The sequence below is a fragment of the Nicotiana tomentosiformis genome, chromosome 6, assembly GCF_000390325.3.
Source record: "Nicotiana tomentosiformis chromosome 6, ASM39032v3, whole genome shotgun sequence".
In the NCBI taxonomy this organism is placed as follows: Eukaryota; Viridiplantae; Streptophyta; class Magnoliopsida; order Solanales; family Solanaceae; genus Nicotiana; species Nicotiana tomentosiformis.
Genome location: NC_090817.1, coordinates 48,785,930 through 48,858,018, shown reverse-complemented (window position 1 = coordinate 48,858,018; position 72,089 = coordinate 48,785,930).

Here is a 72,089-nt window from a genome sequence, read left to right as displayed (position 1 = left end):
ATATTGACTGCCCGATCTCATGATGTGTATGTTCTTATTGATCCCGGTTCCACTTTGTCATATGTCACCTCTTATGTTACTATGGAAGTTGGGATAGAACCGAAACAACTTTATGAGTCGTTCTCTATATCTACTCTTAGAATGAGGCACTGTATTTGTGAAGCCTCTTTATCACAATTCCTTATATTTACAACCTCTTGAGAAATTGAGTTCTATAATGGGTTCCTTGAATTGCGTTATAACCCTAGGTTAATACTTCCTACTGTTTTCCTAAATTCTCAACAAGGGACAATACCTGATGAATTTCGTACAGAACCTTTTGATTCAAATGGATAACATCTGCTCATTTATGCCTATACATGCTTCACCGTAATATTTACCTATGCGGTATCATATCTAGTGGAAAGCAGCCTAGTGTTGAGATCCTTCTTGAGTCACTGTTTTCCTCTCCGGTATTTGTGACTTCTATGGTTGGAACAATTATTCTACTCCTTTATGAATAGTATCATGAATCCTTTTCTTTGTCTAGTAACATGAGAGTATATCTTAGCACCTATCATGTGCGTACATGCCAATTGAAAGGGGCCACTTATCCGCATAATGTTTTTGAGCAACTTGAGATTTATACAAATTCGTCACAGGGAGGTCTTGTTGTTTACCCATTTCAGTATGACTTTCATGTCCACCTAGATCATGCCTCAGTGAGTAACTCACCTTGTTCCCAGTATTGTGGTTGCCCGTGAATTGGCCTGAAATGGAAACTTGAGAGTTGTTATGGCAAAAAATGTCTAGATCACGACAAAGTGTTCATTCTCTCTAACTAATACATGATTTCATCCAACATTAAGATGTCCTAGTTACATGATTCCACTTGTGTGAGATTAAAAGTTGAGTAGCCTTATGATGAGCATATTGAATTGAAAGACAAACTCGTCGTATCTCTAGTCCTCTCACATAGGATCAAATATTGGCAAAGGTTAAGCTGTGGGAATGATAATAATCTCACAAGTGTTCAATTTCTTTTCATCCTCGTAAGCTTGTGGCATAAATTCCTTGTGCTAGTTACTGTTAAGAGTGTAATGCAACTTTGTGTATCTTGAAACCCATATCATATTCAGGGTGCTAGAATATTCTCATTTCGAGTTAAACTGATTTTCCCTACATTCCAAGAGCCGACTGGTGTCACATAAGTGCTATCTCTCTTTGAGGCATACTATTGCCAAACAAGGCACGTATGGAATGAAGCAATTGTTGTTGTCCTTTTCCTGGCTCATAGTATTCCAAGAATAACTGACGCTAATGTCTTTATCCTCTAGACCATGCCTCCCATATGTCACATGTCTAAAATGACTCATTTATTTAAATCTCCTAATCTTGAACCTGATCCCTACAATATCTATGCCTACTAGGCAACTCTATGACTCGTTTGTTGAACCGATGGTGTCACCACAACGAATCTCCATGTCAGCGCTATTGGTAGTGACCTTCATGTCTCTTAGGATATAACCTCCTGAAATGCCGTGCTCAGCACGTTGATGGATTCTTGAATATTTCCAGCGAAATCTCGAACCTCGTTGTTCCTGTTTGTAGCAAATCTATAGAGTATTGTAGGTTCAGGCATGTCAAACAATAAACATCATCCCATGATCAAATATATGGGATAGGAAATTTTATGGTTATAGTCAAGATAGCACATCTTAGAGAAATTATTGGAGGTTGCCAAAGGTTTAGTTTGAGTGTTCGGCGTGGAGATTTAGAGTTGAAGAAAGTGAATGGGTTATTCTCAATATTTTCTGCATGAGAGTGCTATGTGAATTGTTAATAAAGGTAAAGTATGTGAAGTCACATTAGGCCTTATGGAATTTTGAAAGGAAATAGTCTAAACTATGAGTATGATGTTTCCCTATTATTGTTCTCCGTGTACCCGGTGTTTCATGTGTTTATGTCTAATAAGGTGAAGATAAGGGATAATGGGATTGTGAGGAGAAACTATTTGCTATCCTTGTTAGAAAAGTCCGGGAGTTGAGATTGTCTCCATTAATGTGTTATTGGCGAAGTCTGTAAGTTGAGGAGACCACATGGAGGGGAAAAAAGTGTTAAGGAAATAAAATGTTCCCACTTGAGTGTATAGTTAAATGATTGTGATTTGAAAGGTACTTCTGTGTGTTGTGATTTAAATATATGCAGCTCATGTCCAGATACCACTCTTGATTGTATAGTGCCTGTAATGATGAGATTAGTGACGTTGTTATACATGGTGATGTTTTGTCAAATTGCGGATGTGTTGTTAGGAATTGTTTTGGTGTTGCTCTGGCAGGTGGATAGGCCCAGTTACAGGGGAGACTCTGGCGAAATATTTTTTTTGAAATTTAGAGAGTTAGTCAAATTTTGAAACTACTGGTGTGTGTGAACCAACAGTTGAACTACATTGAATGCTAATGACAGATTTTGACCCTCATTCGAGGAAGAATGATCCTAAGTGGGGGAGAATGTAACACCCCGAAAATTTTTGAAGTATTTTAGTATAAAGCCCCATAAATTTTGCAAGTGAATTAAAGTTTTCGTCGTTCGGACTTTTTGGGTTGAACAATGCACCGAAAAGTAAAGGAAAGTTTTTGGCGGAAAAGCGCGTTTATGCGGCCCATTATGCGACCGCATAATCACTCTACGGACCGCATAATGGCCGCAGAGTGAAGCACTAAGTTTGGCCAACTTGAGGTCAGCTTTGCGGTCGATTATGCGACCGCATATCGATCGCATAATCCCTCTTGAGTTTTTTCGGAGGGAGTTCTGCGGTGCATTATGCGACCGCAGAACGAGTATGCGGGCCGCATACTGGTCGCATACCTGGGCCGTAAGTTCAGGCCCCTGAGGGCCATTTCTGCGGTCACTTTGCGGACCGCATAACCATTATGCGGTCGCATATGCGACCGCAAACCTATGTCAGGGCACCATTTTTCTTAATTTAAAAACCCGACCCCCATTCTATTAAAACACCCATTTAGCCCATTTTGAAGCTCATTTCTCATACTTCTAGTGTGTGAGCGAGAGGGTTCTAGAGGGAGGGCCTAATTCCCACCAATTAATCTTCAACCATCACTCAAAGCTTGGAAATATTCAAGTAGAGTACCAAATTCTTCATCCAAAAAGGTAAGACTTCATCACCCCAGCTCTTAATTTCAAACATAGCTATAATGGGGTATTAATAAGATGGTTCATGGGTGTGAGTGTTGTTTATCTTGCATGCATGTGATAAAGAGTGTGGGAAAAATAAGAAGTGAACTAGAACCATGAACGTTTTCCTAATTTTGGGTTCAATTGGTATATTGTTAAAATAGGTTGAGGTTTCTAAGGGTTCCGGAAAATTGTAGAGTCTAAAGAAGTGCAATTGAGATATGTTGGCTAAACTTTCTCTCTTAGAATTGAATTCCATAATGTTTCTGTAAGTTTCAAAGTGTGGGTTACGTATTAAAAGGTTATGGCTTTGAGTCGTGTTTCAATAAAAGATAGAATTGTCTAAAAGCTTTTGTACTAAATTCATGCCCGTTAGTGGTTGCTTTAACTAATGCTTTGATTTATAAATATATCCAGTGTGATTCGAGTTCTATATACTCATGTGTTGAAATTGTACATTATCATTTCTGGGGGAGAGTATTGCAAGAGTAAATGGTGTATTGACTGTTTATGATTTTTCATGTGTGTTTCTATTGTTGGTTGGTATGCTTCATTCTTTGGGAAGAAACCATTTGTGTTTGAAGTTTCCATTTCAAATGGATTTGAAGTATATGATTTTTAAAATATCCTATATGTTGATACTTGATGGTGATCTTTGAAATTGAAAGAGGTAAAAGTGTGGAATATGAAATACGGCCATTGTGCCAGGAATAAAGAATCTTGTGAATGGACTTATGAGCCAAGGAAATATTGTCATTGTGAATGACTTGAAATACTAATGAGAATTCATACAATGTGAAAGATGTTGAGGTGAGTACAATTGTATTTATGATATTTCTGTTTGCAAATCAAATCAAAACTATTTTTTGGGAGCATCATTAGCAATACCGAGGAAGGGTGGGTCATAAGGCCCACACCTGAAACTACACGTGCCGGTGTAGGGGTAGATTATGATATTATTCCCCTTAATTGGGATAAAACTGGAACCTTTGTGGATTAGAAAAGTCAACCCGCACGGCATATATGGGAAGGCGGCCTAGTTGATCGGGTGGAGATCAGACGCCATATTGCGCATATGGTGGTACTACTCTTGGTAACAACTTTCTTTCGCATCACATGTCAAACCACATTATTCAGGTGGAGATGGCCTAGCCGATCGGGCGTGATTGGACTCCGTGCTAACAAAGATGGTGGTATATTGGTGCTAATGATCTCCCAACCAAAATTATATATGAAGTTTGTATTTTGAAAATTATTATTTTTTAACTGGATGTTTGGATATTGTTGATTCTGACTTGCTGTTCCTATGTGTTGCATTTTCTTATATGGGCATTCTATTTTGAAAGAGGATTTTTAGCCACACATACTAGTGCTATTAGATAGTACTAACGTCCCTTTTGTCGGGGGCGCTGCATCTTTAATGGATGCATGTTGTTCTTCAGCAGGCGGCATTGATCAGTGATAGTAGTACACTCTTTTCAGCTGATTTGGTGAGCCCCACTTCATTTCGGGGCCTTGTTGCCGGCAATTCCATAATACTCTTCTATTGTATTTAGAGGCTCCGTAGACAGGTTGTGGGTTATGGTTGATGTTGGGAATTGAACTAGAAATGTTGGTACTTGGAAATTATGTTTTTCATTAATACTATAAACTCGTAATGTTTTGGAAATTATGAATGAAGCTACTAATGGGAATGAAAAGGAAGTTGCCAATAAAATCTTTTTAGTGATTGATTAATGGAGTACATCTCTTCTTTATTCATGGATGAGTTTGGGTAGAAGTAAGTCTAATAGGCTTGCTCGGCCGCGTTCTCTCGGTTGAGCGTCGGTCGCGCTCCCTAAGTTTGGCGCGTGACAAAACCTCTTACATAATACATTGTCACTAGGGTTCACGTCTCCTCGGGAAACATCTGAAGTTATTAGCCTGATCTACCTAGGGACGATACTGCACTTCAATAACCATATTTCATAACATCTCAATGTGGTGCATCTTATTTTAGGTACTCTAATCCCGTGCAATTCATAAAATCCCTTCTCATTGAATCATTACTTCAATCGAAGGCTATATTCCTAAACGTCATCCTCTTATCATTTATCACACTCACACTCCTATTCTACTACCAGGGCATTATTCCATCTCTTCTATATGCTCCTAGTCTTAAACTCCTCCAAGTTCATTCAGGCGATACTGATCTCTCTATAACATACGAAAACCATAAGCTCTCTTGTTTTGATGGGCTTAATCTCGAGGCTTTACCTATTCTCGTCAGCTTCTCACTCACCTTTTGTTATCTTCTCCTTTCTACCTAAAACCTTGTCTCTCTAAAAGCTTGCGACCTACACATATCTATTTATACTACTCGCGGCCTTCCTTTAATTTGCTAGCACCATAGATTTCCTTATGTTATTCTGTAACCTCAAGAGAAACATCACGCTGTCTCTATCTCTTCTTTACTCTCTTAACTAGACCTCTAGGTACCTAGAAACCATAGGTTAGAAAATGTTCCATTGACGACACCACTATCATTTATGGATAGTGAATCACGATGCTTCTAGCCCTCTATCTAAAGTTCTGGACTATTCACAACCTTTTGTACATGAGTATCTCATACCTTTTTCACCTTTACCTAAACTTTAAATTTTGCATCGTATCTTTTGTCGATTTCATAACTTCCCTTCCACATAGGTGGAATTTACATCCACACCTTAAAGCTTTACTATAACACTTGTACCCCTGGTGCATACACAACCCGGCGGGAGTTTCATACTGACTTCTTATGCACTAGGGGTGCAAGTATTATAGTAGAGCTTTAAGGTATGGATCAGCTCTATGGCACGATCTGGAAATGAAAGAAGGGTAACATTTCCTAAATGCCCTGTAGCCTCTCAATTAAAAGTGTGGCACGCAATACACCCATAAGTGAGACTCAACTAGACACGGCTTTGTAGACTCCCAAGGACACAACCTGGCTCTGATTCCACTTTGTCACGCCCCAAATTGGGGAGGCGTGGCTGGCACCTAGTGGCATACTGGCCCAAGTGAACCACTTTATAACTCATGATCGTTCAGAGAAAACTAGAACATACATAGGCTGACTCGGCCAAACTCATTCTTTCTATAACTATCATGGGCTGACCTAGCCACAACTCATAATGTATAACTGTAAGTGGGCAAATACTGTATTAGTGAGCCATCATACCCAAAACATGAATACACACGGGCCGTCAAGGACTATGACATATTGTACATAATGAACCTGTGTCTACAAATCCGCTAAGAGTATCTGACATCAAAAGATGGTCGGGACAGGGCCCCGGCCTACCCATAAGTCTATATACAAACTATGACACGAAGACTTATAGACTCTGTTGCATGCCAAATGAAGTGGAGACTCAACGATCCTTCGTTGAATGCTAACCTTGTCTACTATAAGGGATCGTCAAGCTGAATGCTTGAATACATACACCTGCATGCATGAATGCAATGTCCACAACAAAGAGGACGTCAATACGAATAGTGTACCAAGTATGTAAGGCAGAACAAAAATATAACAATAAGTCAACATCAATGAGAGAGATATTATAATCAACCTGAACCTCTGAAGTGCCACTAAGGATCATGATATGCAAACTAATTATACTTATATATTTAATGTCTCTCTTTGGGACTATTATCCATATCGTAACATGACTGCCCGACTGATCAGTGGTAACTACCCGATCGGCCATTTCCCGGTATTAAATACGTAACTGCCCAACCGGCCGTAGCTCGGTGGTAAATAAAGATGCATATAAAATTATATTATGAACATTAACATCTTTATCGTATGCCTTAATAGAGACTTAGGAATATACTTAAACATGCCTTGAATATCATTTTACAGGAATGAATGACGTAGACATCTGTAACTAATAAGAGTAGAACCATTTATGGAATAACATTACGTATACATTTCGTTACTTGGATCACGCCAAAAGAAGGAAGGAGTAGGATTAACATACCCTATCAATGAAAGTACAACTGTTGCACAAGTCCTCGTACCTCTTACAGATGGTAATCTATATCATATAAAGGATTGGTATCAATATCGACTTTATATGCCATAGGGAATTTCATTTAGTTATTTTATCGAATAACTTATGTGAACTTCATAGGTTTGTTTATAGCTGGAATTCAACATGTTTTAGAATAATAATCCTTATCTTCACTTCTCCACATTCCTACAATACTATCCATACCTTTACAATGCCATTTGGTATCTTAAATCATGTAAAAACAGCCCACGCAACATAGCTCAATTTCAAGTTTCATAGTTACTAGTTTCTTCAAGAATCCTCCAACAAAATTCAACCGAACACTTGTACAAACCTAATATTAGGTTAGGAAAGATGAAACTTACCTCAAATATACCAAGAACCATCTTTTCTTTGACTTACTTCACCATGAAGAAACCCTCAGTTCATCAATAGCATGGAAGGACTTGGTTGAGCTAGTTCCGCAAGATTTTCGACACTTGTTTTGTGTTGTCTCCCTTTGATTTTGCTCTAGAACCATGTGTGACCTATAATATTACAATAAAAATCAATAATCAATCCAAATATGAAGTCACTTCACTTGGAAGAATCACCCAAAATAGCCACAAGATGAAGAACTACGATCTAGCAAGCACCACGGGATATCTAGTGTTGGGTTCATGTTTGTATCTTTGTTTTTTACTCTAGAATCATGGAGAATACTTGGAGAGCATCTAGGAGGTTTTGGGAACTGTTTTGATCGAGAAAATGAGTTAAAACGAGTTAGAATTGACTTAAATACAAGCTGGACTTTTCAACCGACTTTGTGGGTCCCAAGGGAGCTACTTGCACAGTCTTGCGAAAACGTGAATATCTCTCTACTCCGATGTTGTATCAACGAACGGTTTAATGCATTAAAATATAGACTCATATATCTTCCCTTTCATGGGAGGTTAAACCGCTAATTATTATTATATTGAGATACCAGTGATTCTACATTTTACATAATTTTCAGCGCATTTATGAACGTAGCTTGTTATGACCTTTCGTCGACGTTTGTTTCACAACTCGCTTGACTTCAAAACTCAACACACAACTATCATACTACTAAAACACCTCATAAAATCACCTTATTATCATGTAAGGCACCCTAGTATCACCCTAAAAGTACAGGTTATAACATTTCCAATGTGCCGACTTTCGACGAAACTTATTTTCTTCGATCCGTTTGGCTTCTAAACCTTCCAACCATCTTGGTACTTGTTTATTGTGATCTTAAATATTGGTTGCCTCCAAGGTAACATGATTAATTTAATTTACTTACTTTCAAAGATGATCTTATTTCCGAGCTTACATCAATTTACTTACGACGTACTTTTACGAACGAAAACATGGGATGTAAAACCAGAAGCCTAGCGATTTGTTACAGGAGATAGAGATCCAAACATTGAAGTGGGAAGAAGTGAATAGAGACTTTATCATAGGCATTCCTCATATGCAAAGCAGGTATGATTCTATTTGGGTTATAGTTGACAGTCTTACTAAATCAGCTCATTTCTTGCTTGTTAGAACTACATATACAACAGAAGATTACGCCAGATTTTATATCAAGGAGATTTTACACCTCCATGGTTTTCCAGTATCTATCATTTCAGATAGAGGCACATAGTTTACAGCTAACTTCTAGCGATCGTTCTTGAAAGGTTTGGGGATGCATGTGAATTTGAATATACTTTTCATCACCAGACAGATGGACAGGCCGAGGCATACAGACACTCGACGACATATTAAGGGCGTGTAAGTTAGATTTCAAAGGCAGATGGGATGAACACTTACTGTTGATAGAGTTTGCATACAACAATAGTTATCATTCCAGGATACAGATGGTGCCTTATGAAGTTTTGTACGGATGCAAGTGCAGATCACCCATAGGATGGTTCGAAACTGGTGAGTCTTAGTTGATAGGCCCAGATTTGATCTAAAAGGTAGTGGATAAGGTTAAGCTGATCAGGGAGAGATTGCTAGTAGCCCAGATCGACAGAAGTCATATGCATATATTCGATGCCGAGATCTAAAGTTCCAGGTTAGTGATTAGATTTTCCTGACGGTGTCACCTATGAAAGGAGCTATGAGGTTCAGAAAGAAGGGAAAGCTTATCCCTAGGTATACAGGTCCATACCAGATCATCAGAAGAGTTGGTCGTGTAGCATACGAGTTTGACCTTCCAACATACTTTTAGGAGGTACATCCAATATTTCATGTCTCCATGCTTCAGAAGAGTGTTGAAGATCCTTCCAGAGTTGTACCAATTGATGGTGTACAGATCACCGAGAAGTTGACTTATGAGGAGGTACATGTTGCCATTTTAGATTGGCAGGTTCATCGGCTGAGGATGAAAGATACTCCTTCAGTGAAAGTGTTATGGCGGAGCAATAATGTGGAAGATATGACTTCGGAAGCTAAAAAGAATATGAGAGTCAGATATCCGCATCTCTTCACTGCTCCAGGTATGTAACGAATCTTTCCTTAATGCTTGTATATACCTCAGTCAACATTCGAGGACGAATGTTCTTAAGGGGAGAGATTTTTACACCTCGTACTTTTGTGATGTTGTATATTGTTAAAATGACCTGATAAGTATGACTTAAATGGTTTTAAAGTCATCATATGACTATATATGATGTTTGGATATAGAACATAAAGTTTTGGAAAAATCAAATTTAAGTTGCGGAAAAAACGACTAAGGATTGTCCTTGTAATGAAGCTTTTTGAGCAATTAATTTCATGTGATATATGAGGTATTTAGGGGAAATATTATATACCAATTTTAAGGTCTTGTAATTTAGTTTCTGACTCTCTTTATTGTTCATTCATATGAGGGATAAAGAGATAAGAGTGTCAGAAGAAGGCCCAGTGAAGCACACATGTAGTTGACTTTTCAACCCTACTATAAATAGAAGACTTAGTCTTATTTTTCCTCATCTTCCAGAAAATTCATGCATAAGCAGAGCTTCCATAGCTATCCAAAAAGTTCCTTAGGTCTTTGAAGAAAGTACATCATCCGCAACTCATAATCAAGAAGCGAACACATCTACGCGATCCTTACGACATATGTAAGACTTTGACATCCTCCTTTCTCCTTATAACTCGAGATTTGGAAAGATCTTCATGGCTAATCAAGCTTGCGACGTATGTATTTTAGCTATACAACAATAATTAAGGGTGTGGATCAAAGGGAATAATGTTTGGAAGCAAGAACACAATATGCATGTAGGGTTTTCATTTTGTTTTCGGCATGATTTGGTTTAGCTATGTTCAAGCCTTTCTTCTTGATAATTTAATACTTGTTCAAGGGAAATTTCAGGATGTATTGTATCCTTATATGGTAATCAATTCCATATGTGAAGTGTGAAAGAAACTAGTATAGGTTGGAACTTCAAAACACAACAAAAACAAAAAGGGTGAATCGCCCATTTGGGCCATGCCATCTGGACTTCCGTGTTCCGTTCCTTTGATGTTATTATGTATACCTAACCCCCATATGATACTAATAGATTTATTTAAGATTATATAAGTGTAATTATCATGTGATGATACTTTATTATTCCTAATTCATATTTAGACTTTCATGTCACAAGTTAGCCACTATAAGCTGACATTACGTTCTTAATTCCACTTTGATACTATTGTGGATTACTGGATCTCCTTTAGTTAATGTTATCATCTTGGCCAGGTATCCATTTCCATGTATATTGTGGTTCTTGCTATTTTTTTGGGGATCATTCAGTTTTAGGGGAAACTCTACCAAAAATTTTGGAAATTCAAAGAGTTGGAAAACATTTGAGTTCCTTGGTTCTAAATTGATTCTAGAGGGATCCTAATGAGTTAATTAGCCTTAGTATCTCATGAACATACTGAGTTGTTTCCTAAAATGGGTATAGGCTCCTCCTTCCACCTTATGGATGACGAGCGTCAGATTACGTTGGTGATTCCGTTTATGGTTTCCTTCATGATCTCTTGAGTTCATATGATGCTGCCACATATGTTATTCCCTCATACATGCGTAGATTGATTATGCTAGGGAGATATATCCCATAACGCCAGAAAGGACTATTGATTATATGCTGGGGGAGATAACCCACAACACCGGTCAGGCCTATTGATTATATATTTACCTGCTGTGGGGATATAGCCCGTAACGCCAGTCAGGCATGTTATATACGCATATATAGCTACATTTTGTATTGCATGACTATACATGAGGCTTGTTCAAATGTACAAATACCTAATTGAGGGATATAGACCATAATGCCAGATAGGTACCAGTACAAATAGTAGTTCAGTATCAGCTTAAACTTTGGTTCAGTTTGAGATCAGTTGCTAGTTCAGTCTCTTCTTTAGCTTTCAGCTTATATTCAGATATCCATCTTACAGTCATACTTTAGTATGCTTTACATATACTTTCCGCCCTACATACTTTGTACATATCGTACTTACATCCCTTTCGGGGCACTACATACTAGATCAATGCTTGAGCCACATCAGTAGGCCATCCACAAGCTATTGGAGTCACTCTGCTTACTCCTGGAGTTACTTATACTTTGGTATGTGTACAGTCAGCTACTTTGGATATTTTGGGGCCATGTCCCATCTAGTACTTGTTTAGTTCAGCACTCCTAGAGGCCTGTATATATGCACCTTTGTAGTTAGTATATTTTTATATGCCAGCTTGTGTTATCCTTATCGGCTTTCCAGATTGTACAGTTCTTATCAACTATGTGTATGCTTGTTCAATTTATCAGTTTATATTTATGATTAGTAGATTATCAACAGGTTAAGATGATCGATACTTAGTGCCGATTATCCGTCGCAGCCCTAGGCTAGGACGTGACAGGTATAGACTTTTTGGGTTGTGTAATGCATTATGGAGTTGGTGAAAAAAATGCAGAATATGGCAATTCTACAGTCCATTATGCGACCGCAGATTTTTTGAGCTGACTGCAGAACCATCGCGGATTGAACGAGGAGACGCTAGATTTTGAGGGCCATTTAGAAGTCTAATGTGCGACCACAAATCCGTCTCACGAACTGCATATCCGTCGCATATCAGCATGAGAAATTTTGGAACGAGATTTTATGGTCCAATATTGCACCGTGGAATCAATCCGTGGACCGCAGAATTGTTCGCAGACTTGAACAGGCCAACATAAATTTTGGATACTATTTCACGGTCCAGTTCGCGGACTGCACATCATTTCTACGGCACATTCTGTGATCGCAGATTTGGTTTGGAGCGTCATTTTTGAGAATTTTCTAACCTGACCCCATTTTAATAAAAACGCATCCTGGGTCATTTTGGAAGGCACAAGCGGACATTTTAGAGTAAGGGGACTAACTTAGAGAGAGATGGAGTAGCCCAACATTTCTACTCTTCAAACTCTTTCTCAACTCTTGGGAATTCAAGAAGGAAAGGTCTCAAGTCTTCTACTAAAGAGGTAAGAGCTTATCCATAGCTCACATTCAATGTCCTATAATGAATTTATTAGTAAGATAATACTATTTTGTGGTTTATGGGATGGTGATCGAAAGCCTAAGCTCTCTATTTTGAATTTTTGGTATGTGAGAAGAATGTGAGGCGTGGTTCTTGATTTGGGGGAGTGTCGTTGGGTATGCATGTATCGATGAAGATGATATGAAGGTTGCCGAACTATAGTGAGTAGATTGTAGTTTGAAATTTGTTGTGGGGTGAAGGAGTTCCATTATAAGACCTTGTAGTCAAATTTGCATATGTAGCGTTTGATGAAATGTCAATAATGGCTAAGTCTATGAACGCCTCCCTAATAATTGCTCGATTTGGTTATGTTTCTATAGATTGAAGTTGCTAAGAGTAGGGGAACGTTATAGTAATCCTTAGGAAAGCTCAATAAAGGTATGTTGGATAAACTCCTTCCATAGAATCGAATTCCATGAATTCCTTGTGAACTCCAAGTATGGTTTGTCCAATTTATATTCCTATTGTTCCGGATTGTTTATAATGATTGATTCGCCCAAAGGCTTATGATTTTGATTCATGTTCCGAATTGAAAATCACTATGCTTTTCTTGTACTTACTTCCAATGTGTTTTGAGGTCTTACACACTTATGAGTTGAGGCTATGACTTTCCCAATGTTTCAAATATCTTTAAATGTTTTACGATGATCCATGGCAAGTAAAGAGAAGAAGGTATGAAATATGAATTGCGGCCATCGTGCCAAGAATATAGAATACCATGTACGACCAAGATTGCCAATGGAATGAAAAGAATTACAAAAAAGGCTACGAGATGCAAAATTTTCTTTTATATAGAAACTATTTTGGGAGTATCGTTAGATCACCGAGGAAGGCTGGTTTATAAATGAACAAGCCCAAAACTACACGTGCCAGTGTAGGAGTTGATTAAGGGGTGAGTCCCCATTATACTATATTATGATTAGTTTCCCTTGATTGGGATGCGTTGATGCCTAGAAAGGACTATGTCGACTCACACGACATTGTGGTGAGATGGCTTAGCCGATCGGGCAGAGATGGGATGCCATACCGCGCACATGGTGGTATTGCGTTTCTATGTCCACACGTATACATCGGGGTGAGGCATCTTAGCCGATTGGATGGAGATTGGACCCCATGCCATGTGCATGTAGGCGTGTCGGTACTATGGATCTCCCAACCTAAAATGATAATGCTTACTTGATGTTTAACTTGGCATTTAAATATTATTTATTTACTTACTGCTGCCACATTTCTTTCCTTTGTATTAACACTCCATTCTATGAGAGGGTATTTGGCTTTACATACTAGTACTATCCCATAAGTACTAACGTCACTTTTGTCGGAGGCGCTGCATCTTTAATGGATGCATGTGGTTGCACAGCAGGCGACATTGGTCCTTGATAGCAGCATACCCTCCACTCAGCAGATTTTGGTGAGCCCTACTCTACACCAGTGCCCATATGTTGTTCTGTTTTCTTGTACATTGCTTTTGAGGTATAGTCGGGGCCTTGTCACTAACACTTTTATGCTACTCTTCTATTTCATTTAGAGGCTCCATAGACACGTTGTGGGATGTGTTTAGGATGGGGAGAAACAAATCGAAAATGGTATTGTAGTTGTCGGACATATTTCTACTTTTATAAACTTTGAACTTAAAATCCATTTGGTAATTATCAATGAAGCTATTGTAAGTAATGAAATATGATAGTTAACACTTTCATCCTCTCACTGTCTATCTCTTGTAATTTATCCCCAAATTATTCATGGGCAAGGTTGGGTAGTAGGCACTAAGTAGGTTTGCTTGGCTGGGGTAACTTGATTGAGCGTTGGTGCCGCTCCCCCAGTTCGGGGTGTGACAAGTGAGCCCTATGGACTGTCTGGTGAAATGCATAGGTGCATAGTAAAGGTTGACTATGGACGGACTGGAGAAATGCATAGTCAACACAAGCAAAGGTGAGCCCTATGGACGGCTTGGTGAAATGCATAGGTGCCATGTTCCTTGTCTTTTGTTGGTACATATTTTTTATATTTACATTATGTTTTATGTCCCATACATAGCCCATATAGATCACTTGTTCAAAAATAAGTTCAAAATGACTTAAGTATAATAAGACCTGACATATGATTAATCTATTTTGTAGCTTCACGGTGTACTTCTTTTACCTCTCTTTTCACCTACCATATATTTATACATTGTTCCGTCTGCTTTACATACTTGTACTATTCAACATGTACTAACGTTCCTTTTGTCGGGAACACTGCATCTTTAATGAATGCAAGTGATACCCCAATAGGCGGCATAGGTTTTCGATAGGTGTGTACCCTTCTCTCAGTTGATTTGGTGAGCTCTAATCTTCATCGAGGCCCTTTTGTTGTATTCTACCTTTGTTCATTATTTTGAGGTATAGCGGGCCCTTGTCACCAACACTTCCATATTTTGTCATGTCACTTTAGTGGCTCCTTAGACACGGTGTTGGTCATGTATGTATGTGGGGATTAGAGATATTCTACGTCATTTTTGCTCCACTTAAAGAATTTTAAATGAATTGTAATGTTTCTTCAACTATTAATAAAATTGCTTAAGTAACGGAAGATCCACGTTGTATGTTTTGTCTAAATAATCTTTGCTAACATCTACGCATTATTTCTTCATAAATCATTCATGGATAAGAGTATATAGTCGGCACCAAGGTAGCTTGCTTGACCAGGATACCTCGGCTGAGCGAAGGTCCCGCTCCTCGAGGTCGAGGCGTGACACACTTGATCTACTACTATAGAATCCCCAGCCAGTGTGGACACATAAATAGGAACATCAAGATAATCATGAGGCATACTCAAGTGTGATGCAAAATATGAAGACACATAAAAATATGTAGAACCCAGATCAAACAACACGGATGCCTCTTCATGACATACTGAGATAATACTTGTAATAACTGTATCGGACGACTCAGCCTAAGCCCTACCCGAAAATGCATAATAATGAGGTTGAGCCCCATTAATATATCCTCCACCTCTAGGACGACCTCTCACTGACTGCACTCAACCTCTAACTAGTTAGCATCCACATCTAGCTAACTAACCCTCACCTCTAGCAAGCTAAGCGGGTGGTGTAGTAATCGGTGCTAGAATCATGGCACAAGTACCATGATGAGTCATACTGCTCTAAGACGAAGGGAAAAACCTTGCAACATGCCTCAAATTGCCATAACTATAGAAAGCCCTCTACTGACCTGGCTGTTGAACCTGGAGCTATCCCTAATGACCTGAATAACCACCATACTAACTCTCTGTCGTAGGTACACTAACAGAAGTTGGAGGTGCAACGAATGCTAGCTGCTCGGAACAAGGTCCATAAGCGCTATGGATGCCTGATGTGCCATATGTGACCTATAGTGTTGAGTGTACCGGCCTGACAGAATGACCTCTACTAAAGGAACCCCTGCCTCCTGATGAGGCACCACTGTAACCTCAAAAATGATGGGGCCTTTTGTCAGAAGTTGTCTCTCTTGCATGGCCTCTAATGCACTCAATCCTCCTGGAAATCTCAACCACCTGAGTGAAAAAATACTCGGTCTCGGCCTCTTTTTCCATCTAGAATCCGATGCCATTGGTAAGACCCTCTATGAATGTCCTCACCTTATCTCTCTCAATAGGGAAAAGGATAATGGCATGGAGAGACAAATCAACATATCTAATAATGGGTGACAGTCATGCTACCCTACTAAAGGTGTTTGAACTAGCTGCACAGCTCGTATCTCTAAGTGAGGAGAATAAACTTCTCAAAGAACAATTGCAAAACTTGAGCCCATGTAAGGGAGTCTATCTTGTTAGTTGGCCCAGCTCATAAACCTGCAACCACCTCATGGCTGAACTATGCATCTTAAAGACGGTGTAATCAACTCTATTAGATGAGCTAGTCCCAGGTTGCGCAAAATCTCATTGCCACGGTCCAAGATGTCTTGGGCATCCAATTAAGGTGCACCACTGAAGTGAGGGGGATACAACTTGGTGAACCTGTCCAACCTCTTCAAGTCATCAGCTGACATCGCGGGCCTATCCTCAGGCTGTGCGACAATAATAGGCTGAACCATCCCAACCGGCAGAACTCCCGAGGTCTGACAACCATAGGCCATAAGCTCTGGGTATAAGTAGCGGGAGTCAGAACTCCTCTCCGGCCTGAGAAACGACTGGTTCCATGGGAAAGACAACTGCTTGATCTATATTTTCCATGAAGCCACCATACGGACCATGGTGTCCTAAAGAACTAGGGTAGAAATAAACCCCTATAGGACCTGAGTCGGTCCCACTAGCTCGACCTAAAATGTGATCTCGTCATTTGGACCTATATGGAGCTCGACTAGTGGTGTTGTCGCGTGTGCTCTAGGTTGAGCTCTTCCTCTGCCTTTGCCCCGGCCCCTACCCATATTAGTGGCTGCAATCTGGGGCTCCAACTCCTGATCAACTACAGATGAAGCACGTGTTCTCACCATCAGTGAGAGAATAAGAGAAGAAAGATTCAAACTTTATGATAGAACAAAGTCGCATGATAGACAAAGAAAGAAAGTGAAGTTTCCTAAAGCCTTATATCCTCTAGAAGATAAGTACAAATGTCTCCATACCAATCCTCAAGACTCTAATAAGCTTTCTCATGACTCGTGAGACCTATGCAACCTAGAGTTTTGATACAACCTTGTCACAACCCAATTTCCCAACCAAAAGGGATCGTGACGGCGCCATGCGAAATGTAAATAACATGATATTATAAATAAAAGATAGAATTCGTAAGAGACATATCAAGTCTAAAACCCACGAACATCTAACACCTCCCAGAAACTTGAGTCATTGAGTACATGAGCGTCTACTGATTAACTAAATACAAGGCCTGAAATAACAATGCACAGTTCGAAACAAACAAAAGTAATAAGACTATGAGATAGGTGACTTCAAGGCCTACAAACAAGAGTGCACAAGAAGTGCAAAAGTGTAGTATGTGTATAACCAACCCAATATACTCCATCAGTGTTGAGCCTAACCCCAACGAGGTAGTGACGAGGCTAAAACAAGACACCTACATATAAACCTGTGTAATTAAGTAACGAGAAAAAAAAAGATATAGAAACATGACAACAAGTGAAATAGCAAGTAAGATGACAAGATAAATAACAGGTGAGAGAAATAGCATGTATAAAAGCAAGAATATATAGAACGAGAAAATAAAGAAAGAAACGACTAAAGTAAATTAAAGTTTATGCTTCCACAAGCATCTCCAAACAAGCCTTTCAAAAATAACCACGAAACAACATAGCCAAGTTCTCAATCTACATAGTAAAGTAAGGAACAAGCGATATTAATAAATAGCACGGCATCACCCTTCGTGATTTTACTCTCATTCTCACAAGCAAAAGATAATAGCAAGCACGGAAACACGCTTCGTGCATTTTTACGCTTCCTCACAAGCACGGTAACACCCTTCGTTAAAAGATATTCATATATAAAGAAATCGCGGAAACATCCTTCGCGCACAATCACTCTTCCTCATAAGCACAGTAACACCCTCATGCAATTGGCTCTTCCTCACCAAGTATAAACATGTAAAGCAATACCAAGAAATGTGGGAAGCACAAATACTATTAATAAGAGCGATTGAACATAGATTGCCATTTAGGAAATAATCATCACTTTGCACCAATAGCCAAACCATCAATTCAATAGTCTCACTGCCCAATATCACAATCTAGATAAAGCGTGAAAACATAATACATGAAGCAACGAGATGTATATAACTAGTTCTACCCACATGCTTAACCCATAGCAAACAAATATACACTCATCACCTTACATATACGATGCCCCCAGCACGTATAACATGTAGCAATTAAAACAATTTGATTAATTCCATCAAATCAAGGTTAACCAAGACCCTTACCTCTTTCCAACACAAATCAACCCTCTAACACCGCCTTTCCTTTAGCAAAAGCTTTCAAACCACTCGAATCTAGCTAGTTAATGTTCAAATAAGTCAAAACAAGCATTAGAAACTACCCTAGTATAAAAGAGGTTCGATCTTTAATATATTTGGAAAAGTCAACAAAAAGTCAATTCGGGCCCTAATGGTCGAAATATGAAATTAAGACCAGATCTCGACTACCCATTTATCCCTGAGTCCAAATATGTGATTTATTTTGAGATCTGACCTCCGATCGAGGTCTACATCTCTAAAATATAAAATCTTTAATTTTTATCCAAAAACCCCATTACTACCCTTTGAAATCATAGATTTAGGCATGAAAAGTAATGGAATTTGATCATAAACAAGTTAAAGTTAACAACCTATGAATATGGGAAGAAATTGCTCTCCAAAATTGCCTCTATGGGGAATCTATTTCCCAAAGATGGAATAAAATGAGCTAAATTTCAAAATGGTTGCCTTTTACACAACTACAGGCATCATAATTGTGATGTTCGAAAATGCAAACAACTAATCATAGATGCAACCCAGCGCTTGAGCCTCAGATCTCATAATTGCTACAAATGTATCGTAATTGCGGCAGACGGAAATCCGACAAAAGACTCGCAAAATACAAAGACTTGAATCCTTGCGAATGTGATCTAAGATTCGCAAATGCAAAGGTTCCCATTTTCATCCAAGCATCGCAAATGTGAGCTAGCACTCGTAAATGTGAGACTCGCATTTGTGAAGATACCATCGCAATTGCGACGTGTGCAGCACCAAAAAACTAAAGTCTATTCCAAAATAGTTCCCTCATCTGAAACTCACCCTAGCCCCTCAGGCCCCGATCCAAACATCCACTATAACATCATACGAACTCGCTCATAAGCTCAAATGATCAAAATAACATATAATATAAAGAATCAAACATCAAAACTCAAAGAATTTCAAAGGTAATACTTCAAATTCCAACTTTTCACATTAAGCACCGAAACGGCCTCGGGTCACCTGGGACCCCTACCATACATGCGAAGAAGTTGAAAATCATCATACAAACCTACCGAATCGTCAACACAACACTACGAGGTTGTTTACCAACAATGTTGACCGTGGTCAACTTTAAGCATTTTCAAGTTCAAAAATCATTTTTTCTTTGAAAACTCACATTTGAACTTTTCAAAAATTAACACGGACCATGCACGTAAGTCATAAATCATTAAGTAGAACTATGAAAGGTCTCAAATCATGAAATGTAAAGCGAGAACTCAAAATGACTTGTCTGATCATTACAGAGGAAGTGGTTGAGCGGTTGAAAGTTCATAACTAATCTAAGATTACCTCTTATTTTTTCAACCCTTTTGTTGACACAAAATGCTTCGTATTCCCATAGTGAATCTGATTGCTTGATCAAATCAAACTCCAAGAGACTAATTCTTTGCAGGCTGAAGATGATATGGGTTTACGCCTGAATGAATGGCTTTTGTTGGATTGGTGTTTTCATTCTTCTTGAAAGGGAGCTTGATAAAAAACTCTTTATTTTTCCATAACGGGATCTACCTTTCTTGATTAAATCCTAGTGGAATTATGCACATGAATTCTTAACAAGGTGTTATTCAATCCCCTAGATCTGTTCATTGTTTGTGATCTCTAAATAGGATTTGAACTGCTTCTTAAATATTAATTCATTTGCCCTAGTTTGGAGGTAACCTTTAGATATTTGAAAATATCAAATCCTATAATAAGATCTTTTCCTTGTACATCAGACCCTATTAGCTTGATTCTAAATTTCAATCCTAGGAAAAACTCAATTGTGATAGGGTGCTTTGTGATTACTGTGATAGTCAGGATCCCATTTTATTCAGTGTTAAAATCCTTGAAATGCAGCACCCCTTGGTCTTCAGAGAGAATTGTATTCATTTGTAAACAAGTAGCTTCGGTGTTAATAAAAGCAATGACCTAAATTAGTTTATCCCATTCAGATGAGTAAAATCTGAGTTCCACTAGTTTCGGCGGTTTTCCTCTGCTCGTTTTGCTATTGTTTCGTTGTTGGGAACATTGTGTTGTTTTGGGTTTTACCGACTTTTTGTGTTTGTTATTAGTCCATTTCATTGCAAATGTTGAAATTTTGGCTTATGTGCTAATTTTCCACTATTTCGTTTTGATTTTAACCGGCCAGTGAAAGTTTCCAAGATCTTTGACTGATATGATGGATTGAATGTTGTATATGTTGTTGCCAATACTTCAAGCTTGCTGTTGGCAGTTGGTTTGGTATTCCCTATAAAGTGTTTCCTAATGTGAAACAGAAACTATCACGTACTAGGCCGATGAAAATAATCCCGCGTTATTGAGGCCTTGAACGTTCCGCACCAAGTAACAAAATCTGAACATCTATGGCTACAAACCATGCTATTTCTGTAGTGTTAGTCATGCATCCGCAAATCAATACACAGTGCCTCTCCCACAAGACACACCATTCTCAGGCAACACTAAAATAGTACTAGCGTACTCTAAACATCAGAAATTTCTCCCGCTGCCTCAAACTCGTGACATTCCTGTCCAAACCAAACCACAACTTAGACCATTAAATCATAATTCCACACAACTCACTGAATCTATCATGACGTTATGCGAGAGTACAAGAATTTAATCATAAATTATGAGTCACAAGAATAATAAGCACTCCATCGGTTAGAAACCTTTCACTTAACTCATCCTAAAAGAAACATTGCAACAGGCAACCAACTTCCCAAAACCAAAGAATACACAAATCTCAAGTCGTGGTCGAAACCGTCATAAACTCTTCGGGACCCATTTGTACATAATCGAGCCATCATAACCATATCCTCTACACTAATCAAATCACGCAAACTGCCAAGCCCACAAGTATTTCCACGAAACACTTGTATGGCCTTATTGTATTGAAGGAATCGTTCATTTCCCTTACCATGTTGATCCAAGCCACTTCTAAATTGACCCCACTTCTTCAGATTTCCTCTTGACTTGCCATCAAAATAACACCTCTCTTTACTAGCACACAATGGATCTCAATCAACACTCATCCCGAGTGACCCCAAATCACAAGACCACGTCATCTCAATACCTATTAGACATTTTATACACTCTCATGCACTCAATAGTACCTCCAACTAATACACCCATTCCGAAGAGGCCTTCTATGAATCCGAATATATTTCCTCCATCTCTATAACACCACATCACATAATCAACGATGCCGTAGGAATACCCCAAGACTCTCTCACACTTTCAACTCAATTCTTAACCATACAACGAACCCAAAAATCCTTAGGCAACCTTGAATCTTAAACCCACTAGAACTATTATTGAGAGTCGCCCATTCTAACCTAGTCCCGAATCCGTAGTGAACAAGATGAATGACTAGTGCTCCATTAGCACATGAATACTCAAAAGAAACAATCAAATGAATCCTTTACCTTGTACATCACATCCATGAAGGAATTTTAAATTTGAGTCATCCTACAACCTTCACAAATTGATAAGGAAAAATGTAATGCACATCCCTCAAATCCTTTGCTCAAATCATCCTCGAAGTCATAACCAATATACCAGCATCCCTTAGTTTTGAAACTACAACCACATAAGACCATGTGACCCAAATATCGATGGTAGGCTCCCCACTTGGCTTTAAGCCATAATCACATAACCCAAGAACTCAAAATGACTTCTCCTCCCTACTACCACGATCTCACATCGTTACTCAGCGGATTCTCACAAGCTCATATTGCACTAAGCACCACACATCCCAAGTTATCAGCCCCAAATGGACATTCGACCTCATTACAGTCGCGCCATCTTCCCTAAGCAATCCAAACTGTAAGGCCCTGTACAAGTACGCCTATGAGTTTGGACTTGAAGTGCATCAAGGAGAGGGTGGGATAGGAGAAGCTTGATTTTGAGGGTGGGATAGTCCATTCTACGGTCAGCTTCACAACCATAGATCCCTAGCAAAGTGAAATAGGAGAAGCTTGATTTTGAGGGATATTTCACGGTCCAGTATGCGACCACATAACCATTTCGCGGGCCACACATCCTTCAAAGAATCAACATGAGGATTTTTGGAGGAAGATTTTACAATGCATTATGCGGCTGCATAACTGATCTATGGACCGCAGATTGACCGCATACTTGAACAGGCCAGCCCAGTTTTGGATTTCGATTTTGCGATCCCTTTCGCAGAATGCGGACCTATTCTATAGTGCACTCTGGGATTGCATAGTTAGTTCGGAGGGTCCCTTTTGTGGATTTTATAATCTAACCCTATTTTGATTAAAAGCCATTGGGGTCATTTTGAAGGAAAAATCTAGCATTTTAGAGAGAAATGAGATCTATTTAGAGAGAGTAGGTGAAGCTGCATCATTCCAACCCTCCACTCCTTGATAAAGCCTTGGGAATTCAAGGGGAAAACTCACAAGGATGTCTTATAAAAGGTAAGGTTCTACTCCATAAACATCAATTTCAAAATTGGACTGCCCATAGGTAGAAGGAAGTATGATTCTTGAGAGTAAGAGTTGGTCATTTGTACCAACAAAGGTAGTGGGGAGATTGTGGAACTAATATGGGTGACCTATTGATGTGGGGATTGGTTGTAGGGTGAAGAATCAACCCCATAGGATCTTGTAGTCGAAATTACACTCCGAGTGTTTGATGAATTGCCTAAATGGGCTGGACCTATGAGCACCTCCCTAACTATAGCTCAATTTTGTTGTGCCTCTATAGATTGAAATCGCTAGGAGTCTTGAAACGTTGTAGTAATCCTAAGGGATACCTTCTCGACGTATGTGGATAAACGCTTGCCATGGAATTGAATTTCCATGAGTTCCTTATAAATTCCAAGTGCGATTTGACCAAGTTCCTATCCTTTTTGTGCTAGATAATCACAAATGTTTGACTTATCGAATGTCTAATTACTCTAATCATGTCTCAATTGATCTATATGTATATCATGCTCTTCCTTGGGAAATAGTCCAAGTACGATCGAATCATCAAACGATTATGAACTCAATTCATATTTCCTTTGAAATCATTATGATCTTATTTGTAAATGCTTCCAATGTGTTCTAAGCCCTTATGTATGCATGAACTGAAGCTATGATTTTGCTTATGATTTATATTATGAGAGCCTTTAAAAAGTTTGTAGTCCATGTTAAATGAAAGCATGAAAGTATGAAACATGAAATGTGGTGATCGTGCCAAGAATGATGATTACATGTGAGGCCAAGAGTGCCACTGGAAATGAAAGGAAGTATGAAAGGATATGAAAAATATATGACCCTTTTTATAAGAAATGCTTTGGGAATATCGTTAGATCACTGAGGATGGCTTGGTTATAAATGCCCAAGCCTGAAACTACACGTGCCAGTGTAGGGATTGATTGAGGGGTAAATTTCCGTTATATTATATCAAGAATATTAACCTTTATTGGGATGAATTGATAGCTAGAAAATACCATGTCTACACAAACAGAATTGTGGTGAGAAGGCTTAGCCGATCGGGCAGAGATCAGATACCATGCCACGCACATGGTGGTGCTGCCTTTCAATGTCAATCCTCATACTTTGGGGTGAGATGGCTTAGATCGGGCGGAGATCAGACTCCATGCCATATGCATGGTGGTGTATCAGTACTAAAGATCTCCCAACCTAAAGCATTGATATTTACTTGAGGATTTACCTTGCTCTTAACTTGGCGTTTTAATATTAGTTTTCTTATTGATTTCATGTTTCCCTCTTTTTGTGTTGTTACTCTATTCCACGAGAGGGTATTAGCTTTACATACCAGTACTATTCCATATGTACTAACATCTCTTTTGCCGGGGACGCTGCATCTTTAATGAATGCAGGTGGTTCCACAGCAGGCGGCATCGATCATTGCTAGCAGTACACCATCTTCTCAGCTGACTTGGTGAGCTCCACTTCCTCTTGGGGCCTTGTGCCTTTGGATCCTTGCACATCATGTTTTGAGGTATCGTTGGGGCCTTATTACCGGCACTTTCATACAACATTTCTATTCCATTTAGAGGATTCGTAAATGTAATAGAAATGTTCTATGAATGTAACCAAACACGGTGCCATTTGAATGCCATTAATCCGGGCAACACAAACACTAGGCTAAAATAACTAAACACCCCTCCAAAAGGTAATGATAGTAGTCCGTCCTCAAAATACAGAGGAAAATGTCATGCACCATATCTGTAGCATCACCACAACTCGTCAATGTCCAACTGATATCGAACACTTGACATCATGTACGAATAAGTAGGAAAGAGCTGAAGACATAAGCTTCAATTGAAATCAAGTCGCACGACAAGGAATCAAGAAAGGGAAGTTCTCCTAAAAGTCTTGTAGCCTCTCAAAGATAAGTACAGACGTCTCTGTACTAATTTGCAAGACTCTACTAGACTTGCTCATGACTCGTGAGGCTTAAGTGAACCTAGTGTTATGATGCCAAGTTGTCACGGCCCAATTCCCACCATAGGTCGTGATGGCACCCAATGGTGCCGTTAGGCAAGCTAATAATTAATCAACACCTTTCTTATCATACTATCATAGTTAAATGAGTCGGAAAGGCCATCATGAGATAACCAGAATAAAACATAAGGGAATACTAGACATAGGACAACCCAACATGATATACAAACTTATACATATGACATATGGGCCAATAGACCAAAATGATCATTAGTACACTCAAAATATAGGACGACAAGGCCATACAATCATCCATATACATGACATATGTCTACAAGCCTCTAAGAGTATATAAACATCATAAAGGCAGGGACAGAGCCCCACCATACCAATCAATACATGTCCAAAGCATACTGACCAAACAGGCAACTCCGGAGTAAGTGGAGTGCACCAACACCTTCCGCTGAGCTGATAGCCTACTAGGAGGACTGTCAACCAATCTATCGGGACCTGCGGGCATGAAATACAACGTCCACAAGTAAGAGGGATGTCAGTACAAATAAGGTACCAAGTATGGAAGGTGTGAAAAGCAGTATATAAAAGACATAAAAGAAACATGGAGTAAAGGACTCAACATGTAAGTCTAAATAGCTCAGTGAATCATGAAACCTTCATAGTGTCATGTATATGTGTATAAATGTCATATCATGCATAGGTATATGTGTACATAACATCCTCAAGCCTCTGAGGGCATCCCATCATATAATATCATCCTCAGTGGACGAAATCATCAATGTATACAGCTGATCAGGTAGTGGTGCGTATATAATGTCGTAACTTTTCCCCATACCCCATTGTCATGCCCCAAGGTCGGGGAGCGTGATCGACGCTCAACCGAGTGAACCCAGCCGAGCAAGCTTATTAGATTTCCTTCTACCCAAACTCATCCATGAACAAAGAGAATACATATTTTCATGAATCAAACAATAAGGTGATCATGTCTACAATACCAATTCTTACCATTAGTTACTTCATTTTAAAGTCTCAAATTTCACACACATTTTTCATAGTCTAAAGTGGAATAAGTAATTCAAACACAACATAACTAGTTTGACTTCCCCAGCACCAATATACAACCCACACTAAGTCTACAGAGCCTCTAAAGATACCAAAGATTATAATGATAGTGCCGGCAACAAGGCTCCGGATATACCTCAAAACACGCTAACACATACGAAACAAAAGATGCACAACTCCGGAATGAGATGGGGCTCACCAATTCAGCTGGAAGAATGAACACCACTATCACTGTTCAATATCCTTCGCTGTGGAACCACCTGCATCCATTAAAGATACAGTGCCCCCGACAAAAGGAACATTAGTACATGTCGAATAGTACTAGTATGAAAACCAAACACCAATTTAAAAACTCGGGAATACAATATGAATATGATGAACCAGTGCTACAATAGAATATCATAGATAGCTGTATAAACCAAAACAAGCTTATCAAGAGCTGTCAATAATGTTTATAGAATTTAAGATGAGATCCTCTGTAACTATTTATACACAAAGTGGCCCCGCCGCATCACCCTAATATATACAGGTGGGGGTGTAAGTATAATACCAAAACTCTACTCAAGCGTCCCTTCCGCCCCACCCCAGTGTATGCGAGTGGAAGTATAACCACATTACCAAAACCCTACACAAAGCAGCCATGCTGGAAATATATCAATGATACCAATACCCACACAAAGCGGCCATGTCGTCTCACCCCAATATATATATGTGGGTGGTGGTGCAACAACAATACCAAAATCATACACAAAGCTGCATTTCTGCCTCACTCCAAATGTATGCGGGTGGATGTGTAACCCCAATCACAATCTCTACACAATTTGCCATAATGATTTCCACATAAATCATGACTTGGAATCATAACATGTAGATACACAATCCATAGTTTGGAACACATCCTCAATTTATAATATAATATGATGAGAGCATTTGAAACACGAATTGAACATATATCTTTGTCATAAAACTTATTCGAAATTCTCGATTTATAATAAATATCTTGGAATTTACAAGGATATTGGGGGTTCCAATTCATAAAAAAGAGTTTAGCCAACATACCTCAATGGAGCTTCCTTAAACTCTAAAATGTTCCGGAATTCTTAGTAACTTCAATCTATTTTTGAAATATAACAAGTTGAACCAAAATTAGGAAGATGATCATGGTTCTAGCTCATTTGAACATTTTATCAAACACTAGGTGTGCATTAACGTTTCAAGGTCCTTTTATGGAGGATTCCATCATCCCACAACCCATTCTTTATCATTTTTAGCTCACAATCTTCCTGAACCCTTTGATAACACATGCATGCAAAATAATTAATTCACATAACCAACAATTGTCTTGCTAATTACCCATTTTTAGATAAATTTTGAAATTAAGGGCTAAGGTGTAGATTCTTACCTCTATGATGAATACCTAAAGAGTTTTCCTTGTTAATATTCAAAGATGTGAGCAAGAAGTGAAGGACAGTTTGTTGAAGATCACTCTCCCACTCTAGGGCACTCTCTCACTCTCAAAATATCAGGTTTTAGCTCAAAAATGGTCTATTGCGTCTATTTAATCGAAGTAGTGTAGGGTTTTAAAGCCCAAAATTGAAGCTCCGGAATTGGATATGCGGTCCGCATATCGGCGCACAATTTGGCCCCCAAACTGATGTCGCCTGCCTGGGTCTGCGGTAGTTATGAGGCCCGCAGACCTGTTCTGCGATCGCATAATGCACCGCAGACTTCCCCCAAGCTGCCCCGCCCCTGCTTCACTGTGCGGCCATTATGCGGTCCGCAAGGTGATTCTGCGACCGCATAGTGGGCCGCGGAAATGACTTTTTTGGCAAAAAATTTCCTTTACTCCCCAGTGCATTGTTCAATCCCCAAATACGTAAGCCTTCTTTGGCACCACGAAACCTTAAACTCCTTTACAAAATTCTACGGGGCCTTACATTCTCCCCCACTTTGGATCATTCTTCCTCGAATGAGGGTCAAAATCTATCATTAGCATTCAATGTGGTCCAACTGTTAATTCACACACACCAGTAGTTTCAAAATTTGGCTAACTCCCTAAATTTCCAAACATTTCGCCAGAGTCTCCCCTCTAACTAGGCATATCCACCTGATAGAGAATCACATAAACAAATCCTAAAAACATATACATAATCGATGATGCAATATTTCATAAGAACAACACCAACCGTGGCCTCATAAGCAATATATTACCAAGGAAGGAACACCATGAACAACAACGGTAAAAATGATATATAATTCATAGAAGGTAACTATTAGAATTTTCATAGAACACAACTTTATCAATACATGGCTATTCAAACTCAAACAAATAAGAATACTTTTTCTTCATTTCTTCCTTGGCCTCTCAAGTAGCCTCTTCAACCTGTTGGTTTCGCCATAGCACTTTCACGAAGGCAATTTCGTTATTTCTCAACTTTTGGACTTGTCGATCAATAATAGAAACTGGAATCTCTTCATAGGTCAATTTCTCATTAACCTCAATAGTCTCGACCGGAACAATGAATGTCGGGTCTCTAACTACTTTCTTCAACATAGACACATGAAATATCGGGTGCACTAATGACATCTCATGTGGTAGCTCAAGCTTGTATGCCACCTCACCGATCCTCTGAATGATTCTGTACGATCCGACATACCTCAGACTCAATTTCCCTTTCTTACCGAATCGCATTACATGTTTCATGTGGGAAACTTTCAAGAATACCCAATCACCTTCTTTGAACTCCAAATCCCTATGACAAATATCCGAATAGGACTTTTGATGACTCTGAGCGGTCTTCAACCACTCCTTAATGATCTTAAATTTTTCCATAGCCTGATGCACGAGGTCTGGCCCTATCAACTCTGCTTCCCCAATCTCAAACCACCCAATGGGAGATCTACATCTCCTTCCATATAAAGCCTCGAACGGTGCCATTTGAATGCTAGCATGAAAACTATTGTTGTAGGAAAATTATATGAGTGGCAAATGATCATCCAAGCAACCTTTGAATTCTAGAATACAAGCACGCAACATATCCTCGAGCGTCTGAATAGTCCGCTCTGCCTGCCCGTCCGTCTGCGGTGAAAAGTTGTACTGAGATTCACCTGAGTACCCAAACCTTATTAAAATGTCTTCCAAAAATTAGCCGTGAACTATGCCCCCCGATCAGAAGTGATGGAAACTGGAGTGCCATGCAACCTGACTATTTCTTTGATATACAACTTAGCATACTTTTCCACTGTATCGGTAGCCTTAACCCGTAAAAAGTGGTCTGATTTTTTGAATCGATCCACAATCACCCAAATTGATTCAAACTTACGAGGAGTGCGAGGTCGTCCTACCACAAAGTCCATATTAATCATTTCCCACTTCCACATTAGAATTTCTATGTTCTGTGCCAACCCACCGGGCCTTTGGTGTTCGGCCTTCACTTGCTGACAATTTGGACATCTCGCCACAAAGTCAGCTACATTTCTCTTTATATCATTCCACTAATAGATTTCCTTTAGATTATGATACATTTTCGTAGAGCTCGGGTGTACAGAATACCTAGAAGTGTGAGCCTTGGTCATAATTCTCTCCCACAGACCATCTACATTTGGAACACATAGACGCCCTTGGTACCTTAGTGTACCATCACCCATGCCAAGAGAAAAGGTCATGGTCTTATGTTTATGAATCCCCTATTTCAATTGTGCCAACAATGGATCGTTGTATTGTTTCTCCTTGACTTCAACAACAAGTGCCGATTCAGCCCTATTTTGATCAATCACCCCTCCTTCACTAGAGTCCGCAAGATAAACTCCCAAACTAGACAATCGGAGAACTTCCTTGGCCAATGGCCTTTGATATGCCTCCAAGTGCGCTAAACTACCCATAGATTTCCGGCTACGAGCATCTGCCACAATATTAGCCTTCCCTGGATGATATAGAATATCAATGCCGTAGTTCTTGAGTAACTCAAGCCATCTTCTCTGCCTCAGATTCAATTTCATCTAGTCCGTGAATATATCCACATGGACCCCATATAAATAATGACGCCAAATCTTCAATGCAAATACCACCACCGCAAGTTGTAATGATTCTTGAGTTGCCTAAAAGCAGAAGCTATCACCTTGTCATGTTGCATTAATACACACCCAAGCCCAATTCTTGAAGCATCACAATATACCACAACCCCATTTGCACCCTCTAGTAAGGTCAACACCGGTGTCGTAGTCAATCTTGCTTTCAATTTCTGGAAACTCCTTTCACAAGCATCTAACCATTGGAACTTGATTTCCTTTTGCGTCAATTTAGTCAACGGAGAGGAAAGAGTAGAAACCCCTCCACAAACTTCTTGTAATAACCCGCAAAGCCTAAGAAACTGCGAATCTCTCTTGGGGTTGTAGGCCTCGGCCAATTCTTCACAGCTGCAATTTTCTGAGGATCAACCTCAATTCCTTCTCTAGAGACGACATGACCCAAGAATGTAAAAGATTCAAGCCAAAATTCACATTTTGAAAATTTCGCATACAGATGGTGCAAATACAGAGTCTGCGAAACTGCCATGAGGTGATCAGCATGGTCCTCCCGACTCCACGAATAGACAAGAATATCATCAATGAACACTATCATTGATGATATTGTTCATCAAGGAGTCGAGGAAAGGTTTGAAGACCCGATTCATAAGATCCATGAAAGATACAGGGGCATTTGTTAGCCCGGAAGACATTACCAAAATTTCAAAGTGCCCATATCGGGTCCTTAAAGCTGTTTTCAAAATATTCAGCTCCCTGATCTTCAATTAGTAATACCCGGATCGTAAATCAATTTTGGAGAAGTACTTAGCACCTTGCAATTGGTCAAACAAGTCATCTATCCTTGGCAGTGGGTAATTATTCTTGACTATGACCTTGTTGAGCTGCCGATCGTCAATACACATTCTCAGTGACCCATCTTTCTTCTTTACAAAAAGGCCCGGTGCGCCCCAAGGTGAAACACTCGATTGGATGAAACCCTTTCCTAACAAGTCCTTCAGCTACTCCTTTAGTTCCTTCAATTCTGGGAATAGATATAGGATACGTGTCTAGCGTCACATCAATCCCAAAATCAATCTCCCTATCTGGTGGGATCCCAGAGAGTTCATCCGGAAAGACTCTCGAAAATTCATTTACAACAGGCACGGACTCAAGTGTAGGTGCCTCAACGTCAGTGTCCGTTACACCGACCAAATGGTAGATACACCCCTTGTTAATCATCTTCGGGGCCTTAAGGTAAGAAATAAACCTACCCTTCGGTACCACATCATCCCCCTTCCACTCAATGACTGGCTCATTTGGAAATTCAAACCTAACGGTCCTGGTTCAACAATCAAGCTTATAAAAACATGAATAAAGCCAGTCCATCCCCATTATTACATCAAAATCGATCATTCCCAATTCAATGAGATCGGCCATGGTGTTCCGACCACGCAACATGACAACACAATCCCTATAAACCTGCGCGGCCAAAATAGACTCTCCAGCCGGAGTAGATACAGAGAACGGCTCATGAAATTGTTCTGGTTCTATCCCAAATTCCATAGCAACATAAGTAGTGATATATGACAAAGTGGAACCGGGATCAATAAGAGCATATACATCATGTGATTGAACAGTCAATATACCTGTGACAACATCTGTTGAAGCCTCTGAATCCCAATGCCTCCGCATAGCATAGAATCTGTTGGGTCCTCCCGTATTTTGTGCACTACCCCTAGCCGCACCACGCCCTGCGGTTGTAGGGGTGCCTCGAGCTGGAGGTGTTGTAGATGTAGTAGCTGCAGAATTAGCTGGTTGCGCCGTACCTTTGCCCATATTTCGACGGGATAAGCGGCAATCCCTCTGAATGTGACCCATCACACCGCACCCATAGTGTATAGGTAGGTCCATGAAGCAGGCCCCAAAGTGCATCTTCCCACACTTAGGGCATAGGAGTCTCCGTTGCTGAAACCTTCCGTTGGGCCGACCCTGCTGGTGGGGTCCCATGTTGCCCTAACTAGGAACAGATGATTGTACATTCATCGAAGACTGAGCGAATGATTGAGATGGTCCTAATGACCCTCCCCTGAATGCCGACCTATAACCACCACCACCGGAAGAACCACCAAAGTTACCCACGGACCAGGCCATGTTGTTACTCTGACGCTCCATTCTATTCTTCAATTTGCGGGTCTCCATGGCTTGAGAAAATACCACCATCTTACCATAGTTCATATTGGAATTCAAGGCAACTGTAGCGGCCTCATTAATAACCAAGGGGCAAAGAACCTGTACAAATCGACGCACTCTAGCCTCCATAGTGGGCAACATGTGAATAGCATACTTGGACAGGCGCGCAAACTCCAAATGGTACTCCTACATATCCATACTACCCTGCTTCAGGCGTTCAAACTCAGCGGCACCGGTTGCCTTAGTTTTGGCAGGCAAGAAATGATCCATAAAGGCATTTGTAAACTCACTCCACCTTGCCGGAGGGCTCCCCTCCTCACGGGATTCCTCCCATAACTCAAACCAAGAATAAGCCACCCCTTTCAAGTTGTAGGAGGCCAACTCCACTCCCTCCATCTCTGTAGCATGCATAACCCGGAGAGTCTTGTACATCTCATCAATGAAGTCCTGGGGGTCCTCCTCGGGATTATTACTCGTAAACACTGGAGGATCTAACTGAAGAAACTTGTTCACCGTGGAACTAGCAGATTCCCCTGGCTGACTGGAAGAAATAGGCCCAACACTTGATCTCTGGGCCTGAGAAGCCACTATTTGTGCCAACATCTATATGGCTCCCCTAAGATCAACAACAGAAACACCAGAATTGGAAACTGGAGCTGGAGGTGGAACTGGAATATCAGTTGGAGGGACCATTGCACCTTCATTAAGTATAGGGATAGCTGCGGTCTGATCAGCTGTGGTAGAATCAGGCAGCATAGTAACTGGGGGAATATCCTCACCCCTCGCGTGCTCACCTGCATCATCAAATATTGGATCAACTACCACTCTTGTGGTGACATTGGCTCTTTGGGCAGTTTTTTCCTTCTTCTTAGGTTCCAGGTACTGAAAATTAGAGCAACGCACGAGTTAAAGAAGGAAAATATCTTACAATCAGCTTTATCGCACGATCAAGAACATGAAAGAAGGTTATTATTCCTAAATGCCCAAGTAGCATCCTAATTATAGATGTGGTCGACAACACACCGATAAGAAGGACTCTACTAGACATGGCTCCGAGACATCCTAGAATACTTTAAAACCTTATGCTCTGATACCAAGTTTGTCATGCCACGAGTTCGGGGAGCGCTACCGGCGCTCAACTGAGTGAACCCGGCCAAGCAAGCCTATTAGATTTCCTTCTACCCAAACTCGTCCATGAACAAAGAGAATACATATTTTTGTGAATCAAACAATAAGGTGATCATGTCTGTAATACCAATTCTTACCATTAGTTAATTCATTTTAAAGTCTCAATTACACACATATTTTTCATAGTCTGAAGTGGAATAAGTAATTCAAACACAACATAACTAATTTGACTTCCCCAACACTAATATACAACCCACACAAAGTCTATAGAGCCTCTAAAGATACCAAAGAGTACAATGATAGTGCCGACAACAAGGCCTTGGATATACCTCAAAACACGCTAACACATACGAAACAAAAGATGCACAACCCCAAAATGAGATGGGGCTCACCAAGTCAGCTGGGAAGAATGAACACCGCTATCACTAGTCAATATCCTCCCCTGTGGAACCACCTGCATCCATTAAAGATGCAGCCCCCGATAAAAGGGATGTTAGTACATGTCGAATAGTACTAGTATGAAGACCAAACAAAAATTTAAGAACTCGGGAATACAATAAGAATATGATGAACCAGGGCGACAGTAGAATATCATAGATAGCCGTTTAAACCAAAACAAGCTTATCAAGAGCTGTCAATAATGTTTATATTATATAAGATGAGATCCTCTGCAACTATTTTTACACAAAGCGGCCCTGCCGCCTCACCCCAATGTATGCAGGTGGAGGTGTAAGTACAATACCAAAACTCTACTCAAGCGGCCATGCCGCCTCACCCCAGTGTATGCGGGTGGAAGTATAACCACATTACCAAAACCCTACACAAAGCAGCCATGCCGCCTCACCCCAATATATATGCGGGTGGAAATACATCAACGATACCAATACCCACACAAAGCAGCCATGCCGCCTCACCCCAATATATATATATATATATATGGGTGGTGGTGCAACAACAATACCAAATTCATATACAAAGCGGCATTGTCGCCTCACCCCAAATGTATGTAGGTGGAGGTGTAACCCCAATCATAATCTCTACACAATTTGGCATAATAATTTCCACATAAATCACGACTTGGAATCATAACATGTAGATACACAATCCATAGTTTGGAACGCATCCTCAATTTATAATACAATATGATGAGAGCATTTGAAACATGAATTGAACATATATCTTTGTCAAAAAACTTATTTGGAATTCTCGATTTGTAATAAATATCTTGGAACTTACAAGGATATTGAGGGTTCCAATTCTTAAAGAAGAGTTTAGCCAACATACCTTAATGGAGCATCCTTAAACTCTAAAATGTTCTGGAATTCTTAGCAACTTTAATCTATTTTAGAAATATAACAAGTTGAACCAAAATTAGGAAGATGATCATGGTTCTAGCTCATTTGAGCATTTTATCAAACACTAGGTGTGCATTAAGGTTTCAAGGTCTTTTTATGGGGGATTCCATCATCCCACAACCCATTCTTTACCATTTTTAGCTCACAATCTTCCTACACCCCCTGATAACACATGCATGCAAAATAATTAATTCCCATACCCAAGAATTGTCTTGCTAATTACCCATTTTTAGATAAATTTCGAAATTAAGTCCTAGGGTGTAGAATCTTACCTCAAGGATGAAGACCTAGTGAGTTTTCCTTGTTAATATTCAAAGATTTGAGCAAGAATTGAAGGAAAATTTGTTGAATATCACTCTCCCACTCTAGGGCACTCTCTCACTCTCAAAATATCAGGTTTTAGCTCAAAAATGGTCTATTGCGTCTATTTAATCGAAGTAGTATAGGGTTTTAAAAACCCAAAATTGAAGCTACGGAACAGGATATGCGGTCGCATATGCGACCGCAAAATTGATATGTGGTCCGCATATCGGCCGCACAATTCGGCCCCCAAAGCTGATGTCGCTTGCTTGGGTCTGCGGTAGATATGTGGCCCGCAGACCTGTTCTGCGGTCGCATAATGCACCGCAGAACTGGTTTGTGGTTGCATAATGCAACGCAGACTTTCCCCCAAGCTACTCTGCCCCTGCTTCACTCTGCGGCCATTATGCTGTCCACGGAGTGATTCTGCGACCGCATAGTGGGCCGCAGAAATGACTTTTTCTGGCAAACATTTTCCTTTACTCCCCAGTGCGTTGTTTAATCCAAAAAGTTTGAGCCGCGAAGAATTTCTACAATCCCCAAACACGTAAGCCTACTTTGGTACCACGAAACCTTAAATTCCTTTACGAAATTCTACGAGGCCTTACTCCCATATACATATAATATACGCATATATAACACCATCTCTTCATGGGTCAATGTACATGTATAAATGAATGCTATGCATAATGAAGTAAGTCAATAAGATCTCTCGGAATGTCATAAGATCAATACGCCTTCGGATAAACTTTATCAACTTACGTATTTTCTGAGACCCATGAACAGAAGATATAATAATAGGACAACATAGGAACTCCTTGAAGAGACGCATTTATGAAAGTTGCTCGTTTGCTCGTTTCGTTTGTATCATATGGATCATACCAAAGGGAAGAAGGGATAATCTTAACATACCTTATCACAGTCTGTACAATGACCACATTGAACTCATCTCGTCGCACTTTAATCTATAACAACGATAATAATACTATCGTTAAGCTACAAATGATGCAACTATCATACAACGAATGACAAGCTTATTTTATATTAAAACGGACAACATCTCCCATGTTTTCCTTGCTTTCCCCAAGTCCATCAAAATAACAAGAACACATACAACCTTCAACTATATACCTTCAGCACCACAACACACCCAACAGCCCAACAAGACCAATCAATCTACACAATAACAAGTGCACAAATGTCACCAACGAAACTACTATTTAACACGACGAGCGACAAGCTTGGATTGGAACCAAACCCCAACTCTTTTTTCCATCTCCCCTGTACTTACAACACCATCAACAGGTCCAGCATATAAACATATATATTAACATGACATTCCAACCTTATATCCATAATAAAAGTAACATCAAACAACCCAACAAGATATAACAATATGGACAACTTCTAGGTATTGTGTGGTTGCTTCTTCTCCTATTAACAACATCATTAACATACTCAACATATTGAAAAGAATAAAAACAATAAGAACATTATAACCAAGCTATTCCCCACGATTTCTAGCCATATAAAGTCATATACACAACTCCAAAATAGTCCAATAAGAGACAACAACTTCTTATACAACTTCAAGTTCTATCTTATTTTGAGAAGTTTAGTTACCTCGTTCTTGATGAAGGCATATTTGACCTCGGACTGGGGGCTTCTTTTTTGCTTTACCGGGCGAAATTTAGGGTTCAAGCTCAATTTGTGAGTTGTAATTTCTGGTGGGATCCTTGTTATATCGAAGTGGGACCAAGCAAAGAAATCCATGTTAGCTTTAAGGAAATGAATAAATTTTTTCATGAGCTCGGGGGTTAGCCCCGTGCCCAGGTATACCTTTCCTTCGGGATGATGTTTGGCCAGTGTAACTTGTTCCAGCTCTTCGACCATTGACTTAGTGGCGTCGGAGTCATCAGGAATTATGAAGGATCGAGGGATCTAGTAGTCGTCATCCTCGTCGATATTCTTCCTCCAAATAACTTAACCAACACATAGATAAGCATAAGCCCAATAAATAGGGTGTTATACATACCTTAAATAATAATAACAAACTTGAACCAAAGCTTCTCTTAGCTCACAAGCACCCTTAAATACATCACAACACCATATAGACTCTCTTCTTCACTTAGGCTAACCTTTGAGGCTAGGTTTAGGTAAAACCACCTTCGATTCGACTTGGAACCTTGGAGAACTATTAGGCAAGTGTTGAGAGAGTTCAGGAACAGTCCTTGGTCTAAAATGACCAAAACGGATCCGTCCAACCCCTTTAAAATATTCAAGGGTCGTCCACTGCCTAAGTGGGTCCCATTGGGAGCTACTTGCGCGGTCTCACAAAAACGTGAATATATCTCTACTCGGATGTCATATCGACTAATGGTTTAATAAGATGGAAAATAGACTCATAGATCTTCAATTTGGTAGGTGTTTCATCCCGTAATTATAAGTATATATAGAGAAACAATCAGCTATATTTGACTAAATATTCAGCACATTTATGAATGTAACTTGTGATGACCTTTGCCAACTTTTGCTCCACAACTCGCTTGACTTCAAAACGTAATACACAATTATTATAAGACTAAAATAACTCATAACATAACCTCCTTATCAATTTAAGCACCCTAGTATCACCCCAAAAGTACATGTTATAACATTCCCAACTTGTCGACATTCGGCGAAACTTATTTTCTTCAATTTGTTTAGCTTCTATGCCTTCCAACCCTCTTGGTACTTGTTATCCATGATCTTAAAGATTTGTAACCTCCAAGGTAACATGATTAACTTACTTTATGTACTTTTAAAGACGATCGCATTTCTGAGCTTTCATCAATTGACTTACGACGTACTCTCGCGTACGAAAACATGGGGTGTAACATATATTGTACTATCCATTTCTCCACGGTTATGGTCGCAAAATTTAGGCATTTGTTGTTGATTTGCGTATGGTTGTTGATTTGAGCATTATGGCTTGATGTATTTCATGTGGACCGGTGTTTGGATTAGGTCATGCACTGCGGCGGAGTCATGTTGGAATATGATTCTTCGTGTTAGATTTGTGTGTCTTGGTTCTACTATGTGTGATGGGTTCATAGCATTGCACTTGCAGTGGTGCTTGTTGAGATTGCGAGACGGTTCTCTCATTTGTTTCACTTTCCATTTTTGTGTACATTTGAGTTGTTGCTTATTGGTGCACAGATTGCATGGTTTGTGGCTCTAGGTAGTATTGGTGTGGCATGTCAGTAGAGCAGCTTGTATTTGATGAGATGAGGTCATTGGACTTGGAGTGAGTGCTATCGGATTTTATTACGGTATGTTTGGAAGAATAATATTGGAAGTCAGCTTAGAATTTGGGCTATGGTTCTGGTTTGGGCGAGAGAGCTCCATGAATTGTTTATCTGGTGGGTAGTTATGAGTCTCTGCATGTTTATTTCATCATCGGCAGTGTACGAAGAGTTAGAACAAGGTTTTATATGATATGAGGTTTGTTACCGGCACTGAAATCCTTATTGAGCAACTATTGTGCTCGAAAGTTATTGCTATGAGTATTTGAGTTATGTGGTATATCATGTGATTACATATTGGGTTACGGTGATGGTTTTGATACAAGTTTGTTCAGGCTTATATGGTGTATGGATGTGAGGATCAGGCCTTGTAATGGATTCTGAATGCTAGAAATTTGGGTTCCAAGCTTTATGGACTAAGGGTGACGTAAGAATCTTCAGTTATGTTGTGATAACGGACTTATATGGATTGGGGTGACATGGGATCACCCATGAGTATGTGCATGCTAAGTTTATACAGTGATTTGATGGCCTTGTAGTGACTCTTGGCACGTTCGAGAATGAATGTATGTTTAAGTGGGTGAGAATGTAACGACTCGACCAGTCGTATTGAGCATTTGCATTCCGTTCAGTGGTTTGAGGTCATGAGTAGCTTCATATGATTTATTATGACTTGTGTGTATCGTCGGTTTTTGTTTTCGGGTGATTCGGGGTGGATTTGGAAGAATGATTCTCATTTTAGAAGCTTTAAGTTAGAAGAGTTGACCAAGTTTGACTTTTATATATTTTACCTCGTATTAGAGTTTTGCTGGTTCCGTTAAATTCATAGGGTAATTTTGGACTTGGGTGTATGTCCGGATTTGCATTTGGATGTTTCTAGAAGGTTTTGGCGCTAATTGGTGAAAGTTGGCAATTGAATGTTTGGAGATTCATATGTTACACCGAGATTTGACTTTGATGATATCAGATTCAGATTATTGTTCCTGGAGTTGGAATAGGCTCGTTATGTCACTTCGAACTTGTGTGCAAAATTTGAGGTCATTCCGAGTTGATTTGATATGGTTCGGCACGAGTTTTGGAAGTTGTAAATTCAAAAGGTCATCAAGTGTGATTTGAGGTGCGACTCGTGGTTTTGATGTTATTATGTGTGATTTGAGGCCTCAAGTAGGTTCGTGTTATATTTTGGGACTTGTTGGTATGTTCAGACGGGGTCCCGAGAGGCTCGGGTGAGTTTTGGGGTTGTTTCAGACCATTGTTAAGCCCTTTTCAACTATAGGTTTTTGGCTACATAGGTGTACATCGCGATCGCAGAGCTCTGGGCCATGATCGCAAAGAGTAAAATGGAAAATTGGACCTGTGAATCGCGTTCGCGAAGAAGAAATTTATGTTGTCACTAAGCTGACTTCGGGAGCTTATATATTGCAAATCTATAAGGAATTTTGAGGTGATCCAAAAATAAAAGTTGTAGCTATTTGTATCTAATCTTCTGGAGCTCATTTAGAGTTTTGTTTAAAATATTATGGACATTATACTACAGGCTGTCCAGGAAAAAATGGGAAGGGTTAATTGAACTTGTTCATCGCGATCGCGGGGATATGGCCACGATCGAGAAGGGTAAAACCTATGTTGGAGATTTTTGGAACTGCGATCTCAAGGTTGGTGACCGCAATCAAGAAGAAGGACCACTCGCAGTGCATTAAAATATCAAATTTCGGGATTTTGAGTTCATTTTCTTCACTTTTTGGGTTCTTGGAGCATAAGTAAGAGCGATTTTGGAGGAGATAAATACCCAAATCTTGAGGGTAAGTAATTTTATCTTTGTTTTGATTATATATTTTGTTTTTCCATGGATTATTACATCTAAATTAAGGATTTGAAGAGAAGAAATTGGGGGGTTTGTCTAAACTTTGCTAAAGTAATTTATTGAATTTTGAACATCGATTCGGAGTCGGATTTCAGTGAAATTAGTATGGTTGAACTTGTAGTTGAATGGGTTGTCAGAATTTGTGTGTTTTATCAGGTTTTGAGGTGCGGGCCCAGGGTGACTTTTTGGTTGACTTTGAGTATTTGATTAAAGATTCGACCTTTTTCGTTTGGTTTTATTTCCCTTGGCATTATTTGATGATTTTGAGTTGCTTTTTACTAGTTTCGAGCCGTTCGGAGGTCGATTCGCGTGGGATGGTGTTTCTAGAGTATTGTTTGGCTTGCTCGTCATTTGATTTGGCTTTCTTGAGGTAAGTATATTATCAGAACTTGGTTGAGGCACTAGTTGCTTGAGTTATTTGTGATAGCTACATGCTATGAGTGCGCATATGTGTGGGGTCTGAGCCCATGTGCGAGCATCGGGGTATTTATCCATGCTCGGGGTAGCATTTAGGCTATGACATGCCTTTAATTAATTGTTAAGCTTTAAGTTGTGATGTTTCTTTTATTTGTAACCCTGTTGTGAGCTAATTGATCCATATTTTGAGGTTACATAGAGACTAATTTCCTGATTGAACTTGATATTTGCTACTTTCGTGATGAAATTGCTGATTTTAGATATGATAGCACTTTTTTCACATGAATACACTTCAGCATGTCACTTATACCAGTCCAGGAGCATCAAATATGATATAAATTGATCATATACATGTGTTCTTGCATATTTGCTCCTGTGTGATATGAATTGGACTAGATGCATGTGACTACGCCGAGCGGATTATGATATTGAGCCTGTGACCATGCCGGGTGGATTGTGATTATTTCCATGTGAGATTTTCGTGCAGCACGTGAGTTGTCTATGCGAATCCAAATACTGATATTATGACACGTGAGATGTCCGTGCAGCATGTGAGTCATCCGTGCGATTGATATTGAGCATGTGACCACACTGGGCGGATTATGATTTTGAGCTTGTGACAATGCCGGCTGATAGCACATTGAATTGGCTGTGCTTGCGTGTGGATATGGATCCATCCCCCTAGCGTAAGGCCCCATAAAAGTGCACGTTGAAGAATGCACTGAGGAGTTGATGGAATTTTTTGGCAGAAGAAGGCAATTCTGCGATCTATTTCGCGACCACATAACCGTTATGTGGGCTGCATAAGCATCGTAGAGATGTGTAGGGAGTTTGTTGAATTTTGAAGATCGTTTTGCGGTCCATTATGCGATAGTATAGTTGTTTCACGGTCCGCATTTTCCGTCATAGTTTCGGCATGAAGAATTATGTTAGGTCATTCTGCGGTCCATTCTACGGTCACATAAGTGGTCTGCAGACCGCAGACTTGTCGCAGACCTGTCCAGACCATTCCAGTTTTTGGGCATTAGTTTCGCGGTCCATTGTGCGGACTGCATATCTGTTATGCGGTCCATTCAGCGACCGCAGACCTGAGTTCGGAGGATCCATTTTCTATTTTATAACCCGACTCTATTTCTTATAAAATGACTTTGGGGTTATTTTGGCTGGGTTAAACACATATTTTAGAGAGAGGGAAGTTCTTTAGAGAGAGAGGAAGGAGCCCCAAGTGCATGATCATCAATCCCTGCCCCAATCTTGAAGATTCAAGATAATCATTCACTAGACCATCATCTACCAGGGTAAGACCTTGTCCTAAAACCTTCTTGCAATTATTATGGGTTTAATTAGGTTATGGAGTTGAAAATAGGCCATGCATGTGATAATAGGTTGTAATATGTGGGGTTAATGAACCATTTTGGGTAGTTCTTGTTGAAATTGGTTGAGGGAGGAAGGGATTACCATTGTAGATCTTTATAGTCTATTTTGCATACTAGATGTTTGATAAAATTCCTAAGAGAGTTACACCATGTGAATCCTTCTAATTATTATCCGATTTTCGCTATCTTCCTATAGATTGTTATCGCTAGAAGTATTGGGACGTTGTAGTAACTTAAGGAAAGCTCAAACAAGGTATGTTGGCTAAACTCCTCTTTTAGAACTGAACCCAACAATGGCCTTGTAAGCCCCGTGTTGCTCGTTATAAATTGGTTATTCCGAATAAGCCTTGTGTCAAAAGATATATGCGTTCAATTTGTAATCCAAACGTTCTTGTATGTTGAGTTACTATTTGAGAAGGTGTTTAAGCATGGGCTGTGTGTTAATATGTTATAATTTGAAAACATTATTCTAATAAAAACTACCATGTCGAATTGTATAAGAAATCACATATGTCTAAGACCCTTAATTTGGTTATTCGCTCAAATGTGTATTTAAAGTCTTGAGTAGAAATGCCTTGTTGTTGATAATCTGTGTTAATGTTTGAAAGTAAAAGAAGTGACTTGGAGATATAAAGTGTGGCCAACGTGCCAATAATGGAAGTTATACTTGTGGTCAATGGTGCCGAGGAAATGGAATAATGTGAGAAAGGTTATGAAATAAGCCTTGATTCAACTATTCCAAACAGACTTCGAAAATATATTTTCCTAAAAGCTTATGTACCCAAGTTATGCCCAAATGTAGCTGTTTTAACTAATGCTATGCGTTGTAAGTATTTCCAATGTGTTTTTAGCTCTTATGTCTTCATGAGTTGAAATTGTATATTGCCCTTTTTGGGGAAAAGTATTTCAAGAATGAATGATATGTTACACGTTTATGATTTTAACTTGTTCTTCGATTGCCAATCAATTTACTCCATTTCTTGGAAAGAAATTCATTGTGTTTAAAGTCTTCATTGCTAATAAACCTAAAGTTGTGATTTCTGGAATACTCTATATATTTATGTTTATGTCGATGATCCTTGAAAGTATGGAAATGAAAGTGTGGAATATAAGGTACGGCAGCCATGCCTTGGGATGAGGAATCATAAGTATGGCCAAGAGAGCCAATGGAATTATAATGATGTTATGAATGGTTGAAGGTACTAACGAGGCTATATATAGTGTGAAAGGTAATGAGGTGAATATAATATATATTTGTGCTTTTGTTTCCCTTGTGTGCAAACCAAAAATGTTTTTGGGAGTATCATTAGCAAACTGAGGAAGGGTGGGTCATAAGGCCCATACCCGAAACTACACGCGTCGGTGTAGGGGTAGATTGTGATTATTCCCCTTGTTTGGGATGATATTGAGATATTGATGTGATTGTGGTTATTCCCCTTAATTGGGATGAGGTTGATATTAGCTATGAATTGGAAAGTCAACCCGCATGGCATATGTGGGAAGGTGGCCTAGCTGATCGGGTGGAGATCGGATGCCATGTTGCGCACATAGTGGTACTACTCTTGGTAATAGCTTTATTTCGCACCACATGTCAACCCACATTGTTCGTGGGGAGATGGCCTATACGATCGGGCGTGATCAGACTCCGTGCTAAAAACACGGTGGTATATCATTGCTAATGATCTCCCAACCAAAAATATATATTGTATGTAGAAAATTGTTATGCTTTTACTTGGCATTTGGATATCATTGACTGTTACTTGTTGCTCCATGGTGTTTCTTCTTCTGTTATTGGCGTTCCATTTTGAAAGAGAACATTTAGCTTTACATATTAGTACTATTCCACATGCACTAACGTCCCTTTTGTCGGGGGCACTGCATCTTCAATGGATGCAGGTGATTCATCAGCGGGCAGCTTTGGTCCTCATTAGCAGTCACTCTCTATTCAGCGGGTTCGGTGAGCCCTACTCTATTCCGGGCTTTATGTCATTGGATGTTGTATTTGGTGCTTTGAGGTATAGCGGGGGCCTTGTCGCCGGCACTTCCATTCTTCACTTCTGTTATACTTAGAGACTCCATAGATAGGTTGTGGGTGGTATTCGATGTTGGGAATTGAATTAGAAATGTTGGTATTTGGCAAACATATTTTTTCATTACATCTATAAACTTGTAATATTTTGGAAATCAAAAATGAATATCCTTTAGTTATGAAAAAGATTGTTGTACACTTGAATCTTCTCATGTCTATCAGTTGTATTGGTTCTTAGATTGTTAATGGTCAAGGTTGGGTAGAAGGCATCTAATAGGCTTACTTAACCAGGGTATCTTGGTTGAGCGTCGGTCGCGCTCCCTGAGGTCGGGGCATGACACCTAGGGTCACCCTCTCATGTTTCTATCTTGATGGTGTACACGCGGATTGTGAGAAACAGACAGGTTTCTAGTTGATGTGAGCTCTGGGAGAGTTGGTTACTGGTTTGGTTTGATTACTAAGATTCTGATATGGGCCTGAGAGCCCTGATGTGGTTTCTATTTGGATCGGGTTGTGCGCCACAACAGATTGATATTTGATTATTGAATTTTTTTCTTTATCTACAATATTCCTTGGCTTTTTATCTTAATTATTTGCATATCTTCCATAAATGCTGGATTGTTGATTGAGCAGAGTACGTCAAAGATATTTTGTGCTCCAAGGTGATCTTATCTGAAATTTCATGGTTCATTCATATTATTGTTCTATACTTGTTGGAAATTATGAACTGCACAGGTGATTGGCGAGTATCATTTGTAATTCTTGCTTCCATTACCTCTCCGATGTTAGTTGTGATACTTATTGAGTACATGGGGTTGGTTGTACTCATACTACACTTCTACACCTTACGTGTAGATCCTGGAGCTGATGCTGCTGCGTATGGCGGGTGCAGGCATTGAAGACGTACTTGCTGTCTGGATATAGCTATCACTTGTCCTTGGTAGTGTTAGATTTTTAATCTGTTATGCACATTTCAAACAGATGTTGTATTTATTTCATACCATATTTGTAAATCCAAGTCTTAGTGGCTCGTGACTTGTACTACCAGTCCTTAGGTCATTGTATAAAGTTTCATTTATTTCAATTATTGATCCCTTATTATTTTCAATTAAATTGTGTTGACTGTTAGTTGGCTTATCTAGCGGGTTAGGTTAGGGGCCATCACGACAAGCAGATTTGGGATGTGATATGGTGTTTACTGGTGTCAGATGTGCTTCGCGTTCGTAAGGATGGACTCGCATTCGCGAAGACCCTCACGAATGCGAAGGAGGAATTGATTGGAGAAACTTGGTGCAACGCATTCACAAGGGTTTGTCCGCGTTCGTGAATGGAAAGGTTAGTTGGCTTACCCATTATTCGTGAAGTAGGTCCCTCAAACGCGATGAAGGATTTGGGCAACAGAGTTGTGCAACGCAAACACGTGGTCTTGTTGCATTCACAAAGAAGAACTGGAGTGTCGGTGCGATTTGTGCTGTGCGTTCACGAATAGTGGGTTGCGAACGCGATGAAGGATTTCGGTTAGGGATATATATTATCCAGAAATTCGGGAATTGCTCATTTTTCATTACTTTGAGTTTTGGAGCTCGAAAAGAGGCGGTCTTGAAGATGGATTTCATCCATATTTAGAAGGTAAGTAATTTCTACTTGATTTTTATTATATATCATGAATCCCCATAGATTTCTACACCCAAAACATGGTATTTTTAGATGAAATTTGGGGGTTTTGCCTGCACTTTAAGAGAGTGTATTTTGGAGATTTGAGTACCAATTTGAACTCGCTTTTGGAATTTAATCACATATTTGGACTCGGCAGGTTACAGATCATCGGGATTTGGTATTGGTTTTGTATTTCGGGCATGCAGGCCCGGTTTGACTTTTGTTGACCTTTTGGGAATTAATTAAAGGTCGACGCTTTATGGATTGGGATCACTTACTCTGGCATTATTTGACTTTATTGGTTGATGATTTGTTTGGATTTGCATGATTGGAGGACTATGGTAAGGTTTTGACATGATCTGAGGTTAAAGGCTAGCCCTAATGAGGTACGTATAGTTATAAGGTATGAATCCCTAAAATATTCTTCCAGTCACAAATATACTTCGAAGATGTAACCACAGGATATACACCATAGCTCATATACTCATGGCAATATCTTCAGACCGCAATAAGTGCCTATTACCAAATGGTACCGATAATATGCCTCATATCAACTAAACATTGTTCCAAACCTTCACAACATCACTAATGATAAAAATACATATAGAATCACATAACCACCCATCAAATCAATAGTCATGGAGTGCTCTCACCCGACAAGAACTATTGCCAAGTTTCGAGCTGACTATTGGTTATGACTCAGCCGGTCATTTTGTGTGTTTTAGCCCCCATTCCCCTATTTGATGTTCCCTGTATGTGTATTATATATCTGGTGATTTGTGGGGAGGATTGATTTTGTCTCAGGAAGGTTTGAGAGAGATTTGACTCACTTAGTCTTATTTTGGAAGCCAAAATTGTAAGAGTTGACCAAGGTTTGACTTTTTTAGTAAATGACCTCGGATTCATATTTTGATAATTCCAATAGGTTCTTATGGTGATTTTGGACTTTGGTGTTTGTCCGAATTTTGATTTGGAGGTTCCTAGGTTAATTTGGCTAATTTCTCAAGAGTTGGCAATTTGAAGGTTTTGAAAGTTTATAAGTTTGACTGTGGGTTAACTTTGAGGCTATTGGGTTTGGATTGTTGCTACGAGAGTTGGAATAGGTTTATTTAGTCATTTGGAATTTGTGTGCAAAGTTTGGTTGCATTCCATGTTGGTTTGATTGGACACAGACGCTTGGTTGTAAATGTTTAAAGTTCTTGAACTTGAAGGAATGCATTATGTGATTTGGTACTCGATTCTTGGTTATGGGTGTTATTTAATGTTTTGATCTTACGAGCATATATGGTTTATATACTTGTTGGTGTGATTGGACAGGTTCCTGGGTGGCTCGGGTGAGTTTCGGACCACTAGGAGTATTTTTAAAGTTGTAGATTTTTGCTAGTGTTAGAACCATCTTTACGATCGTGGAGGTTGGATCGCGATCGCTGAGTACATTTGAGCTAGGCAAGATTTTATTCTTCGTGTTCGCGTACTCGGGTCGCATTCACGATGGGTGAGGCATATTGGCCATCATGTTTGCGACTTGGGCATTACGTTCGCATAGCAGTGAGGTAGGCCAGGGATGGTCGGGTGATAGGGCTTCACGTTCGTGGGAATGGAACCGCATTCGCATAGGCCTTTAGAGTTGGTGAATCGCGATCGCGGACTGGAGGCCACATTCGCGAAGGGTAACTGGAGGCTGTGGATTTTTGTGCTTTGCGAACGAGAGACAATAGCCGCGTTCGTGAAAGGTATCACTGGGTAGACTTATAAGTGTTGTGATTTCGAGACTTAGACCCATTATTTCATATTTTGATCCCTCGACTTGGAGGTTGGTGATTTTTGAAGAGGATTTTCACACAAGGCAAGAGAGTAAGTGATTTCTACTTGATTTTGATATTTTATCTATTTCCCCATGGATAATTACAGATAGGTTATGGGATTTGAAAGCGAAATTTGGGGATTTTGACTATGAATATAGAAAGTGAAAAATGGAGATTTCAACCCCGATCCGGAGTCAGATTTTGGAGGAAACTTGTATAGTTGGACTCATATTAGAATGGGTCATCAGGATTTGTGAGTTTTGTCAGGTTTCGGGATGCGGCCCGGGTTGACTTTTTGGTTGACCTTGTGTATTTGTGTAAAGATCGAAGCTTATTATTTGGGGTTATTTCCTATGGATTTATTTGATGTTATTGGGTTGTTTTCTTACTAGATTCGAGCCGTTTGGTGGTCAAATCGCATAGGAAGGCATTTTTGGATTATTGATCCACGCACTTTGAGGTAAGTAACTTGTCTATACTTTGTTCAAGGGTAATATCTTGTTGCCTATGGTATATGATACATGTTGGGGTGACACAAGTGCTAGGTGACGAGTGTATATGCATACACCGGGGTTATTCATGATTCGGGTAGATCTTAGGCTATTATGTGCCTTGTTTCCGATCATGCTCGTTGTTTTCGTGTTTTCTCCAATTGTATGACTATGGAAACTATTATTCATGTTAAAAACATGTCTTTGTTATGCGCTTATCTGTTTGAGACATGATAGGGCTATTATTGCTATATTGAGTTATTTGTCTTACTTGTAGTAATATTCTCAGTCATGATATTACATTCACGTATTATATCTCTTTCTGTGCATTCTTTATATGTTATCTCACATGTTGTAGTGCCCTTTATGTGTGACACGGGTTTAGCTGAGTACTGTGAGATGTGAGTATTTGAGACTTGAGTGGTTGATGACTGATCTTGGGCCATAGAGAAGATTTGATACTGATGGTGAGGTGACGCATGCGCCAGGCCCCACATTGGGCTGAGTGATGTTTATTATGAGGTGATGTTGCGTCAGGCCCCATATTGGGCTAAGTGATATGGATCGTTAACTTAGATTCGATCAGCACTGGGGGCAGGATCCACCCCTCTGGAGTCAAGTATTAACATGTGGGTGCAGGCACACGGGTCACATATGTGCTTAGTGAGGGACTCATGACAGGCACCCGTACAGTGTTGAGTGTAGTTATGTGTGATGATGGAAGGGAATTTATGCCAGGCACTATACATGTGCTGAGATTTGCTATACTTGATAATTTAACTGCAATATTGTTAATTCTAGCATGTATACTTGTAATGCAGGTATAGGGTTGTGTTTCTTCCCTCATGCTAATTTGTACTTGATGTCTCCATTTGATATGTAGACCTCGGAACCACAATTGAATTGATAAAACCATGATTAGGTGATTTCTGTGGAAGAATTTATGCTTTAACTGTTATTCTTGAAAAACATGCTTATTTCCCTACTTAATGTGAAAAGATTGAATTTGATATTAACTGAGCTATCTTTCCTTTTATGGTTATTATATTGTTATTGTTGTTATTGTTTATTAAATATGAATATTGGACATTTGTTGCTCCAAAATGCACACGCAAGTATACGTGGCTGACGAGTAATATAGGATTGAACTCGGGAGAGGGAATTCTAGATTGCATATAAGAGCGAGATCTTGAACCTGAATTACGGGGAACGGATTTGCGGTTAGGATAGGGATATACGCCTTGCGTGGTTACTATACAGGAATTATTAATGCATTTGTGTTTATCCTAATTCCATAGGAATATAGGCGTTAGGTTAGCTTGAATAGGCGAGTAGTACTTTGGGAGAATACTACGAGTAATATTAATCCTGTCAATCAATAAACTAGATAAATTAATTAGACAATTTAAGTGGAAAACTCAACGAGATTGTTAGCCAACCCATATCTCTGGAATATTTTCTCCTATTGAGTTCATCTCTAATAGTGCCGACTCATTTTCTATGATCACTTAGTTTGCTACTCTAGATTAGTTTTAGTTAAATATTCATACTTTAGAAAATCGCTTGAATAGATTAATTTTTTTATTTTAATTTAGTGGATAGTTAATCACAAGTCCATGTGGGTACGATATCTGGACTTACAGTCCTATATTACTTGTCGACCACGTATACTTGCGTGTGTATTTGGGAATAACATGTTTTTGGCGTCGTTGCTGGGGACTTAGAAATTAACTGTTTACTAGATAAGATTTTTACTTTTTATCTATTTAAGTTTTTAATTTTAGTTTAGTGTAGTACTTCTCTATTTTTTTTATATGGAATCTTGGAATGAGAATTGGTCAAATATTAGTTATTCTTATTTTGGTGATCCATGTCCATATGTGGAGGAGCACACTTGTGGTAAAATTGTAAATCTCAATCTTATGAGTGAAATATTTGTAATGTGTGTGGTGGTCAAAGTGGCCATTGGGATAGTTGTCCTAATTTTTATTATTCTTCTCCGAGCCCTTATTATGATATTAATAATAATGTTTGTGAGTTTGATAGGAGCATTGAAGGGGAGGATGTGGAACGCGCTACTCGTATTATGGACATAGTGAGGAATGTAGCCGAGCAACAAGATGAAATTCAAAAAAGGACTGCCTTAGAAATCAAAGTACTGCATGCTAGAATGGAAGAATTAATGGCCAATTTTCAAGAAGAACCTCAACTCAACAAAGAGAGTGAGTTCCCACAAGAGGTAAAAATTGAAGAAGCATATGTAGTGAGCCAATCATGGCTAGAGGAACAAGCTCAGCTAATAAAATTTCGTGGATTTCTACGTAATGGATAGACCAATTTGGCCCAGATATCCATGACCTACAGGCTCAATTGAATAAAAAGCTTGAGGCATCTGATGCCCTACAACGAATTTTTGTGGATACTGGCTAGCTTGTTGAGTGGAAAGAGGAATTCCAATCATTCGACCAAAATATTATTAATGATGCCAAGGTTGACGAAGTGTGTTAAAAGTGAGGATGTTAAAATTGAAGCGATTCTAGAGTTGGAGCACATTGGACCTCATTTTAAACACTTTTCAACATTATGTTTAGTTGGTGACATGAGAATTGATCCATTCAAGCATATGGAGAAGTCACTGGATGAGGAAAAAAGTGCATATATTTTGAAATTTGCGATGCCAAGGAGTCAAAATGACATCCCTCACTTAAAAGCCATGAAGTGCAAGATGCGAATTGTTTACTTGGTTATATTTGTATTCGTACCACCGACCCAAGAACGTGACAAAAAATTTGATGCAAAATTGGGGGCGCAATTCATATCCTCAAAATGGAAGAAAAAGTGTGAAAGTGATGGCGTCGTTCCACGACGTTAAATCAGGCGCTTTATTGGGAGGCAACCCAATTATATCTTTTTATTTTTGTGTATTCTTTTTTATCGTGTTATTTTTGTAGTGTTGTTTTTATGTTTTATAGGATTAGGAGCATGGAATAAAGCCATTAGGCATGTGAAAAAGTGAGTGATGATTGGAACTAAGTGTGGGGTGCCCGCGCAAAGGACCATACCTGAGAGAAGTTTGAGTATCCCATGAGCTACTAATACTTCAGCCTTAGGCCTACCGGGGTGTCTCTTTTACCCTCTTTTTATATATTGGATGCATTGAGGTCACTGCCCAATTGTAAGTGTGGGGTGAAGAGATTGACTGGGTGACTTTCTATGCTATCTTAGCTTAGTTGTAGTACTCTTTCTTAGTGTAATAGTTTTGTGTAAATAAAAAAATTGAAAAAAAAAAAGAAATTTGAGAAACAATTCAGAAAATTTGGATTTTTCCCGACGATGGATTTTGTGGATAGCTTTCTTGAGGGATTAAAGTCCAATAAAATAAATAAAAAATCCAAAAATATTTTCTTTTATTCTAGTTAGTTTTAGTTAGGTAATAATCCCCCTTGGTTTTTCTTTTTGCATCAGTTCTTTTCCAGGTGATGTAACTTGAACCGGGTAAACATTATTTTAATTTTTAGGATTAGGTTTTTTTAGGAGTATTAAAAGAGGGAGAAGAAAAACCTCTGTGACTTGTTTGATACTAGCATATTTATGCGTGAGCTTGAGTAGTACTTTCCGCTGAGTTCTTGAGTAATGAATAAAATAGCAGACTTTCTGACACCTAGGCTCAGGATTGTGACTCTGTATATAACTTATTCTTATTTTATCGTTCACTATGATCCTGTCTGTCTTAGAGTAGAATTGATCCATCTTGATGATACTTGTGCCATGTGAGGTGAGGATTTCTTACTTATATTCCATATTTTGCAACTTAGTCTAGAACTTGCCCTGCGTGTTATTGAAGCGAAATAAAAGTGTTGCTCTGTTTAGAAAATAATAATAGGCTTTCTTTGATATGTCTTGTTAACTTTAGCCTTTTCAGATATTGTACCAATTATTAGCCCTTTGAGCTTATAGCCTTTTGTTTGGAAGCCGTATGTTTTCCTTGATTCTTTTGTTGAATCCCTAGTTTTTGCACCCTGCTTCCTTAAGCACTGTTGCTTAGACTGTGATATTAATTATGAAATTTCAAGAAAGGGATGATTAAGTGAAAGGTGACCAATGATAGCTGCAAAGTGATGAAAATGCCCTCTTAGAAAAGAATGTGACTTGAAAAAAGAGAGTGAAACAAAATTGCTTTGAAAGAAAAAATGAAACGTTCTTGATATGAGGGAAATACTTGTGAAACAATTAATGAAGAGAGGGCTGAAAAATAAAATTAAGAGATGAAAATAATGGGTGATGAAATCTAAAAGTGCTATATGCTTAGCGAAGTGTAAGCGTCACAACTCGCACTTTGGAGTTGTGATTTCGGCCAAGAACTGGTGAGAGAAGGATCTTCTGATTGTCTGACGTAGATCTGTCTATTCGGGCAACTTGGGCTTTTTAATTTTAAGCATATATAAGGGGGGTATAGGTGATGAAAGCTCCAACCTGCCTCCCACATACGTGCTGCCACCAAGCCGTATAGAACGAGCTACCTTGGGGGCAACCTCAAGGGCCTGCCTAGATGACTCAAAAGAGTGTCAAAGGTATCCATACGAGTTTGGGAACTCTATGGATGGCGCAATGCCTTCGGGCTAGCGTTGGGCATCAAAGTGGTGCTGGAGGCTCGATGTGTGGGATGGCCAGCCCTGCGGGCTGCCGAATATTGGAAGGAGACCTCCGTGCTGATTAGATACTTGATGTACCTGTCATAGGGGCATCATGTGTCGACTTGTGAGCATGGCTTGGGTTCAACCATGCAAGCAAGGGTCTGTTGGCCTAAAGGTGCAGTTGAGGGATGACATTGCACTATTCCGGATGGAAGCGTGTCGTGAGGGAAATGTATGGGCATGGCACGAAAGACGTGCATGACAATGGCCAAGGGCTAAAGGTTGCCTTACTCGAGCAAGGCACGAGCTAGTCGCGGATGCACTAGGCGAGTGTAAAGCTTGAGGATTGGGCTGTGCACGCGGGAGCGATGCTCAGTCTAGGGCGCGCATGGATTGTGATCCTAAGATGAAGCACCACGACATGTCTAGGGCCAAGGGCCTAGACATCTTACGGGCGGCACAAGTTAGGGCGAGCCTAAGGGCGAGTCCCACCAACAGGCACTAGATCGTGCTTGGAATCTTGGGAAAGGAAATAGGCTGGCCTGCAGCGAGGGGAACTGCAGGCGCCGCACGGGCGAGCAGGTGCCGCTACATAATGTAAGGATTTGGGCCCGTGATACTTAGTATCAGAGCTGATTAAGGCCATACTATGCCGTGGCACAACGTCAAGGCAAAGGGTGGATATGGCGAGCGCATTTTGGATGTCAGTGCAGAGATCACGTCAAAGCAGAGATTAATGTTCATATGCCACCAGAGATCAAAAACCCGATATTGATGGTTGAAGAAATAAATGGGTGATTCCATTGTCATTCGAGATTCTAAGGTGCTGCTGAATGAGGTGATATGCCGATGAGTTGGATGGTCAAGAAAAGGCCATGTTTTCCAGGTCTTGCAACCATATTGCGAAGAGTGGGAGCCATGGACTATAAACTTGGACATGATCATAGTGGAGATCTTGCCAAGGATGCGTGCAACGCATCAGTTGAGTGTCTTTCCTTCGGGATAGACTTGTGAGCTACCTGAGGGCATTGCCAAGGTGAGGAAATGAATTCGAAGGTATAGCGAAGCTTCGGAATTTGGCGAATTTCCAAGTTAGAAGGTGTCATTCTGGAAAGAAGTATGTCGAATGATCGGGGACCGTTGAGAGTCCAGGTGTGAGCCACACCGAACCGGGAAGCCGTGCTAGCGGGACCAAGAGGGTACCTGTCTATAGGGCGAGTATTGAAGTACTACCGGGAGCATTGGCTACTTGCTGAGGAAGTGACAGTTGGAAAACAAAGAGCTTTGTTTGGGAATGCGGCAATGTTATGACTTTGGGAATGTAGTACTCACCAAAGGTCGCCACAAGAGCTGGCCGAATGCCGAGTGGAATGACAGAGCTAAGATGTATCCTCCACATTGAGTGTGGGAGGATACCGCCTATGCAAGAGGAATATGGGCAAAGTCGCGAGTCTGGAAGCGAACACATCTTCAAGGTAGTGAAGGAAAGAAAAAAAGCTACCGGAGCAAAAAACTACGGGAGCTATGCCAAGAGGGCGTCTAAATACCACGGGAGCGAAAGGCTACGGGAGCCATGCCAAGAGGGCATCTTAAGGCTACAGGAGCGAAAGGCTACGGGAGCGACGTCAAAAGAGCACATTGATGTGCTAACCTATGAAGGGAAAGCTTCAGGCGGACATGAAGACCGTGAGGGTCATAGTGTGATTGACTAGTGTGGGTCAATCACAAAGTGAGACACCAGAGGGTGCAAGTACAGAGGCACTTTCCAAGTGAACATCAAAAGGAGATGAAGTGCAGAGGCACGCTTGGAAGATACTTGGGGGAGAAGTGCATGGGGCACGACTCCTTTTGAGAAAGGACTTCGAGGAAGTCCAACCCACAGGACGAAGGGAGCCGACATGGGCATACCTGAGGGGGCAAACTCCGGGATGTCTTAGGCTATGATGTGTCATCGGGGATGATGACATTATGAGTGTGGGACGATGTCACAACTCACACTTTGGAGTTGTGATTTCGGCCAAGAGCTGGTGAGAAAAGGCTCTTCTGATTGTCTGACGTAGATCTGTCTACTCGGGCAACTTGGACTTTTTAATTTTAAGCATATATTAGGGGGTATAGGTGATGAAAGCTCCGACCTGCCTCCCCCATACGTGTTGCCACCAAGCCGTATAGAACGAGCTACCTTGGGGGCAACCTCAAGGGCATTCCTAGATAACTCAAATGAGTATCAAAGGTATCCATACGTGTTTGGGAACTCTATGGACGGCGCAATGCCTTCGGGCTAGCGTTGGGCATAAAAGTGGCTCTGGAGGCTCGATGTGTGGGACGGCCAACCCCACGGGCTGCCGAATGTTGGAAGGAGACCTTCGTGCTGATCGGATACTTGATGCACCTGTCATAGGGGCATCATATGTCGACTTGTGAGCATGGCATGGGTTCAACCATGCAAGCAAGGGTCTGTTGGCCTAAAGGTGTAGTTGAGGGGCGACACTGCACTATTCGGGATAGAAGCGTGTCGTGAGGGCAATGTATGGGCATGGCATGAAAGACGCATATAACAATGGCCAAGGGCTAAAGGTTGCCTTACTCAAGCGAGGCACAAGCTAGTCGCAGATGCACTAGGTAAGTGTCAAGCTTGAGGATTGGGCTGTGCACGCGGGAGCGATGCTCAGTCTTGGGCGAAGGACAAGATATGTCCTAAGCCAATCCCCCAGGGCGCGCATGGATAGTGATCCTAAGATGAAGTGTCATGATATGTCTAGGGCCAAGGGCCTAAACATCTTACGGGCGGCACAAGTTCGGGCGATCCTATGGGCGAGTCCCACTAACAGGCACAGGATCGTGCTTAGAATCCTGGGAAAGGAAATAGGTTGGCCTGTAGCGAGGGAAACTACAGGCGCCGCACGGGCGAGCAGGTGCCGCTACCCAATGTAAGGATTTGGGCCCGTGACAGTAAGCCACTATTATATAGTTCTCTTACATGTCCCCTAGCCAGCACTACAACCCATTAAAGTCCTATTTGATTCTATACGAGCATACTTAATTAGTAGAGATGTACATAATAGGCAAGCATATGGTTCTTTGTGTATACATGTGAATTCTTTGTGAGTGCGATAGTTGTTCTTTGATGATAAGTCCTTAAATTATATTCATTCTTTTATTTGATTGTATGGACTATTTCTTCTTGTGAGGGCAATTGTTTCATGATAGATAGGTGACGTTATTAGCTTTATTTGACAGAGTAGGTGAGCGAGCTTACATTTGGTGAGTTAGAGTCCCTCTCTGAGGTTTGGAGGTTAGAAGTTTGTTTCTTGTTTATTTGTGATTTGTATATCTTGCACGATGATCAGGAAGTGTATATTTGATGATTTGAGTTGCTATAGGGCCTAATTGTTAGTATCAACCGAAGTGGTGGTGTTTCTAGGCTTGATTTATTGAGATTGATTTTAATGCTTACTCGAGGACGAGCAAGAGTTTAAGTGTGGGGTTGTGGTATCCCCGGCAAGAGCGCCAAAAACTTGTTGCTCCAAAACGCACACACAAGTATACGTGGTCGACAAGTAATATAGGATTATAAGTCCAGATATCGTACCCACATGTACTTGTGATTAACTATTTACTAAATTAAACTAAGACAATTAACCTATTCAAGAAATTTTCTAAAGATTATTAAAACTACAACTAATCTAGAGTCGAAAACTAAGAAATTGAAGAAAACAAGTCGGAAATATTAGAGACGAATACAATGAGAGACAATATTCTAGAGTTATGGGTTAGCTAACAATCCTATTGAGTTTTCCACTAAAATTGTCTAATTAATTTATCTGGTTTATTGATTTGTAGGGTTAATACTACTCGTAGTATTCTCCGAAAGTATTACTCGCCTATTCAAGCTAACTTAATGCCTATATTCCTATGAAATTAGGATTAACAAGAACGCATTAATAATTTCCGTATAATAACCAAGCAAGGCGGTTAGGTATATCCCTATCCTAACCGCAAATCCGTTCCCGATACTCAGGTCCAAGATCTCGCTCTACTCAATCTTATATGCAATCTAGAATTCCCTCTCCTGAGTTCAATCCTAGATTCGTAGATAGTATTCAATTGGTGATCAAGTAATCAAATAATTAAGCGCAAGATTGAATAAATAAACCAATATGATAAAATAATAAGAACAATCTAAGCTTCAAACCACAATGTTCATGTAGCACCCACAACTCTAGAACTAATGAACTACAAAATTAAAGGAAGAGAAGAGAAAAAAAACTAGTTAGAAGCCTCCTCCAGAAGTGGTATGTGCCCCCGCACATGAATTCTCCTTCAAAATATGTTAGATCCTCTCAGAATTAGGTTTAGACTTCTTTTTATACGAGTTGGGGAGTGTATAGCCGAAACAACCTTGTCCTGGGCCAAATAGGAAAAATGTCGCACACAGGGTCCAAGCCAGCACCACGCGCTGGCCTTAGCGCTGAATCCAGTATGTTTTCATGTTCAATTCCTTCAATGTTTGCTTTGAATTGTATCTCTTTATTTTGTCTTTCACTTGGGGGGACAAAACCCAAAGAGTGTCCCCCCTTTGTGTCATTCCATTTTATTCCATTTTTTCTTTTTTTTTTTTTCTTCCGCATTTTATTTATTTTTGCTCCAAATCTCTTCATCTTCACATCGCTTTATTCCTACATAGTTAAAATATAATATTAAGCATAAAGTAATATAATTAATACTCAAAAGATGATTAAAAGTATCAGAATGTGAGGCAACAACGGTTAAATATATGCACTTTTTTACTGAACATCAACATTGCTAAGCTCGTCACAAATTTCAGTCCAAGGTTAGACTTGTCACTTATTGAGTACATGGTGTTGGTTGTACTCATACTATACTCTGCACTTTATGTGCAGATCCAGGTGCTGCTGAGAAAGGTGATTGCTAGAGAGTGGCACCAATACCAGTTTTGGATATTTTGAGGGAGCTGTTGTTCCATTTGCAGGTCTTGAAGTCCCTTTTCTCTTAGTTCATGTTATTACTGTTCCATATTTCAGACAGAACTATATTTTTGGTTCAGACTTTGTATCTAAATTTTGTAGGGCTCATGTACTCGATGACACCAGGTCGTGAGATGGTTTCAGTTGTATTTTTGCTATTTACTTTAGCTATTTATGTTATTCCGCTGTTGAGACTATCTAATACTGTTATTTAAGTTTGTCTCTACTTATTGATTGTTGGCTTGCCTAGTAAACATTGTTAGGGGTCGTCACGGCTTCGGCGGGATTTTTGGGTCGTGACAAGTTGATATCAGAGCACTAGGTTTCTTAGGTGTCATGAGTCATGAGGAAGTCTAGTAGAGTCTTGCAGATTGGTAACGAGAAATTTGTACTTATCTTAAAGAGGTTGCAGGGCTGTTAGGAAACTTCTCTTTCTTTCATACTATGTCGTCCGGATTTGTTTATCCCTAAGTTTGAATATTTGATTTTCTATTCTCTTGCAAACAGTGAGCACACAATCATCTGGTGCAACTGAGCAGGCGTCGGCACCCAAGGCTAGGGTCGAGGCCGTGGTAGGGGTGGAGCACGCACCACAGCTAGAACTCCTGCTCGTGCAGCTGTTGTGGAGCCACCAGTAGCTCATGTTGAGGAGCACGTTCATTATTATGTCGAGCTGGAGGTAACAGCTCAGGTTCCCCATGGTTTATTCGTTACACCAGCTATTCAGGATGCTTTGGTCCGTACGTTTGGGTTGTTCGAGAGTTTGGCTCGGGCCGGGGCATTTCCTACTATACCAGCTACTTCCTAGGTAGGGGGCAGAGCGTAGAATCTGGCTACTCGTACCCCAGAGCAGGTGGACCATGGTTATCAGACTCCTGTAGTGTTATTTGTTTGCAAGCTGAATGTGGTCAGGATTCATACCAGAGTGACTTACCTTTATAGGACTGATATTCTCATTTTTCTTGAAAGGCCGCTTGATGAAGAACTCTTCATTTTTCCACAAAGGATGGTCACTTTTAGTTAAGAATTTAGTGTGAGATTTTGCACAGGAGTGTTGCGTCATTAGGAAATGCTTAGCAGGGGAAAATATTAAAAAGAAGGTGAAACAAGTTGTAGAGAAGTCTTCTCAGCATCCTTGAATCTTCCACTGACATAACCACATATTTTTCTCTGACCATTTTCTTCCTCAAACAAAATTGCGCTAAACAAGGCTACTTTTGCTTTCCATATGATATAGCCCATGTACCACTCTCCCTATGGTTATGATCTAGACTGTATCTCTGAACAAATAGATGGAATCATGTCCAACCATGTGTTACACCCCATGTTTTTGTACGTAAAAGTACGCCATAAGTAAATTGATGAAAGCTCGGAAATGAGATATTACATCCCGCATTTTCGTACGTTAAAGTTTCGTCGTAAGTTAATCAATGTAAGTTCGAGAATGGGATTATTTTGAGATTATAAGCATTGTGCTATTTCAAACAAGTGATGAGTAAATTCGTGAAGGTGAGAGGGTAAGCATATCGAAGAAAATGAATTTCGTCAAAGTTTGACATTTTGGGATAAAATACGGCCCGAGCTAAACTACCCGATATTTATGGACTAGTACCATACAAGGTACCACATGGCCACGATAGTAAGGTGTATAAAGTGTATTAAAAGTAAGTAGTATTTTATGTAATTTGATATGATTCTTAATTATGTGGGTAATTGGTTAATTGTTGGATTAGTGGGGAATTTCCTAGTTAATTAGGAAATTGGTAATTTATTTAAGACATTTTGGATTGTCTTTTGGATAAAGTCTTGAAACTAACGTGGCATCCAATAAAAAGGCCCAAAGAATGACTCTTCAATTAGGTGCTATGTGGCATATTTAAGAGAATTGGTGGCACACAAACCTCAAAGTAAGGGATTATTATGCATAAGTTAAGAGGAAAAATTCATAAGCTTGCAAAAGCTCACGGGTGAAGTTCAAAATTTCAAGAATCTCTTTATTCACTATAAGACTTCTAATTCACAAAGGAACATGAATTAGAATTACGTAAAGTAAGGGATTTTGGGCAAAAATTTCATACGAAGTTACACTACGTAATAGCAACGGGATTCGCAATTCTAAGGGAGCCAGGTATAATCTTTCTCAAAAATATCATACAAATTTTTCCCTACTTCGATCCGCCGTTACGTGTTTTTCGCAAAAGACGTGGGTTAGAGGAATTGTTAAGAGAATCAGCTCAGGTATGTTAAGGCTAAACCTTTCGTTTATTTTGCCATGATCTAGTAACTACATGTGTTTGATAACGAGACATAAAGAGAAGTTCATATTCCTGAATTTATGTACATTGTCCTAGTCTCCTAAGTTACAACATTCTTCCTTATCGGGACTTCATATTTAGTTTTGTTTTGTTTTCTTTCAGCGAAGAGAGCAAAGAGTCTATAAATATACATAATCACATTATTTTCACTACCATCGAGCTATAATCGATGGGCAAGCCCCTATTGGGCAACCTCTGATCAGATGGTGAGTTATATACCGAGCCTACTATGGCCGAGAGCCTATGAGCAAGCCCAGTTGGCCGAGATACATAGCCTAGTATGGTCAAGCGCCTATGAGCGAGCCTACTATGGCAGAGCAGTTACACTTATCGAGCCTTATAAGGCCGGACAGCTATTTTACTTACTATATTGAGAGAGTTGAGTCAGTATCAGCAGGTAAGCGTATCTTTAGATTATCTTTGTCTCCAGTTACTTTCAGTTATTATATTATTAGTTTAGTTTCAGCTTTTAGTTATTTTGTTGCCTTACATACTAGGTACATTATTTCGCGCTGACGTTTCTTTTGCCTGGGGATGCTGTATTTCTTGCCCGCAGGTCCCGTTAGACAGGATGAGCATCCTCCAAGTAGGCTATCAGCTCAGCGGAAGGTGTTGGTACGCTCCATTTGCTCCGGAGTTACTATTTGGTCAGTATGATTAGAACATGTGTTGATTGGTATGGCGGGGCTCTGTCCCGATCTTTATGATATTTATGTACTCTTAGAGGCTTGTAGACAGATGTCATATATATGAAAGATTGTATGGGCTTGTCGGCCTATGTTAAGTGTAAGAGTGCTCATTTTGGCCTTATAGGCCCGTATGTCTTAAGGATAAGTTGGTATTTCATGTTGTATTCTACTTATCTCACGGTAGCCTCTCTAGCCCAGTTATCTATGATAGTATGATACGAAAAGATATGTTATGGTGGTACTCGGTTGAGTAATGTACCGAGTGCCCGTCGTGTCCCATCGGTTTGGGTCGTGACAAAAATGGTATCAGAGCAGTTCTGTCCTAGGGAGTCTACAAGCCGTGTCTAGTAAAGTCTTATTTATGGGTGTGTTGTGCACCACACTTATAAGCAGGAGGCTACAGGGCATTTAGGATTGTCATTCTTTCTTTTTACTCTAGATCGTGTGGTAGAGCTCAGTTGTAAGAACTCAATTTCCTAAACTTCATCTTATTCATAATATGACGATGCCTACATCTAGAAAGATTGTTGGTAAGGGATTAAATGCGGTTGTGGAAGAGTTGAGTCAGAGGAACTCGATTTTGCATGATTCTTATGATGAGTAAATGTGAGGTCTTTAGCAGATCATGCGTGTACAAAAATGTGTAAGGTTCTTGATAAGGAGCTTTAAAGCAAGAATATTTATCCACTCTTATGGTAAAAAGGAATAAGAGAATCGAAGGTAGACACAAGTTTCAGCAAGTAAAAGAAGCAAGGTAAAGAAGCGTACGAGGTACCCAATTAATAAAGATTATCATTATTTACCATTAAGGAAGAGAGATATATGTATTTTGAGTTACCTTCAACAGTAATAGAGGTATGTACAATTGGTCACACCCATCTCATTTATACCCTATGGAAGCTAACAGGAGTAGTATAAGAGAAGGCAGGATATCAGGATCTAGCTGGGGTTAAGGTAACCCAAAATGGTGGATGGATTGTTAGGGGTAGCTGACATCTCCAAAGGATATTGCAAATGTACTAATAAATCTCCTTGTGAGACACCCAGATGGTGCACTCTAAAATAGTACAGCTAGATATGAGTACTACAAAGATAGGTATTGGAAGCCTTAAAGGGATAACTATTACCTTAGTGTGGCTCCCGTCCCTAGTAGAGAAAGAATGTTAGGCAATTCGAAGAGCCAATGGATGGAGCAAGGGGAGCTAAAAGCAAAATAATATCTTATTCGAGTTTTTCAGAATAAAGTGATAGACATAAATGTTAGCGGGAAATAAGAAGAGAGTTAATGAAGCATTATGAGTAAGATGTCATATATGGATGACAACGGTAGATCAATTAAAACGGCAGTATTACAGAGTCTATAGTCAAGTGAAGGAAAAGACGAGAGGTGACAGGCCTCGAGACAACAAAAGGATATTGGCCATAAAGTCATATCCTCATTTCGAGAAATAAGTTCGCAACTCCAATGCGTCTATCAGAATGAAAAGTTAGACTCTAGAGTAATAGAAATCAGTATGGGTTGGTGAACAAGATAAACTGAACATCAATTAGGGACTGAGTAATTTGATAATAGTTGGCATCATGAGAATTTTAGATTACGTTCGGCGATAATAGAATGGACAACAGAAGAAGATTCATGAGAAATTCAGAGAATGGTCATTCAGGAAGACGCTTCCCTAAAGCAAGCAATGTGAGCAAAGTTTAGCTTAAGGGACTATATGGGCCAGATATACTAAGTGTTACCCTCGCGAGTAAGGAATTTTGTTATCCTTAGTACAGAAGGATTACCGCAAGGCGAGTAAGGGTCATCGATAATGTGAAAAGACGCTAAAGATAAAAAGGTAAAACATCTATAGGTAGATCCTCGTGGCTCCAACTCTTAGTACTCCCCTAAAGGGGGGATATGGAGTGATATGGCATTAAGTCAGAATTAAGTGGTTCTAGTAACTATGAAACGGTAAAGGAAGAATGCGATAAAAGTGAGAAAGGGATGAGATTGCACTTATTCCAATCCTATAGATATGCTACGATTCCAGAACATTTTGCAAATACTACATCAAGGAAAGGAAGTAAGGGTCCCTGCCCGAGATGTTTTTGACAGAAAAGGAACCAAAGCGAGATGTAAGTTAAGACAAAAGAAATAACCCAAGAAAGATTACATGGAACACTAATATGAGAATGGGCCAACGAGTAGTTGGTAGTTGATTCAGGAAGAGCCTAGGTATGGCTAGATAGGAGGTTACAGACGAGTTAGTAGATCGTGCAAGATAAACATAATAAAACCCAATACAGTGAATTTAGGCTTGCAGTAATGTCATTGTAATACTTGAGAAATATTCAAATAGGAGTTGGGGTAGTTAAAGGTACTGAATGAGTGTTCGGAGATAAAAGAGAGTGCCACTAGGAAGACAATCAAAATATCAGCTTAGAAGCAACCCTACAAGTACAAGCACGTGGAGGTAAGTAACTACAGATAATTATAGGCGATAAAGGACATCAAAAAAAAAAGCCGTTGAGTATACGATGTAATAAGCTCGCAGCTTTACAAGAGTCAGAGGGTCCTCCCTAAATACTACAATGAAAGACTAGCTGAGGAAGTAAGGAATAAGGCTTCAACCTAAGCTCAGTAACCTAAGGAGGAAGTGGCCTTATAACAACAGTCTCGCAACAACATTGTATGCACCTCATAAGAAAGTGGCACCTATCGTGGCCAATATGTGTGGGCACTAAGATAAACCAAGTATTCATGCAACAAGTGGCAAAACGGCCAGGAAAAGCAATTGATTGCATTTAAAGAAAGTTGAGAAAAAATGAAAGGAATTATTCGATCAATGATCCAGAGATAATTACATTATGAATGCACATAATATTTCGGGGTATTATGCAACATATATGTTGATAATCATACAGCCGTAGAAGACTCTGGTATAAGTTTAAAGAAATAATTGAGTCCGGGTTATAGACAAAGGATTGAATTGCTAAAGGGTTGTATCATGGATATTTCATAGCATCCATGAAAGGCTAAAGTAATAACTAATACCATGAGCCGTAGATCAGAAGATAGCTTAAGCCTACATAAAGGCTAATTAGAAGGAAGAGGAAACTAAAGAGTTTAATCAACTAAGTAAATCAAGAGTCTGATTATTGGACCCGGAAAATTTCAGGAATCGTGATTGAGAACATAGAAGAATCACCCTTAATATCAAAGGTACAAGAGAGATAGTACAACAGCCATATTCTATAATGGCTCTACAAGAAAGCCAGTTAGAAGAGTACCATCCTCATAAGAAGTCAGTATGAAGCTCCCACCGGATTGTGTGTGCATCAGAGGTGTAGGTATTATAATAGAGCTTCAAGTTATGGATGTGAATTATACCTATGTGGAATGTAGGTCATGAAGGATATAGAAGATATGATGTGAGATTTTAAGGCAAAGGAAAACAACGTACGAAATACTCAAACGTATAATGTTATGAATAGTTCATACTTCGGATAGAAGGCTTGAAGCATGGGGATTCAGTATCCAGGAATGACAGCAGCATCGTCAGTAGCATGTCTTCCAACCTATGGGTTCTAAGTATCGAGAGGTCTAGTAAGAAGCATTAGAGACGCTGCGATGTCTCGCTTGATGTTCCAGAATAACATAAGGAAATCTATGGTGCAAGCAAGTTGAAGGAAGGTGGCGAATAATATAAATAGATATGTGTAGGTCGCAATCTAAAGTATGGTAAAGCGACAAGGTTTTGGGAAGACATGAGTAAGGATAAGAAAGGGCGAGTGAGAAGGTGACGAGAATGGATAAGTCCACAGGATTAAGCCCATGAAAACAAGAAGAGCTTATGGTTTCTCTAAGTTATACAAAGCTCAGTATAGCCTGAATGAACTCAAAGGAGTCTAAGACTAATGGCATTTAGAAGAGATGAAATGACTCCCCGATAGTATAATGAGGGTGTAATTGTGATAGAAAAAGGATGATGATTGGGCCTTCGATTGAGTAATGATTTGATGAATTGTACAGGATTAAAATAGCCATGTAAGGAGAATCACATTGGGATGCTATGAAATATGATTATGGAAGTATAGTATCGTATCGCCCCCAGGTGGATCAGGAAAATCACTTCAAATGTTCCACGATGCAACGTGAGCCCTAGTGATTACATGAGAGGTTTCAAGTTATTAGTTGTAGATTGTAGATCAATATTGAGGTGAATCAACAATGGATGGACAAAAGTCACAAAGTATGAGATGAGATTAGGCCTCCATTCTTAAGATGAATAGTAGTGAGGAAGTATTAAAGGACTTAGATTTATACATATGGGATAAGCAACGAAAGTAACCTGGAGTTCGGTAGCAGACCTCAGTAACGATAAATCAAAGTAAGAGTTATGGTATACTATGACCTACCTATATGCAATAAAGTCATACGAATAGATAACCGGGTCTATGAAATAAGATATAGCAATATTTGTAAGTTCAACAAAGCACCGAACAGAGAACTTCAGTGTACTTATAGATGCCTAGAGGGACATCTTATCAAGCACTGTATATGCTTACAAAGTGAGGCCTAGAGATTGGCTAAAAACTGGAAGAAAAGGGAGAAAAGAGTCGCATAGGCGCACATACAAGGAAAAAGTCGTACAGGCTGCATGACAGAAGGTAGCAAGAGTTACGAGATTGGAAGAATTCCAACTTTAGACCATGGTGTGAGAAAGAGGCCTAAAGGGGGGGAATGCCCTGGCCTTTGGATTTATTCACAGAACAGTTTTCTAGATGGAAAGGAGAGTACTAAAGTATTCGCAAGAGCTATAGGTTATGATAATGATAAGTGCATCAGTCAACATTCGAGGACAAATGTTCCAAAGGGGGGAATGACGTTACACCCCATATTTTCATACGTAAAAGTACGCCATAAGTAAATTGATGAAAGCTCGGAAATGAGATATTGCATCCCGCATTTTCGTACGTTAAATTTCGTCGTAAGTTAATCGACGTAAGTTCGAGAATGGGATCATTTTGATATTATAAGCATTGTGCTATTTCAAATAAGTGATGAGTAAATTCATGAAGGTGAGAGGGTAAGAAAATCCAAGAAAATGAATTTCGTCGAAGTTTGACATTTTGGGATAAAATACGGCCCGAGCTAAAATACCCGTTATTTATGGACTAGTACCATACAAGGTACCACATGGCCATGATAGTAAGGTGTATAAAGTGTATTAAAAGTAAGTAGTATTTTATGTAATTTGAGATGATTCTTAATTATGTGGGTAATTAGTTAATTATTGAATTAGTGGGGAATTTCCAAGTTAATTAGGAAATTGGTAATTTATTTAAGATATTTTGGAGTGTCTTTTGGATAAAGTCTTGAAACCAACGTGGCAGCCAATAAAAAGCCCCAAAGAATGACTCTTCAATTAGGTGATATGTGGCATATTTAAGAGAATTTGTGGCACACAAACCTCAAAGTAAGGGATTATTATGCATAAGTTAAGAGGAAATATTCATAAACTTGCAAAAGCTCACGGGTGAAGCTCAAAATTTCAAGAATCTCTTTATTCACTATAAGACTTCTAATTCACAAAGGAACCTGAATTAGAATTAAGCAAAGTAACGAATTTTGGGCAAACGTTTCATACGAAGTTACACTATGTAATAGCAACAGGATTCGCAATTCTAAGGGAGCCCGGTATAATCTTTCTCAAGAATATCATACGGATTTTTTCCTACTTCAATCTGCCGTTACGTGTTTTTTGCAAAAGATGTGGGTTAGAGGGATTGTTAAGAGAATCGGTTCAGGTATGTTAAGGCTAAACCTTTCTTTCATTTTGGCATGATCCAGTAACTACATGTGTTTGATAAGGAGACATAAAGAGAAGTTCATATTCTTGAATTTATGTACATTGTCCTAGTCTCCTAAGTTACAGAATTCTTCTTTATCGGGACTTCATATTTAGTTTAGTTTTATCTTCTTTCAGCCAAGAGAGTAGAGAGTCTATATATATACAGTATCACATTATTTTCACTACCATCGAGCTATAATCGATTGGCAGGCCCCAATTGGGCAACCTATGATCAGATGGTGAGTTATATACCGAGCCTACTGTGGCCGAGCTCCTATGAGCGAGCCCGGTTGGCCAAGATACAGAGCCTAGTATGGCCGAGCACCTACGAGCGAGCCTACTACGGCAGAGCAGTTACACATACCGAACCTTATAAGGCCGGACAACTATTTTACTTACTATATTGAGAGAGTTGAGTCAGTATCAGCAGGCAAGCATATCTTCGGATTATCTTTGACTCTAGTTACTTTCAGTTATTATATTATCAGTTTAGTTTCAGCCTTCAGTTATTATGTTTTCTTACATACTGGGTACATTATTTCGTACTGACATCCCTTTTGCCTGGGGATGTTGCATTTCATGCCCGCAGGTCCCGTTAGATAGGATGAGAGTCCTCCAAGTAGTCTATCAGCTCAGGGAAAGGTGTTGGTGCGCTCCATTTGCTCCGGAGTTTCTATTTGGTTAGTATGATTAGAACATATGTTGATTGGTATGGCGGGGCTCTGTCCCGATCTTTATGATATTTATGTACTCTTAGAGGCTTGTAGATAGATGTCATGTATATAAAAGGTTGTATGGCCTTGTCAGCCTATGTTCAGTGTAAGAGTGCTCAGTTTTGCCTTATAGGCTTGTATGTCTCAAGGTTAAGTTGGTATTTCATGTTGTATTCTACTTATCTCACGGCAGCCTCTCCGGCTCAGTTATCTATGATAGTATGATACAAAAAGATATATTATATTGGTACTCGATTGAGTAAGGTACCGGTGCCCGTCGCGTTCCATCGGTTTGGGTCATGACACTATTACTGGACTGTGCACTTTGACATCAAAGGTAAAAACTTGTGGTGGTTCAAGGATCCTTTCATAGGTCACTACTGATCGGATATTGAATGCTCAGTCCAAGAATGCCTTGAAGATCCAGCAGAATACTGCCGAGTGCCCAGAAAAAAACAAGAAGGCTAGAAAGAAAAATGCAAATCATCTGTAGAATGCCTTCAAGAAGGTATGAAAAAGGCAACCCATCTGTTGGCTCGCTCAGCCGCCCATGTAAGTACTAATACCTTTTCAGCTATAACCCTAAGGAATGGCCAAAATTTTGAGAGAAAAATGCCAGGCCAATCACTCCCTACACTTTAGTAGTTGAAGAAGATTGCTCTATTATTTGAGGATGATTACTCTAGTAGTTGAGAAAGATTGCTTTAGTAGTTAAGAAAGATTGCTTTAGTAGTTGTTGTATTAGGAGTGCCAAAGTTTCTGAATTCGCTGTTGACGGCCTAGTCGTGGTGAGGGACGCCTTTTATTAGCCTCCAGCACCCCCTTGTAAGAAGACTTTTGTGCGAATAATTCAACAGCTGCTAAGGTGATTCAATCTCTACTGAGGTAATCCAATCTCTATGAAGGTAATCTAATCTCTATTCTAGTAATTCCATCTATACTCTAGTATTTTCGGTACTACACTCACCCCCTGTGGTTGAGCTTCTGTGCAGCTTGGGACTAGTTGAGTCCAATGGGGTTGACTTCACCATCTTCTAAATATAGGGTCCAGCCGAGAGGTGGTGGCAGGTTTTCGAGCTGGGCAGACCAGCAGGATCACCTCATCTTACATGGGCTCAGTTCTCCAAGGTCTTTTTGGAGCAGTTTGTGCCACGCACCAGGAGAGAGGAGCTAAGGAGACCATTTGAGTACCTTCAGCAGGGTCAGATGTCAATTACTGAGTATGAGATGGGGTTTATCGAGTAGTCTCGTCATGCTACTATCTTGATTCCCACTAACAAGGAGACAATGAGGAGGTTCATTGAGGGTCTTCACCCTATTATTTTCCTTGCTATGGCTAAAGAGATCAAGACCGGGACTACATTTCACCAGGTGGTAGAGATAGCACGTTGTGTAGAGTGCATCCACATCGAGACTAGAGAGATGATGTAGGGTAGGGACAAGAGGTCCCGACTTTCAGCTAGCTTCAATGGTGCCTCGTCTGGAAGCCGAGGTTGATTTGGGAGTTATCATTCACCACTGCCTAGTCGAGGAGCTTTTGTGCAGTCTTCATTCAGTGCACTTCCAGTGCAGTGTTATTATCGCGCTCCATCTGTTCAGGGTTCATCGGTACCAAGTCCTTCTAGTGGTTATTCTGGTTCATGAGGTTTGACTCAAGCCCCGCAGTTATTTTCTATACGAGGTTGTTTTGAGTGTGGAGAGTTGGGGCATGTCAGGAAATATTGCCCCCGTCTTCATAAAGGTTTGGGGTAGTAAGGAGGATAGACTATGATTTCTGCTCTGATTGCTACACCACCCGCTCAGCCAGCTCGGGGTGGAGGTCATCTAGGATGTGGTCATCCTAGCAGGAGAGCTCAGTCTAGTGGAGGTCAGTCCAGATGCTATGCATTCCCAGGGAGGACCGAGGTTGTTGCTTCTGATGTAGTGATTGCAAGTATTATTTCTATGTACCACAATGATGCTTCATTTAATCCTTGTTCTACTTATTCATATGCTTCATCATACTTTGCTTCTTGTCTGGATATGACTCGTGGTTCTCTTGATGCTCATGTGCATGTGTCTACACCTATTGGTGATTCTATTATGGTGAATCGGGTTCATCAGTATTATGTGGTCACTATTTGTGGTTTTGAGATGAGGATAGACTTTCTATTGTTAGATATGGTGAATTTTGATTTGATCTTCGGTATGGATTGTTTATCTCCGTGCCATGTTATTATTAATTGTCATGCTAAGATCGTAATATTGGCGATGTCGGGGTTGCCGAGGTTGGTGTGGAAGGGTTTTGTTGGTTGCACTCCTAGCAGAGTGAATTCATTCTTGAAGGCTCAACGGATGGTTCAGATGGGATGTTTGGCATATCTATCTTTTTTCATAGATGTTAGTGCTAACACTCCTGTTGTTGAGTCAATTCCAGTAGTGAGGGAGTTTCTAAATGTGTTTCCTGCAGACCTACTGGGCATGCTTCCCAATAGGGATATTGATTTGGTGCCAGATAGTCAGCCTATTTCTATTCTACTGTATCGCATGCCTCCTGCTGAGTTGAAGGAATTGAAGGAGAAATTACAGGAGTTGTTGGATAAGGGGTTCATCAGGCCTAGTGTGTCACCTTGGGGTGCACCAGTGTTGTTTGTTAAGAAAAAGAATGGGTCTATAAGAATGTGTATTTACTATCGACAGTTGAACAAGGAGACCATCAAGAAACAGTATCCACTGATACGCTCAAATTACACCTATATAAATGGTGTAAGGCGGCCGATGTCAAATATAATAACCCAACTAAATTGAGGTCGAATCCTATAGGGAATAGGTGTGAAAAGGTTACTTGAATAGTGTGTCACTCAACTAAAGTTGTAATTCTACTCCGTTAGTTTGGAAAGAGTTTGGTAATTGTGATTTGTTAAGAGAAGCTATTTTGTTAAAAGAATTGATTAAATAGATTAAGAAACCAAGGATGTGTCCCCTTTTATGGAATGTAATGCTATCGATATTAATATGATATATTATTAATGGGGGTTCCTTTGATATGCAAATAATCCTAGATGTCTACCTAATAGTTAGGTAGTATTTTCTCTTTATGATTTTCCCAAATATAAAAGAGTTACAATTAAGAGCAACCAATTTATACCAAGTATAGCCCATTTATTCCTGAGCGATTTTATTAACCAAGGTTTAAAGCCTTGAGTTCTTGCTATTCAATTCTACCAAACCCTAACCCACTTTTCCAAGTGAAAGATAAAGTAAATTGGCACTAGCTAATGTTTACAACCATCAACTATAAATCAAGCATAAGAAATGAATAGAAATCAACCACCCATTATATATATTCAATGGTATGCACCCATTAACATTACACCCATTTAGGGTCCACAAACTTAATTTTAAGTTAGATACTCATACTAAAATACAAGAACAAAGTATTAAAGAAAGTCATAAAAGCTTATATTTATTCAATGCTCCAAAAAGCTCCAAAACAAGTGGTGTATTCAATGCTTTCTATGTAGGACCTTTTTCAGACAAGATTTCCCACAAAAACCCTAGTTATTATATTTATAATTCCCCAAAAGATGCAAACAAAATGTGACAAAATGTCATGCCCCAAACTCGGGGAGCGCGTCCGGCGCTCAACCGAGTAAATCCGGCTGAGCAAGCCTGTTAGATTTCATTCTACCCAAACACATTCATGAAATAATAGGAGATGTACTCCATTAATCAAACACTGAAAAGATTTCATTAACAACTTCCTTTTTCATTCCCATTAGCAGCTTCCTTCATAATTTCCAAAATATTACGAGTTTATAGAATTAATAAAAAACATGATTCCAAATACTAACATATCTAGTTCAGTTCCCAACATCAACCACAACCCACAACCTGTCTACGGAGCCTCTAAGTACAATAGAAGAGTAATATGGAAATGCCGGCAACAAGGCCCCGGCTATACCTCAAAACACCGTACATGAGAAACAAATACATGACCCCGAAATGAAGTGGGGCTCACCAAATCAGCTGAAAAGAGTGTACTGCAATCACTGATCAATGACACCTGATGTAGAACCACCTGCATCCATTAAAGATGTAGCGCCCCCAGCAAACGGGACACTAGTACTGTCGAATAGCACTAGTATGTATAGCTAAAAATCCTCTTGCAAAATAGAATGCCCATATAAGAAAAGGCAACACATAGAAACATCAAGTCAAAATCCACAATATCCAAATGTCCAGTTAAAACATAATAATTTTCAAAATACAAACTTCATATACATATTTTGGTTGGGAGATCGATAGCACCGATATACCATTGTTCAGAATACCAATGTTCACAATACCAATGTTCACAATACCAGTGTTCACAATACCAATGTTCACAATAACAGTGTTCACAATACCAATGTTCACAATACCAGTGTTCATAATACTAATGCCACCGTACTTTTAGCACGGAGTCCGATCACGACCCGATCGGCTAGACTGTCTCATTAGAGAATCAACCACAATTACTATCAATACCAATACCACCGTAAATTTAGTACGAAGTTCGATCACGACCCGATTGGCTAGGCTATCTCATTAGAGAATCAACCACAATTACTATCAATATCAATACCACCATAAATTTAGTACGGATTCCGATCACGACCCGATCGTCTAGGCTATCTCATTTGAGAATCAACCACAATTACTGTCAATATCAATACCACCATAAATTTAGTACGGAGTCTGATCACGATCCGACCGGCTGCGCCATCTCATTAGAGACATCAACCACAATTACTATCATTACCAATACCACCATAAGTTTTGCACGGAGTCCGATC